At 34.9% G+C, this 56,978-nt stretch overlaps 3 protein-coding genes across 3 annotated transcripts; 1 reads left to right on the plus strand and 2 right to left on the minus strand.

The window, feature by feature from the left end:
• Positions 1 to 7,331: 7,331 nt before the first annotated feature.
• Positions 7,332 to 8,563, plus strand: LOC122037507 (guanosine deaminase-like). Its single transcript, XM_042597014.1, has 4 exons — positions 7,332 to 7,472; positions 7,776 to 7,966; positions 8,032 to 8,136; positions 8,222 to 8,563. The coding sequence occupies exons 1-4, from the start codon at positions 7,442 to 7,444 to the stop codon at positions 8,408 to 8,410; spliced, it is 516 nt and encodes a 171-aa protein (XP_042452948.1). The 5' UTR covers positions 7,332 to 7,441; the 3' UTR covers positions 8,411 to 8,563.
• Positions 8,564 to 9,035: 472 nt separating this feature from the next.
• Positions 9,036 to 10,066, minus strand: LOC122037506 (probable transcription factor At3g04930). The gene has a single exon (XM_042597013.1). It carries the CDS (start codon positions 9,971 to 9,973, stop codon positions 9,047 to 9,049), a length of 927 nt encoding a protein of 308 aa, XP_042452947.1. The 5' UTR covers positions 9,974 to 10,066; the 3' UTR covers positions 9,036 to 9,046.
• Positions 10,067 to 19,816: 9,750 nt separating this feature from the next.
• On the minus strand, positions 19,817 to 53,737 carry LOC122037505 (E3 ubiquitin-protein ligase UPL6). Its single transcript, XM_042597012.1, has 18 exons — positions 53,630 to 53,737; positions 53,212 to 53,516; positions 52,032 to 52,128; positions 51,712 to 51,855; positions 51,526 to 51,612; positions 51,340 to 51,426; positions 51,017 to 51,157; positions 50,764 to 50,889; positions 49,451 to 49,549; positions 31,189 to 31,256; positions 30,870 to 30,936; positions 29,335 to 29,505; positions 29,171 to 29,260; positions 25,946 to 26,026; positions 24,397 to 24,470; positions 20,798 to 20,869; positions 20,630 to 20,722; positions 19,817 to 20,363 (listed from the first exon to the last, which is right to left on the minus strand). The coding sequence occupies exons 1-18, from the start codon at positions 53,714 to 53,716 to the stop codon at positions 20,297 to 20,299; spliced, it is 1,956 nt and encodes a 651-aa protein (XP_042452946.1). The 5' UTR covers positions 53,717 to 53,737; the 3' UTR covers positions 19,817 to 20,296.
• Positions 53,738 to 56,978: the final 3,241 nt, after the last annotated feature.

Genomic DNA, 56,978 nt, shown 5'->3' on the forward strand with positions numbered 1-56,978 from the left:
AAACCAATTCCTCCTCTCGGTCCCTATCGTAGCCTCTTAATTATAGAGTACTATACCCACCTTCTTACCCATCCTATAGGGGGCCGGCCAAGCTAGCTTGGAGACCAAGCTAGGGCCGACCATGTTTTGGTTCATGGGTGAATTCATGTGGCCGGCCCTAGCTTGAACTCAAGCTTAGGTGGTCGGCCCTATTAAAATAAAAAGGAATTTTATTTTTTAAATTTTTCTCATGTGGATAACATGATTTAAAAGAGAGTTTAAAAATTTAAATCTTTCCTTTTATAAGATTCTACAAAAGATTAAGAGAAGAGTTAAATCTCTTTCCTTATTTGTAGATTAAAAGGTTGATTTTAATTTTGGTAAAAACTTTCCTTTTAATCATGTTCATGATTTAAAAGAGAGTTTAAAAATTAAATATCTCTTTTATAAAGCTTCTACAAGGATTAAGAAAAGATTAGATATCTTTCCTTATTTGTAGATTGGAAGAGATTTTAATTTTTAAAGATAACTTTTTTTTTATCCACATGTTTAAAAGAAATTTTTTAATTAATAAAATTTCCTTTTTATTGACCATCATGAAGGGAAAATTATTAGAGAAATTTTTTATAAAATTTCCGGAAACAAATTAGGAAAGTTTTAATTCTTGATTGAATTAAATTTCCCTTGCTTGGTTTAAAGTGGCCGGCCACATTGTTGATGAGAAAAAAATTATTTTTAATTAAATAAATTTTCCTTATCAATGGCAAAAGAATTAAGGAAATTTTTATTTAAATTTCCTTATTTGCTAAGGCCAAGGATTATAAAAGAGATGGTAGAGGTGCCTTCATGGCTAACAACTCTATTATTTTTCTCCCTCTTTTCTTCTTTTGGGTGTGGCCGGCCCTTTCTTTCGTCTCCTCTCCTTTGTGTGGCCGAAACCTACTCATGGTGGAGATAGCTTTGGTGGCCGGATCTAAGAAGGAGAGAAAAGAAGCCTCTTTTCTAGCATCCCTTGGAGCATGGTGGTGGTGGCCGAACCTCTTCATCCTAGGAGAAGTTTTGATGGCCGAAACTTATAAGGAAGAAGAAGGTGCTTGGTGGTTCTCATCTCGGAAGATCGTTGCCCACACAACGTCCGAGGTTAGAAGAGGAATACGGTAGAAGATCAAGAGGTCTTTCTAAAAGGTATAACTAGTAATTTTTCTTTCCGCATCATACTAGTTATTTTTGGAAATAATACCAAATACAAGAGGCATGCGATTCTAGTGTTTCGAATATGTTTTTCGATGTTGTGTTCTTTTGTTTTTTTTTCCTTGTGATTTGATTGTTCTTTTCGGTTAACCTAAAGTTATTTTAGGAAATTAAATATTAGCTTTCCATAAAAGGTTTTGTCTAGTCGGTGGTGGTTGCTCTCATATCCAAGAAGGCCATGTGCCTCGCCACGTCAGTACTGGGAACCAATTATGGAAATTAATATTTAATGGAACTAATAACTTAAGGTGATTTGGGTCGAACGTGTTAAGTTCCACAGGAGACCCAAGTCAAAACCTAAAAGAACGAATAGATTAAGTTTTGGATCAAACGTGTTAAGTTCCGCAGGCGATCCAAAATTTAATTTAAAAGAACACATGGTAGCTAGGAAAAGGTTCAGACCTTTGTACAAAATTTTTTTACAGTGGAACCTCTAGGTTTTTCGAGTAGCAACCAACAACCAGGTCTACCTGCCCCTCGGTCCACCCGACCTACTAGGACTTCCTTGCCTAGTCGGCAACTAGGACTTCCTGCCTGGTGTCTGGTCCTCTTGATCCGAACATAGGAGCCCCCACTTTCTTTGTTCGAGATCAATATTGTACCCACATGGCTCAATCAGACCATACCTCTTGTGCACAGTCGGCGGTTAAACCTTCTGGCAGTCCGAGCTCTGATACTAATTGTAGGATCGAAAAGAATTTAGATATCTCCACAATAGCATGATATTGTCCACTTTGGGCCTAAGCCCTCATGGTTTTGCTCTTGGGCTCTCCCCAAAATGCCTCATACCAATGGAGATATCTTTTCTCTTATAAACCCATGATCTTTCCCATGTGTTTCCAATATGGGACTATGTTTGCAACTTTGCAACCCCAACAAAGACTTCATATTGCCTAGCATCCGATTAACCTTTACCTACCAGGACTTCTTCACTAAGTGTCTAGTTAACTTTTAACCTACTTGGACTTTCTCATTGCCTAACCCCACTAGAACTTTTTTACCATGTGTCTGGTCAACCTTTGACCCAGTTGGATTTTTTCCATTGCCTAGCTCCGCTAAGATTTCCATCACCTAGTTTCTCTAGGACTTTCATCGCCTAGTTTCCAACTATGTTTTCCACCACCTAGAACCGCAAGGACTTCCATTGCCTAGTTTCCAACTAGGTCTTCGACCGCCTAGTTCCGCTAGGACTTTCCATTTGTCTTCCCTTACCTAACCTCACTTAGGACTTTTCATTCAATAACCTCTAGTTAGGACTTTCCCAAAAAAGTATCAAATCCTCCCTTAACCTACTTAGCTTCTCTCTCACATATTGTCAAACATCAAAATTCAAGCTCAGACCAACCCGAGCTTAGTTAACTTGATCAACCTTGATTTCAGAATGATTGTACCAACAAACTCTCCTTTTTTAATGTTTATCAATATGTTAATTTAAGTTAACCCATATTAGCCCAACTTCCTACTTCATCTCATGCCAAAGTATGAATGAGAGTTTCCTAACTTAAACTATACTTTCTCCCCCTTTGACATACATAAAAAATATTCTCCCAAGATTCATTCCTATTAATCTCCAAGCATCCCAATGAAAGTCTCATACCTTTCATTATATCCAATGTTCTTCTTTGAGCATTCAACCAATATCATGACTTTAAAGAGAACCTCCCTCTTAAGTCATGCTCCAACTTCTATCATTGCACCAATAATGATCCGAAGTTCCTAAACCTTTACAAAGTTCTAAAATTTGAAGTCGTGAAGTCAAAAATTTACCCTTGTATCTAAACCTCCTTCTTAACTTCACATTAATTCTCTTTAACTATTCTTTTTCCATTTTATCAAGAAAATTACCCTTAAATATTTATCCAATAACTTAAGAGAGTAAGAGAAGTTAAATAGACTAAATGTGGCTTAATAGGCTGAAATCAAACATTTTAGCCAAAATATGTAAGTACCCCGTGGTAGTTTTGATGTGATCAACCAAGTCAAGCTAGGTCACGTTGTGTTTATTCTTGTGTCTAAGTGTGCAAGAGCTAGGAATACAAGAAGTTGAGTGGAAGACACAACTAGCGAGAAGGATGACATATGAAAAGAGTCAACGGACTCGGTGCATCCAAGGGACGAGGTGCTATGGAAGAGTACACCGGTGGACGAGAAGGACGTCGCAGCTTAGCCAAGGGACAAGAAGTCGGAGAGGAAACCTGCTCAAGGAGAAGGTCGGAGTTGAGTTTGAGTGAACTCAACTCCGATTGTCTGAATCATCACCCACACGGGAGTAGATGAAAAAGGTTAAATCGGAAGTTAACCTTTAACTTCTGAAGACCCGAGGTGCCTCAGTGTGTTTGGAGGCACCTCGACTGTAAATCTGTAGCCTCTGCGCGTTCGGAGTAGAGGATAAGTGTTGGTTGATGGAGACGCCTCAGAAGGAACCAAGGTGCTTCGGGTTGAGTGAATAAGCGTAGAATAGCCATTGCTTGAGTTAAGGATGGCAATCGATTGGGTAATCGATTAGGCTAAAGCCAATCGACCAGGTGGGAGTTATTCCCGCGAGAATAGAGAAGTGTTGAATCAATTGGCTAATCGATTTGGCCCACTTCAATCGATTGGGTAATCAATTAAAGTGGGGGTTTCATGAAGCACAGTATTTTAATATGATGAATCGATTGGAAAATTTTCCAATTGATTGGAAGAAGCTTGCGACAAATAGTGCGCTTCTGAATCGATTAGGTGATCTATTAAGCCACGTGAATCGATTAGGTGATCGATTGGGAGATGTTTACGAGTACATAGCGGATTTCTGAATCGATTGGGTGATCGATTAAGAAGGTTTGTAATCAATTGACTATTCGACTTATAGAAGAAGAAAAAAATGTTGTGAGGTTTAGATGACTAGATTTTCTTGGATCTGACATGATAATCAATTGGAGCTAAGACCAATCGATTGGAAATCCTAGATCGCAGATAAAAGGCGTTTTCACAAGGATTTGAATCACCTCTTCTTCTCCGCCCTTCTTCGCTAGTTCTTGGAGCTTTTGGAAGAGAAATGTTGTTGCACTTTCCCAGCTTCAAGAGGCATCTACAAGCAATAAGAGATCAAACAAGTAAGGTTTTATTTATATTGTGTATTTACTTCTTGCTTTCAATGTATTCTTGTTGTGAGATTGTACGAGGCTTCTTCGCCTCCGGATTCTTTCCGAGAATGAGTAGATTTCATAGTGGATGAGATCATGAGGAGAATGAACCCTTGGATTAGTTACCTCAAGGAGGTGGATACCAAGTAAAATCAAGAGTATTAGCATTGCTTCGAGTTTTTCACTGCAATAATTCAACAAGACGAAGCAATTGGAGCTAATCACCCCTCCCCCTCTAGCTCCCGAAGTGTCCTAACAAGTAACGGTTCACAATTCGGAATCCCTAGTTCATGATTCGGTTCATGGCTCGCTACAATTCAAAATTATTATCATTTTTAAAAAAATTATAAAAGATATAAAAAATACCTTGCACTTATTTAAGTGACCTACATATCTCCTACGATTTTAACCAGTATTTTGAACCTCAAAAGTATCGTCATCAGTACTTCTTTGTATCTCGGGTGTCAAAATTTATTCGGGTTTATTATCGTTAAATTGAATATCATCATCCTCATTTACTCTCCTTCTATGATAATTAGAGAATTTAAGTCGAAAATAATTGAGATTTCGAAATTGAAATATGAGAGTAGAGAAGATAATATGAAAATGATGAAATTGATCAGTTTCTTATTTATAGAATTTGAAGAATAACATACATTAAATCATAGTATAAAAATTGATCAAATAATATGAACAATAAAAAAATAATAATTATTTACTCTCCTATTATTCTTTTTATATATAAAAACTATTGATTAACTACCACTTATGAATATCAATTTATTATAGTTTAATTGGCTAGGATAGATACTCATTCAAGTTGTGACAATACAATTCATTTTAACAATTTTTATTAAAAAAATATCATTTATAAATAAGTAAAACTTGTTGTACCGGCAGAAATGAATCGGCAATTTCACTTAATTGGGTCATTGAACCGTAACCAATCTAGCCAGAGGCCGGGCCGATTACAGTTCAAGCCCTTGGTCGATATACAAAGTTCTATTGTATTTTAAAAATCAATATCATTTTGGTACTATATAAATCTTAAAATTAATATACTGTAGTACTATATTTTAAAAATGTATAAACTGACTTAGGTGTTTGCTTTGTTCATCATTAAACGTACCCCTTTGCTTTAAACTGAGTTAATCCCTTGGTTTTAATCACCATGGGCATGTTTACTTGACAGAAAATTAAGTAGGGACCGTGGATTTTAAAACTGTCTGTACTTTAACGTTTAGGTTTCATTTATCTCAGAATAAAAAAAAACTTATTTAAGTATTTAAAAAAAAAACTTTCCTAAAGTAATAGACTTTTTTTTTAAAGAGTTTTGGGCGCTGCATATCAAATATATTGATCTAGTGGCCATCTAGCTAGGTATGCTACTCAAATCAACCGTCAATAATAGGGATGTAAATGAATCAAGTCGCTCGCGAGTTATTCGAAGTTCGATTCGATAAAAACTTGTTTAATGATGCTCGTTAAGATAAACAAACCAAGCTCAAGCTTCGTAATATTCGACTTGTTAACTCGTGAATACGTTCATTAAGCTCATTAAGCAACTTTTAAATAAAAAAAATAATAGTTTTGATATTGAATTTATAGATTTTACACTCTACTTATAAAAAATATAGACAAATATATTAAATTTATTTATTAAAATAAAATTATAAATTTTAATAATAATATTATAATTTTCCCTAAATATATAATTTAGTTTTTAATGAATATTTAAATTTATAATTTATATTTATTAAACTCGTTTAGGCTCGATAAAAACTCGAATAAGTTCGTGAGTAATGAATATATTCGTTAAATAAAGCTCGAGCTCAGCTCGATTATAAACGAGCCAAGCTCAAATATTCAAGAGTTCGGCTCGGCTCGGTTCGGCTCGATTACACCTTTAGTCAATAACATCATTGAACATAACCTAGAGCCATGCCGATTAAAAAAGTAATTAACTAAGTAGATAATGTCGAGCCGAGTTTGTGATGATTAGGGATGAGCAGTCAATCTGTCAAACCGACCAACCCGCTTATACCGACCCGACCCGCACCGAAAAAAAATAATCCGCCGGATATAGGGTCGGATGTAGGGTCCTAATATTGCATTATCTGATCTAGTAGGACCGGATAGTTTTTTATCCCAATATCCAAACCAACTCGATCTGATCACCCTACTTGTAGCAACTAATATTGATAAGCTGTTACACGTTATAACAACTACTGTCGATAAGCTGCTACACGTTGTAATAGTTATTTCCGATTAGCTGCTATAACGTGTAATGTGTAATGTCTATTATCATTTTAAAAAAAAAATATTTTTTTTGTTATATTTATATTTATATTTTATATTTCATTGGATATAGGGTCGGATATCCAAATAACTGACAACCCGTCGGATATCTGAAACATAAGAACCGCCGGATATAGGACCGGATGTAGGTCCCGATTTTGTATTATCTGATCTAGTAAGGCCGGATAGTTTTTTACTCCAATAACCGAACCAATCCGATCCGTGATCACCCCTAGTGATGATTGATCCAGTCCTAAATTATAAAGATAAATCAGAAATATTCACGATAGACAATCTAAAATTCTAATATCTTTTAGTTACAAATTATATTTGAAAAAAAAAATTCTTACAAAATCATAATTGAGAATCGAATTATGAACATCATATAATTAATCAGAACATCAAACTTAAATAACCAATCCGGATTCATAAAAAATTTCTATCAGTCATCCAAATAAATAAATAACTAAAAGGACCAGACCGATTACAGTTCAAGCCCTTGGTTGATCTACAGCTTAAAATTAATACCACCACGTGGTGTTATATTTTAATAAAATTCTTCAAAACTTTCAAACATCTATCCAATCATGCAGTATTTAAATATATATATTTACCGAAAAAATTATTGAATACAGATCAGCAGTTGTCTGTCCTGTGATTGAGACAGATTAAATGAATATTTTAAAAGATCACCACAGCAATTTAGGGTCATACTTGCGGCCATTTTCAACTCTTACAAGAAAATCAAGCAAACTTCGACGAAGAAGAAAGGCGAATCTCATGAGAGAATGACGACTAAAGAAGGAGAATATGCATCAGGTAGGCAACAACACCACTTTGCTCTAATTTATTTTCTTTTCTATTATTATTTAAATTGTCCTCGTTAGCTGATCTTGAGTTTGATGGTTTACTCCTCTGAACTCCATCTTGAATTTGCTAAATTTGTACAAACAATTTCACTTTGGAACTGCTTTGTAGAAAATTAAACAACATATATCATCTTAGAGCTGTTTTGATTAAGTTTTGAAAAAGTTTGTATCTTTCTAAACTATATTATTCATTTCCTGTGTTTCGATCTTTCTAATGCTTTTATCTACTCGAATGACAAATTGTTTCGAGCAGCTGTTCGAGATGGAGACGATGATTTACTGCTAAAAGCTATCAAAGAGGCGTATGATGGAGTCGAATGTGGCGATGGAGGTCCATTCGGTGCTGTAGTTGCTCTGAACAATGAGATAGTTGTTAGTTGCCACAACATGGTCCGGAAGAACACTGATCCTACTGCTCATGCCGAGATCACTGCAATAAGAGAGGTAAATTATTTATTTTTTTCAAATCACCATACACCATTACAAAATAGAACTCAATCTTGTTGTAGGCATGCAAGAAACTTGGGAGAACAGAGCTCGGCGACTGTGAGATGTATGCGTCCTGTGAGCCGTGTCCGATGTGCTTTGGAGCGATTTACCTTTCCCGAATAAAGGTGCAATCGGATCGTAATTTGGTTCTTTGTTGTTCGGCTCTTGCATCACCAAAATTCATGTTGTATTTCGGCATTTTGTAACCAGAGAGTGGTTTACGGAGCAAAAGCTGAGGCTGCTATAGCTGTTGGGTTCGATGCCTCTGTTGGCGATGCGCTGAGAGGTACCGCATACTATCGTAAGGGTCATCTGGAGGTCATAAGGGCTGGTGGAAATGTGGCCGTCGAAGCTGAGCAGGTATTTGAGAGGACCAAAGGAATGTTTCGGTTGAAGTAACTTTCCCCGGAGACAATAAGATTTCAAACTTATGAATGCCTTTCTTATCGGAAGACTTGATCCCTTTTATTCACTGTCATTCATGAACTTTGTCTGTATGAGAAGGCACTTTGCCACTGGAATTATGGTAACTAGTAACTTCCTCGCCTGCAATTCTTCTCCGTCGCCACCCACCTTGATATGGTTCGCGGTCATCGAATGAGCACAGCTCCTGGCAAAAGCTTCAGCTCAACTTACGAACATTAGAGTCTATGAATGGAATGTCCATGGACTTGTGTTTTTCTCTACAAATTGAGATCATGAATCACTGTATCAATTCCACCCGCTACCTTCCCTACGCAAGCAAACAATCCAGTTCGTCGCACAAAAAAAGGCAAGAATATGGGGACGTCGTTCAGGGACCAATCAAGAGGGAAGAACAAAGCTGAGAATTTTACAGGAAAAAAAAAATGCTAATTTGATAGAAAAAGTTGGTGGTTAGGATGGTAAAAGCAAAAGTTTATTTGTAGATTCCGATGGGTTATACACCTTTACAAGAGATAAATTATCAAAGTTGCAGTCACTGATAAATCTGAAGAAGATTTAGAAGCAAGATGGTTTTTTTCCTCTCTGTTTTTCGATAGAATATCTCTAGTTTTAGCAGCTTCCCTGAGATTTGAGCTCCTCTAGCTTCAATTTGATGTATTCATGAACAAGCTCCAGCCTTTTCAGGTAGACCTCCAACTCGAGAATCTGGTGGTGCTTCCATCTATCACCCGCCGGCGCCGGCACCGGCGCTGCCGCTGCCCTCGAGTTCAGTGGCTTGGGGTTTAATGGAGGGGTGTTGGATATTGTTATGCCGATACCTGTGCTGCAAAGTATCTCGTTGAAGAGCGGCGAGAGACAGCTCCTCAAGGTTTGCTCCACTATGTCAAGATTCGGCATGTTTGGCGGAGCCACCACGGAGGCGGCTTCCGCTTCCACCATCTTCGCCGGCAGCGCCCCCGCCGTCTCCGTTTCCTTTCCCTTCTTGAGGCGGCCTCGAGGCCTCGGATTAAAATCGGGATCCGAGTCCAAAGATCCCTCTTTTAGGGCGTCGCCGTGGTCAAGATCGCCGCTTTGGGCATCGCGGCCGCGCTTGAAGACCGGGTTCCAGATCTTGCGCGCGATCTCGAATGTGGCCTCCTCGTGGGGGCTCCGGAAGGCGAATCGCTTGTCGGCGGCCATCCGCCCGGCCGTGCTGCGGTACTTCTTCTTCAGGCGGCGGAGCTTCTCCACCAGCTGGCTCCGGCTGAAATCGAAGCAGAGTCGGCCGCGGATCTCGTCGTAGAAAGGACCCGTGTCGTGCTGGTAGTCCGCCCGCGCCGTCCCCCGCCGAGACGTGAAGTCCCAGAACCCTTGCAGCACCGCGATCTCGTCGGCGTCCGTCCACAGCTTCTGAAACCCCCGCCGCGTCGTTTCCTCGCCTCCGGCGACGGAAAGAGTCATAAGAGCCTCACAAGAGGTTTCTTCCTTCCTCGGACTGGATCCCTCCGGTATCTCCCCGGCAGCGCGCCCTTGGTCGCCCTCGCCGGAGGAGGCCATGGCTGGTGACCTCGCTCGGTGCGAGTTGCGACTCGGTCCGAGGGACGCGTGGTGATGAGTCGGGATCGAGTTGCGACGCGACTCGACTCGCTCGGGCTCGATTTATTTAGCCAAATCGGTAGCTTAAGTGGAGACGGCTCGGTCTACACGGATATCGTTTAGTCAACGCTGTCCGCTTAGCTCATTAAAGGGCGTAGATTTCACGCCGCGTCAATAGCGTAATCTTGTTCGATTCACTGCCCCCCGAGCGTTGACCGGTTTATGGTAAGTCAATAGCGTAATCTTGAGTGATTCACTGCCCTCGAGCGTTGACCCATTAGTGGTAAATCTATCAAAAACGTGTTGTCCGTGACCTCGGCTGTGAAACTTGATGATGTTTTTTATTATTTATATATCGTGTATTTGAAATGTGTCTTTATAGTTGAACATCGAATGATGAATATTTAGATGATAACTAAATATCTTTTCATTACACTATGATCTTGGAGACGAATAAATGCACACCTATAGCCCCATAGGAGATGGAGAAGAGGGAAGTAATTCTCGATCAAGAAAACTTTAACTAGCCTGAAGATTGGGTTTGCAATTGTTGTTTCTTTACTAACAGTGTGGATGCCAGAGTAGAACAGCACGGTCAGCTAAAGAATATGTAACATTGGGTTTTTTCACAGCTTTCGTTTTGGCATTGGTTTGGTTTCATGGAGGTGTGATTGACAAGGCTTGAGGAAGGCAAGGGCGTGAAAATGAATTGCGTAGTGGACGTTGGCATTGAGGTGGGGGGGAGGAGAGACACTATTTAGATTTTACGACGTTGGAGGGAGGGTAGGTTGTCACCTGCTATCAAACAATGTGATCTCCCTCTAGGCACGAACAAAACTCCTCGATTTTTTTTTACTTTTTTTGGTGCTCCCGAGTGGTAAAAAAAGGTGAAATTGTTCGCCCCCGTTGCTTCCACCGCACCTGACCTCAGGTCATCACGAGGAAGATAAATCACAACAGTCGAACAGGCAAGTGATGGTGGAGTGAGGTGCACAGATTTTTTGACGCTCCCGAGGATAATTGTGTAGCGGTTAAATCTTTCGAACAATTAATCAAGCATTTAAGAGTTGAATTTCAATTGCAAGGAATTTTTCTTTAATAAAATGATAACTCTAAAAATATTGATCAATTGGATGAGTCTTTATGAATAATTTTTAATTTATTTTAATAGTTAGTGAAAAATTTTATAGATTAAATCGATCACTTCCACTCGAGATAATGCTAAATTCTTAGAAGGGAATGGAAAAATTAAACCATAAAATCTCTAATCCTAGAGAAACAAACTATTGTATTTATTAATAACAAAGAACTATTAAACCATGAAAATTAAACAAGACATAACACAATCCAACAACTAAATAATTTTTGAAGTTAACAACTGTTAACTCCAATAATTGGCAAACAATTGGCTACACATCAATTCCAACTATTTTTTTTTATCACAGGTGGATCGGCATATTTATACAACTAAATGTATTCCAAACGGTTTCTTCTGACAGAAAAGTTTGATAGTTTCATCATTATATAAAAATTATGCTATATTAATTAATTGCTTTAAAGTTTTGACCAGTTAGGTTTTGTACGTGGCTTTCTTTTTTTGATATATAGTTGGCATGTATTCAAGTTATGTAGATTAATTTTAGCCATGACCAACTTAATTTCATAAAAGGTTTTCGTCGACTATCAATAAATTTTCACTGACCATCAATGTAAATTGAAAAGTGATCGCTACATACAGTCTATTAGCTAGTATTCTTAGGTCAATCATTCATTAAGTGAAATTCATCTATTAATTCATCGAAATTAGGACTCAATTCTTAGATGTCTAGAAAAGATGTCTTACCATTACATTGTTACCCCTCAGGCTGATTTTGTTATTCCTTGCTAATCCAAAAAGGAGATTTGGTTCAAGCTCATTCATCTAAATTAACCAAGAAGTCAGATAGTCCCCACAGTCAGATACTATACTCTTCTGATAAATATTCTAATAAAATCTAAATGAAAACTATCAAATTTATGCCTCTTACCTTCTCATCAAGTTCATGAACAAACTTCTCTTCAGAGCTCAGGACACTACCAAAAGGAAGAGGAAATTCAATGATCCCCCGCCTACATATGCATTCATGTTTAGAAAGATAACACTAGAAGAAGAGAGCATCATCAAGTGTTTTCCAAAAGGCAATTTGAGGCCTATGAATAAATGATATACTTATTGAAGTTCTTGAAGGCACCAGCTTCACCTGAGTCTTTTTGCCAGTGGCGGAACCACATTAACGGCTACTAGTGCGGTAGCCTGGGTAGCTAATAAAAGTCGTAAAGAAATTTATGAGGGAAGAAAGGAAAAAAAATGTGAGAAAGAGACGGCTAGCCCAGGGCAACGATGTCGGCGTCAGTGACTAGCCTGGGGAAACAACATCAGCATCGACGACTAGTCCAAGGTGACGACGTTGCCGTCGACGCTCGTGGCCCACAACCCAGGTAGATCACCCGGACGAGCTCCGCCATTGTGTGTTGCATGACACCCCGTGCACAACTCTATCCATGACTTTCACAGACATCCATCCAGGCATCAAGATCACTTCAGTCGGATGAGGAAGTCAGGCAACATAACAAATGTCTCCCGCCCTGATAGGATTTTTTTTCAAAAGAAAAATCTTGAGAGGTTATTTGCAATTTCTACAATTGTAGAATGCATTTTGAAAAATACAGAAAAATCTTCACTATAAATGTAGGCATAAACTCTCCTCTCTCACCACACCCTGTTCTTCAGTTTCATTTGAAGAAAATCATCAATTTATGACTATTGACTCCGTTGCTAATCTATCACTAAAAGAATTTAACAACTGATTTGATCTGTCACTCTAATTTTTGCTGCTAAGGGTTTGCGATCAAAATTTTAATTCGATCGCTAATTTAGAGACTCAAATAAGTTCAATCGTTATATTTTAGCAACAGAAACTTTAAATTCTGATAAATTTAGAGATGCGAAATAAAAATAGTCTCGAAATTTAGCTACTAAATTTAAATTAGTCACTAATTCAATGCTAAATTAATATACTAATGTTTCATATTTAATGACCAAATATAAAATCATTTGTTAAATTAGTGATCGAATATAAATTTGATCATTAAATTAGCGATAAAAATTTTAAATCCGTATTTTAGTATAATAACTAAATTTTATTATATAGAAACCACTACAAAATTACAATATCATATCAATCAGAATAATATTAGTAAATCATCTAAATCTACACAATTACAATATCAACACCGATCAATTTAATATTTAGTAAGAATCATCAATTTCAAAATACAAATATTTATCCAAAAGTATTTATAACCAAAACACAACATGTGTAATCTCCAAATAGTAGCTCTAAGATCTTGAGTCTCTTGGGATCAAACAGGACTCAAAAAGTCAAGAAATGCATAAGGATGAGCTAACGAATGAGACATGAAATCTTGCATTGAATGGTCTATTGCCTCCTTGACTCAATGGTCTATTATTGTTGGGATTCGATCTTTTATCGATTGCTCTATTGTCATGGCCCAAGTTCTCAATTCTTATTCTCTGTCCTTAATGCTTTCACTTCAACATATGAAGAATTCAGACAACCCCTAAGCTAGTAGCCAAAACACATAATCAAATGCAACATTTGCTTAAGAGCCAAGGCCGTAGAGGAAGTTATTTTTTGCTTTCACCAAAAACTTCATAATACATATCATTTATAACTTCATGTAATAGAATTTGCGGCTCCACTTCCTCTACAACAGGTTGAGACACTTGTTCAACTCTATAAGTCATATTGTCCTATATAAAAGGAAATATTATTATTATCTAATATACAAATAATAAAGCTAGTTGTGGTTATATGTGAGAGGTAATAAAGTTTAGATACTTATGTTTATGGCTGGTGATCGAGCATTGACAAAAGTATCATTCTTTTGTCGATCTGTACTGCAAAATGACTCCCAGTAATCGATTGGTCGTTGCAAAATATTTTCCTATATAAATAATTTTTTTATAAATTAAAATAAGTTCATTGATAATTATTAAAAGTACTTATATAGATTTATTGTAAACTCATTAACTGTATTGCAAGATCTATGATAGATCATGATCCAATCATGTGCTTTGTGGCTCCTGTTACTTGGCCAGTGACCTCGGTATTTCTATTGTTTTTAACAATGTCTAAATTTTGTTGTTATTTTTGTATGGTCCAAATTTCTTTCGCAAACTCATCTGGTACATGGAACGAATTTGTCTATATATTTCTCCACTTCTATAAAAATTCCTTATATTATTTTTTACAATACAAGTTCCTTGTTACTTTAACTTCAGCCTCATGTTTGACTTCGAAATATTTTTATTTGCAACAATATCAAGAAAATTAGTAAAATAAGATATTATATTCAAATTCTTACTAAAAAATCATCAAAAATAATAGAAATCTTTAATGTCTTAGTCTACGTGCCTCTATATATAATTAAAAGTGTATTGATATTCTTTAAATTTTTGAGTAATATATATGGATATACGAGGACCATCATGAGAAAAACTACATAAAAAAATCTCTAATATTTTAAAATAATAATAATAACAATAATAATAAATCTTTAATATTTTAAATAATTAAGAAAAGGCTAAATATGAATTAGTAATAACATCAATTATTTAACAATATATAATGAACTTACTTATTTATCAACAATAATTTTTAGTATAATCGGGTTATCTTGTACCGGTGTATGATCTGAAATGATTATATTTATAAAATAACATTATAGCATATACAAGTTCCAAATAATAATCTGATCGAACTAGTGAGATTTATATGTTTACTTATGAAATTATTTTTTAATTCAAGAGGTGCACTATAGCAATTGTAAAACCTATAAAAGGAGAGGCATACACTTGCAAGTAAACTTATATCTTTTTTCAAAAGAATAAGAAGTTCTTAACAAGCAAATATTGAGAAAAGCTTATATTTCACTATCAAACAAGCAAATAGAAGCTTGAAGATTTTGAAAAGTAACCTAACTTCAACTGAATTTTTCACTAATGATATACTGGTGTTGTATCAAAATACAACAACATAGTGGTGCTAATTTTTTTAAAATAAGAATTACAAATACAATATTATTATGGTGTTGATTTTTTTTAAAAAAAAATCAGTACCATTGTAATGTTGATAATTGTTAGTTAGAGCCCTAGAGCCAATCATTTGATGATTATATGGACTCATGTATATCATATTCTTGTATATATATATTAAGGCATTTGGTTTTTTGGTTATTATGCTTATTTGTATTAGTGCCAGATAAAATAAGTATAGTAACGTCCTTGAGTAGAAGGTTCTTACCTATATCAATCGATTGGTTGACTCGATAGTGAGATGATATAGGGAACACTACTCTAAATCATTCCTAGTCGAGTATTAACATTCAGGGACAATGTTAATACAATAAGACTAGCATGTAGGTCAGCTCCATGACTTGATCTCACAAGTCATGGATATAAAGATATCAAGCTGACACATGGGTATGCATTAGAGAATGTATACTGAATGACCCGCCATGAGAAAGTATCATGAATCGTTATATGAGTGTCATATACTTTCTCATGTGGCTATTAGTATGACTATTAGTCCTTTGACCTGAAGTCACCATGGATCCCTACATAAGGAGTTATGTACTTTGGTTTCGTCAAACGTCACCCGTAACAGAGTGGACTATAAAGGCGATTACTGGGTATGTAACAAATTATGCAGAGAGATGTGAGTGATGTAGATGGGATCTATCCCTCCCATATGACGGGAGTGACATCAATATTCTTGATAGAGTTAGACCACGAAGTGCATGGCCATGCCCAAATGAGTCAACATTAGATGTTGAGCTCATTTGATCGAGTGAGTCTACTTGGAGTTCAAGATTTAGATTGATTAGAGGATGACACGGTCTATGCCTCACATTGATCAATCTAGATGTCTAGGATAGAAGGACAATGTCACATATTGTGAGGAGTCACAAGGTGATGTTGGATCTCGACATTTCTTGTAACTTGGGTAGTAATGATGTGTTGCTAGATACCGCTCATTACTTATGCTCCTAAATGGGTTTAGGGCATTGCCAACGTTACAAGAACCTATAGGGTCACACACTTAGGATATTTAGATGAAGATTTGGTTCATATGATGAACCAAGAGGATTAGATTCATTTGATGAATCAAATTGGATTAAGAGTAATCCATATTAGGCTAATTGAGTTAGACTCAAGTTGATTCATGTATTTAATGAGTCTAATTTAGATTATGACTCATTAGATCAATTTAATTTAATGAATTAGATTCATTATATTAATTTGGCTTGAATCAAATGGTTAGATTAGATCAACCATGAGAGAGATTGAGTCAAGTTTGACTTGACTAGAGAGGAAGAGGAAGAGTCAAGTTTGACTTGACTCTTTGCCACATCATGAGTGAGGTGGCAAGATGTGGACCAATAGTGTTGTTCCACATCATCTTGTTTTGCCACCTCATGGAGGTTACAAGCCTCCATTGCATTTAATGTGGGTTGGCCACATTAAATGAGTGGAGGTTACTCATTTGCCACATCATTGTGAGGTGGCAAGATGTGGACCAATGGTAATGGTCCACATCTTCATGATGTGCCACATCATAGGAGTTACAAAACACCTCTTAATGGCTTCACATTAATTGTGATTAATGTGGAATGGGAGTTACACTCCATGGAGTGGCCGGCCACACAAAAGTGGTGAATGAAATTTGATTTTCATTCAAGGCATTACTTCTTCTTCTTCCTCAAGAGAGCTCTCTCCCTTTCCTCCTCTTGCCGTGACCACACAAGGTGCTAGCACACCTTTTGTGTGTTTTCTCCACCTACGTGTTCGTGTGGATACTTCTAGAGGAGTATCTATTTTGATACTCTAGAGATCCGGCAATTCCTTGGACGAGCGGGAACGCGAAAGGGCACGCTTCGAAGGTATAACTCTCATCTAGTGTAGATCTAGAGTCTTTGAAACTCGTACTCGTATTTTCGTTCGGTTTTTCCTTGCACGGATCCGTTGGCCTTGGGTGATTCGGGGTTTCCGCGACGCGAAAAGTGATTTTCACGGCCCGAAGAACCCAACAATAATATCAATTAATTTTGTTTAACTAAATTTGGAATTTTAAAATCAAAATTGAACTAAATTATCCCAAATAAGTCCGACTTTGATGCTGGATTTTGAAAATCAACACAATCATGCCAATTTGGGTTGTGTTAATTTGCACGGTCGTGTTGATTTTAAAAATCTTTCACCACATATTGATTTTCAAAAGGGATAGTCTAACCCCTAGTAAAAAGGGATTGTCTAGTCCCTTTGCTAATCCAAACTTTAAACTTTTAATATTAGCAATGAACCAATGGAATTATTTCGTCACTAATTTATATCTCGCAAATGAAACAATAAAAAATTTATTCTATCGTAGTTTAGCTATCAAAAGATTATTTTGTTGCTAATTTAACAAAAAAAATTATTAGGTTGCTAAGTTAGCCACCAAAAATTTATTCATCCACTAATCTAGCTAGGAAAATTTATTCCGTCGTTAGATTAGCGACTGAATTTTTTTCAGTCATTAAATAATGATCGAAATCTTAAAATTTATTTTATCTACACCAAAATTTTATTTGATCACTAATTAGCGACCAATAATTTATTCTATCGCTAATCAGCGACCGAAATTTTATTCCTCAATAGGATCTTGAGTTGTAGTAAGAAGAACGCAGAGCTTTGAGAGACGGAAGATACACGAGAGAAAATGTTGGAGAAGGTAACCAAATTCTTGAATAATGTTGCTGAAATCTCATTTAAATCTTGTTGTGTTTGTCCATCATCTGGAGTTGGAATGAGAAATCAAACCTTTGGCGAATGATCTAGTTAACCTATAAATGAATCTTCATACGGGGGAAGTAAATGGAGATAAGAACTGCATAACTAGACATAAAATTCTTTCTATGTTCTTTTATGCATGCAAAACAAGAGATTGAAGGGAGAAAATGACTTGTTAGGTTCAAAAAGGTGGCTCTTCTCCACCAAAAGGATGGAGGATTGAGAGTTGAAGTACGGTGGATGGAGCTCATTGTGCAAAATGAAGAAGCTTTAAGATGGAATTCAGTTTGGACTTGTGTTTTTTTTAAGTCACGGCTGGGGGAGTAAAAGTTTAGTTAAACGAAGTTAACCAACCGAACTAAGTGAATTTAAAGATTGGTTCAGTTATTTTAGAATTTTATTTAAAAAATTGGTTATTTCAGACAATTCAGTTTCAATTTTAAGACTCTTAATTCGATTTAACTGGATAGTGGTGCTGATTTTCAAAAATCAGCACCACAACTAATTTTCGATGCTTGACTCTCAGAATTAATTTAGTTATTTAATTGAAAACTAAATTAATCAATATTTTTTATTCAATTTCTTCAATTTTTGTTGGAAAGTTTGATTAGTTCAAAAAAAATAGTTTAATCGGTTTGGTAGATTCAATTTTGAACCGATTGTTTAACCTTGGTCAGAATTGAGTCATATTTTTCTTTTTTTTTTCTTTGGATTGCTACAATGGTTTGATAGTTTAAGTATGCTACCCTAATTGAATTGAAACATATATTTGCTACTCTACAAAAAATAATGAATCAGATAGCAACAAACTTGGACGACTGATTCGATCCCACGTAAGTGTTCCATCAATCATCTGAATAAATTAGAAAAATACACATGAAGGCCCATTTTAATTTGATAACCAACATTCTTGGGTCCACTACCTATTAGGGAGAAAATCCTTCATAATACGTCGTAATTGAATTTCAAACTCTAAATGTCTGATTTATCAACCGAAGACCTGACCATGACACACTGCCCCGGAGCTACATTTGCTACTCTAGTTTAAAGCTCTTGCAGCTTCAATATATCTCAGCATTGGTTTTCTCTTAAAGTTCTGGAAGTATTTGAACAGTATTAATGGAGTCTACTATAAAAAAAGAAATTTCGCATTTCGAAAACCAGTTTTTAAGCAATACTTTTGGTGAATTTTAGAGAGAACCTTTGTGGAGTTAATTACTATTATTAAGATTGTTCAGAGTGTACAATTCAAGATAACTCTTGTTACGCATGCGTCTGGAGAAAAGAAATTTAAAACTCTCAACACTGAAGAAAAATGTTCAAAAAAATATAACTCGGAAGCCAAATGATAAGCAAATGGGAAGGATAGAAAAGTTTGCCATATTATTTTTGCAATTTACAGGGTAAAAGACTAGGAAATTAAAATAGATGAGACAAACACTTTGAGTGCTACCAACAAGCACTCGCAGTGGCTAGCAAGGGCTCAAAGCACCGGCGAGAATGCAGATGCCCTCAGAAAAGGCTCGTCGATGTGAAAGAATAATGTAGATCACTTTTATCTGTCACTTTGCCAACTACAGTGATGACTAGTCACTTTGTCCGTGTCTACTACTCGGAGCACTCCGATTACAACAAATATGAGATGCTTTCATATTTATTCTCCTTTCGTAGGCCAAGGAGTTAGGCACTGCTACACTTATAGGATCTCAGAGTAGAACAAATTAATAATAATTATGGTGCAAGGGGCAAAGGAAAAAGGATTGAAGGTTTCATCCTAAGCGTGTGGTGTGCTACTGTCTCCTGTAGACTCTGCTTTTCTTGACCGTCTACGAGTAAATGGTCAAAGTATTCTGTTCGATAACTAACACAGTTTAACTTCCAAAAAATATCAGCTTTTATTAAAATATCTATAAAATTAAAATAGCAGAGTACTTATAATTAAAACCTGTTGAATTATTTCCAACCATCCAATAATTATACACAAACTAGAAAGCCCTATGCTACTAACTTCCAGTATGCAGAAATTTACAAGTAGGATGATAGCATCACCAGTACACAAAAAAAAGAAAGGCGTGTACATTTCAATTAACCTCATTTCTAACATTGGGTGACCAGACATCGATTTCAGTATTTACAGATTTGAATATAATCTTTTTTTTCCAATTTGGAAGCTCCCACCGTCTTCCCAAGTATCTACAAGTACCACTGTCTTTGTTTGTCATAGCCTTTTATGGAGCCGCTGTAACACCCTGTGTTCGCTTTCATGATGGAGCCTAGAATCATTCAATCAGGCTTTCGACAACCCAATCATCAGCAAGCATGCGAAGACAAGATAAGCAGGAATCTGCTCTAGCTGTTTTATGTAAACTACGAGTGTCGATGACCAGGAATCAGCTCAAATCAAAACCAGCATCTGCACTTATTGCATAGACTAATTTGGTTCTCATTTGTTCCGTCCTGCAAAACCACATGTATGAAGCCAATAAGATGTGAGAAAAAAAAAGTTGGTAAAAACAGATGCTAACACAAATTGTAAAAGTAGAGAGGTCATCAGGAGATGCAGACCCTTGCAGCTTTGAACTAAAAACTCGACCAAATATAAATTGCAATGTTTGGAATATTCAAGGCTTTTATAAGAAAAAGGTCAAAGAAAGAACACAAGTTACAAGGTTCACTTAAAGAAATGATCCTAGTATTTCTCAGTAGATATGGAGGTAACATACGTTTGATATGGAGGTAACTTCAGTAAATTCATGCATGTGGCAGAAGTTGGTAGGCGGTCAAGATCTTCTTCAGCAACATCAAAAGGAGCAGCCCTATTTTAAGCAAAACACTAACAAAATGTAAGGAGTCAAACAGCATAAACGGAAAAAAAAATTAGTTGAATAAACCTTTGTATGCAGAACTTTGGTTCAAGATACTTGAAACCAAGAAGTGGCCCTCTGGAACAGCCAGTCACAAACCTAAAAATCATGAAGGGTAGATTAGTTGTTGCACGCACCAATCCTTTGGAGGAAGTCAAATTAAGGATGAATCCAATATCCTACAAGCTTATGACACCATGAAAATATAAAGAACTTTAAGAATAACCTCATCAAATGTTGGCATTGTTAGGAAAAAATTGAACTTGTTGGAGATACCAATTTCTTGTTTGCATAGAGATACAAGTTTGACTTGTTCATTAAGTTCAAATTTTAGTAATATCAGGCTTTTAAAAAAATGTTAGTGTTTGGTCAAGCATCAGACTCCAATTTTGATAGGCTTGGAAGCAAAAGGCAAATGCTTGTCTGAGAAACCCGCGTGCTGGCTAAATATAGAGGTTGGGTAACAACAATGATGGGTTCCCACAAGCCTTAAATAATAAAACATCAGAGATTAGAATTCAGGCAATAAAACGGCAAATAAGGTATCTGAAACATTTAAACTATTTTAACATTCTGACAAATCAATATATAGGTTCATTTGCCACCAGATGAAAGAGTGATCCAAAGATCAAAAGCCATGATCTTTTTAGAAGATGAGACAATAAAGATAGGCATAAGACTCAAGAAAGTAACAACAATAGCCTTTTTAGAAGCATGAGCAACTAAGAAAGATACACTTGACAGAGCAAGGTGATAACTTATCACAACCAAGGGACACAAAATAAACAAAGTTATTGCATCCAAAGACCCATGGTGGAAAAGAATAGTCAGTATCACGTAGAAAGAGAACACTGAATGAGCCCTAGCCATGAAGAGTGGCGAAATACATATGATTCATAAGATAACAAATAGAGAGAATACTTCCCAAAACGAAAGGGGTATATACATGTGCAAGAGTAGAATCCAAGCAGCTTTATTGTAGATTTTTCAGTTCTACCATACTATTTTACTAAGGTGTGTGAGGCATAGACTGATGAAGAATGCCATTGCAAGATAGGAATGACATGAAATCTAAGAGAAGTATTACCAAGCATTTCACTGCTAGAATTCTATAGGGATGTCAAACTAATTTTTGATTTCCTATTAAAATAATACAAAATAAAAAAAATATTTCATTAGAAAACACTCATTCGAGTTATAAAATGTTTGAAATGAAAAGTAGGATTGACATGACTTAGACCCAACACATCTAAATGAACCAAAGCAAAAAAAAAGTTGTAGGGCACCTTTATAGAAACTCCTTGGGAAAAGTGACCTAATATGTTGACAAAGTTAGCAAAAAATTGCACTTAAGAGACTGAAGAATAGAAATACTAAGGACCATTTGCTTCTTGAAGAAAAGGATGAGCAAGATGACAATGCAACTCGAGATGATAGTGTAGCCAAAAGAGTTGATGTTCTAGGGAAACAGGACATAATATGTTTACCAAGTTAGTAAAAATCACACATAAGAGACTGAAGTATAGAAATACTAAAGGCCATTTGCTTCAAGTATTAAAGAGAAGGATGACCAAGATGACTGCAACTCAAGATAAGAGTGTAGCCAAAAGATTTAATGATAGCAAAAGCACATTCAGTCAATAAAGTCTATGAGACTCATTTCCTACATCAGTCACCTTGTCAGAAACAAAACAACAATTCAAAGATTAGTAAATTGACTAATGAACAACTAGCTCAATGGAACCTTAGGAACGTATAAGATAGAAGACAAGAGGAGCAAGGGTGAAAGTAAAACATCTCTAATATCGAGTGAGACCCATTGGCTATTGTAACACTAGAAAGATTTCAGGGGATATAAGATTAAAAAAGGGCTGTGTTATCAGAAATATAAGGCCTGAATTTAGGATCTAAGAAGATGACTAAGGTACATGATAAAAAAGTAGTAGTGGGTGAATGAGGTAACTAACCAAGGTGATGCACTAACAGTCATCTGAAGTAGAAAGAGCAAAGACTGCTCTAGTTGTCTGACTGAGTTGACTGAGGAGAGCATTAGGCTAGGATATATTAGTAGAGTTTGAGGCAAAATGACCAGAGGGGAGGGGGAATCCATGAAGAGAATATAATGTATTACTTGAATTTGTAATATCCTCTCGGGAAACCACCTCATTGTCAACCTTCACGATCACCTGATGATCCTCCGAGAGGTGAATCAATTACCAATGCAGATACATCAATCTACCCCAGGATGGAAGAGGATGAAGCAATAGTTGAAGCACATGACATCCATACACATTAGATAGAGGAAAAATAGAAGATTGGCCACATAGGGTTCAAGATCTCACTATCTACAATTCAAGGTGAGTAGCATGGAGAAATATAATGTAGAATAACTTGTTAATGGTGGTCCTACATCTCCTAGACATCAAAAGAGGTCGAAAGGACACATCTAAAGTTGATTGTGATACTTTGGAAACGACTTAGTAGTCATCTCTGTGTCACCATGGTGTATCTAAAAGAGACTATCAATGACATCATAGGCTTGGGAGATATCACCCATATAAAGTCAAAATATATGTGGGTCTTGTAAGAGGAAAGATAGCAGCAAAAGATGTTCAAAAGACTTGGAAGAATCAATTGCCATAAAAGAGCCAATCGTTAGGCACCTATCCGCTCCCACAATGAACAAGTGAACTCATCGATCTTGAAAACTTAATTAGTAAGATGCTCTAGGTGACCTTGATCCACAAACTATATAGGAACGATGAAGATTTGTCCATTATGATGATCACTGACCTTGAAATAGCGAAAATAGTCCCAACAAAAGGAGAAAGGAAAGCAGATGGAAGAAGCGGCAACCAAAAAGGAAATTAAATCTAGAGAATAAAGGCAACATTGTTCAGTTGTAGCCTTACAAGTTGTGAGAGAGCCTCATCTCTTTTTCAGAACAAGGATAGAAGACCACACAGTGCTGCTACAAATGTTGCAATGCGCAGGAAGAGAATAGCGACTAGGCCTAGGCGATGGGTATGAATTGATGGACCTCTTGCAAGAACAAGTAAAAGAACCCTAAGCAAAGTCATTTCATTCTCGAATCACTCCAGGCTCACTGCTTCATAGGGGCAAGCATCATGCAATTAAGGTGCAATGGAGACGTTCACAAGAAAGACGATGAATCAACACTCCACTTCATATGGATGAGATGAAGATGCTAAAGAGAGGTGTTGCACACCTGACTCATGATATCCAACGAATGAGGCACGTGAAGAGAACACTAGCATTGGTTACGCAGTGAAGTGGAAGATTGGGGACTAAGGCTTTATCTAAATCACGAGGGGCATTTTGACCAATATAGCCTAAGCTCGTACACTAAGCATAAATTTTCTGAAAAAAAATTACCTTCGTATAATAACTCTAGATTCTATAAACATAATTTATTTGTTTAGCAGTACTGGTCTCTATTATTTATCAATCATAAACTGAAAACAATAACATCACATGGGAAATTCTTATTGAATTTTAACTGTCTATCAAGTTACTAAACATTCAATAATGGTTGCAATAAACATTCACCATGTTATATTCTTAAAAAATATATCATTAACAGGTATGTAAAATTGAAAACTGACTTGAGGAATTTTTTCTGGTACTCCAAAGAAAAGCTTTTGAGCACTTCCCAGAACATCACAATGACATCATGATCCTGCCAAGAGAACCAACATCAGTTCTACAAAACTAGAAAAGGTTGCGTGATCAAATCAAAAGCCAAAAAGAGAGGGGGAAAACTCCTCAACAACATCATGATTTCGTCAAACTTTTGCAAGTGTTTGGCTATATACAAATAAGCTAATTCAAATAAATTATTGTGCAGATGTAGAGAATTTAGTCATAGCACTTAAGGTACCGGAAAAAGCAACCATAGGTTCTATGTATTAGCATGGACCAATGGCGTAGCACAAGCCCTCACATAGAGGGAATTCACATGGAAAATTGAAAAAGGAATTTTATTAGTCAAGTGCTTATAAATACATAAGATAACAACACTTTTATAGACTCAACTCTTACCATAAATTTAGAAACAAACTAACACAAATAATTCCTTCCAAAACATAAGATATTATCCAAAACGAGTACAACTAAAATTTAATTATAATTTGAAATCTCAATTAATTTGCATCGTCCTCCCCTACCAAGAAGCATTCATCCTATTGGATAGAGAGATAAGACTTTCCAAATCACCCTTTGTGGCACTAAACATAGTGCAAAGTGGAGGTGCCTTTGTAGAAGATGGGTTGAATGGGCATTACATAGTATGGGAGAGAAAAAGCACATTTCTTCAAGCGCAATGGACATAATGTTAGTCAAGGCTAATGAAGCTGAGTCCAAAACCCAAGCCGCCAACAACAAAGTTGTCCAATCTCTAAGACATCCCCTTCACCTTCTCAGACAAATCCCAATTTGAGAAAGAAAAGGAGTAATGAGTTATAATAGGCTTGCCCAGAACCTTATAGTCAAGTACAGTGCCTCTCTTGTTAGTCATCCTCCAAAGGTCAAGAAGGTTCTAAGTGAGTTCCAAGACATAATTACAAAAAAAATTCCAGAAGACTTGATGAGTATCCACCTATGTGCATAATTCAGCACAGAATATGTTTTGAGGTCTTAATTGAATAATTTTCACTACTATAACATGAACTACTTGGATCATGTTGAATTAAATAGGCAAGTCAAGAAATTCTTAAAGCTTCATTTAGTGACAAATAAAAAGATTATTTGGGAGTGTGCATTATTAGTCGTGTCATCAACAAAATTGTTGTTAAGTTTAGATCTCTCACACCTAAACTTGAAGACATACTCAATTTGATAGCAGAAGCCTGATGGCTCCCTAACATTGACTTGCATAGTGGGTACCATGAAATTGAAATCAATATTAGCAATGAGTGAAACACGATTTTTAAGATGGGATGGATGGATAGATTTACAGCCATTAAAATCCTCCTGAAACATAAGATACCAATTCTAAAATAGAATACTATCAAAATTCAATAACAAATTGAAATTTGAGATCCCAATTAATTTGCATCAATTAGCATTCAACAAAGAAGGCAAGCAAGTATTTCAACAACAAAAAAAATTGAGAATAATTGACATGTAACAAGAAACAAATTGCCCAAAACATACATGATGGTAGCCACCAGCATAATGAGTGTTTGAACGCAGATCATCCACATCCATACTGTCAAGTGACCCTGATATAAGAAGCTGGAAGAAAACACCAGAGTAAATGAAGAGGTGTTGCTTCATAAACAAAACAAAATATACAATAATGTAATGCTGGTAAACACAATTAATTCTTGGTCTATACATATGATTTAATGTGGTTTAGTCGATGCAACAAATCAGTTATGCGTACTCTGACCCACGTATCTCATAAAGAGAATGAAGAAAAATAAAGAGAGGAAATGCATATCTTAAAATTAGTCACTCTGATAAAGCTAGAAGTTTCCTATCACATAGCCAAGAAGAGCTCACGTTAATTGAATTTCTTTGGGAATAAACTTGAGATTTAGAACAATCACCATAAATTGAAAGCAGTCATATGATAGCTAACATTTAAAATCATAATCAGGGAAAATTGAACAATCATTTCAATTAAGATTTATCAATGAGTTGATATAGTTGTTTGAGTCGAATAAGAATGCATCTACCTGTGACTACATCAAACCCATAAAATTGTAACTCAAAATATCCAAATTTCACTTTGCCCTAACATGTCCCTCCTTTTTGCAAAATGACCATAATTTATTATTGTTGGATTATCAGCAGAAGATCCCTTGGAGGATTGATAAGAGATACCTGATTAAGAGAATTGCAAGTTGTTGTTTGTTACCTACTGTAAAAGTTATTTGCCCATAGAGGCAAGGATTCAGACTCTGCAATGGGGCTTCCGCATCGAGCTTGTTATAATATCAGAAATTTATAATTATGATTTCTTAGGATTTTAGCAGTTGCATTGAGGGTTAAATCAATTTTAGTTAGGACTGATTTGATACCATTGGAATTGAAGAAAGTTCAATTCAAATATCATTGGTTGTTTTGGGGTTGTGGTTAAGAGTGTTATATCCATATTAAGTTGCATTAGAATTGGGCTTGGCTAGAATTAGATTGATTGTGTGAGGGTCCATAGCAAAGATTAATTGTTTGGTTAGATTGAGTCTTTGATTGGGTTATTGTTGGAGTTTATTAGTGAACTAAGAGATCAACATTAATTTGGCTCAAGTCGAGTACAATTTGGATTCTAAATAAGTGTTTTACGATGGAATCAATAATGAACTGGTTCAGTGAGAGTTGTGGTTCCCTTGTTGGTAAAAGTTTTAAACTTTTATTTGGAGGAATATTAGAAGTATTTTATTTATTTTCTTTATTCGCCCTAGACATACTATGAAGCATATGAGTTAAGGTGCAAGTCAGGTAATTTGGGATATGTAGGTGAATCAGATTGCTAAAAAAAATGAAACAAGGAGCTGAAGCCTTCAAAAGGTTCTAACTAGCACGATGCATTCTTGACAGCCAAACAACCTCCTTGTTTTATTCCAAGCTACAGAAGAATTTGGCCAGTTGACGTATTGGAAAAGCAAAAAATAAATAAATTATAGCATAAAGCAAGTGCAGAAGCAGAGATCAGAACCATTTATGAGTTTTTGATCAGATTGCATAGACTAGCGAAACACTTAGCATTGCCACATGTTTCTCCAACAATACTTTATATTAACAGAAAGCATTATAAGGATTTTGAAGCTTTATAAAGGTGATTGAGGAAGGTGACTAAAATCTTGCTTATATTCCTATAGGAAGTCAGGAACCTTTGAATTATAGATAACTATTCACCAGATTGAGGGGGAATTTTGGAGGATTGGCAGAAGAACCTTGGAGGATCAACCCAAACCCCTTGATTCAGGGGATTTTAATTTGTTGTTATTTTTAGTTATATGTTACTTACTATAAAATTTGTTACCTGTAATATTCTTCCAATTATGGGATTTCACTTTAGTTTCTAGATTCTTTCTATTTCTTATTTTCCCTATTTTAGGACAATTATTTTTTTTTAATATGATGGAATAAGTCACCAATTATTTTGCTAGATTTTTCCTTGTTTCAATTGTCTAAAGGCTTCTAGATTATTTTTAAAAAATCCATGGCAAATGTCAAGTTCCACTGACCAACTTTATGAGAACTAGATTTTACCTTTTTTGCATAGACTCGTGACCTTGTCTAGAGATTTTGAAGTATGTCAAGGCATTGTACAAAGGTAAACAATAGGGAACAATTTGTTAATATAAGTAAACTTAAGCAAATTAAAGTGGCATATTGATAGTATTAAACTCCAAAGGGAGCATTTTGCAGTTAAAACCAAGAGTATTATGAGAATAATGAGACTCAATGATGTTTTAGAAAGGAATAAACTTCAACGAGAAAAATTGAATTTTCCCAAATAATTAAAATCAATCTGAGAATAGACATCTCTTTTTCAGGGACCCAATTAATAATAAATGATTCATTGCTCGGCTGTAATATTACAGCAAATAGTATTGATTTAACAGGTGTTACTATTGTGTAATGAACATCATTATGGAACTTGTGAACCTATCTACATTCTTAAATACATAGGAAAGAAGAAATATAAATTTGCAAGTATAACTATGAAATTGAATACTCTTTGGTATTAATCTGGATCTGTACTGCCTTTGTGCTACATCGTACTGGCACTAGGTATAGATCAAGTACAATCAAACCAGTCCAACCAAGTTTTAGATATAATTGAGTGAATAAGAATTATATTTGAACCCAAATGAGTTCAAATTAAGGCTCAAGTATTATTTGAGTTGTTTGCGATCACCGAGAGCCAAAATCAAATCCAACTTGCCTCTAGCCCTTGGTAGTTAAACCTGTCTTACTCATCAACCGCCTTGTGAAATCAATTTCACTCAATACAAGTAAAAATTGAAGGCTATTATTATCCGGTAAAAAACATGATTCGTATCAGACAATATAGACTCGGTGACAACATGGTTTCATTTTGGTCAACAAGCAGAATGCGTTTCGTCAATTTTGACGGGTAAGGAATGTGGTTTGAAATCATGCCTTTCTTGCAATGGTAGTGGTGATGAAATCCTAAGTAAAATAAAACCATTTCTGTTCTATAATTAATTGAGCAATTATGATGATGATGTGGCAAAAATGGGTAAACAAATGACAAAATACATAAAAGAGATTAGTGAATTAGCAAAGACTCCGAAAGAAACAAGATGTTGTCTGCATCAACTTTTCAATTCCATACCCTTTCAATGCTATGCCACTGATATAAACAGCATGGTCAATGTGTCAAAAAACTAAAATGCACTTTACCTGAATTTCATGCTCGTTGAACATTTCAATCCATTCTTTCTGGATAAGCTGTTGAAATCCTCGTAAAAAGTGTAAACTTTGAATGCGAATCTGCACGTTTAAAAGGACAAATAGGTATGTAGAAGCCTTAATAACAAAAAAGAAAAAGAAAAAGGAGTGCAAACCTGATAATTCAAGCGATAATTCGCAACAAGATGAATGAAAGAGATCACATTGTCATTCGTAACGCGCATATCTTTTCCACCAGGAATTAGTTCCTCTTCTGTTTGTTCTCCATATTCATTTTTTACAACAACAAAATACAGTTCCAGTTCCGACACATCACCTTTGTAATGCTGCAGTATAGCAAAAATGCCCAAATACAAATGGCACGTCAGGGAAGGAAGATAGGCTACAGTTTGGACAAATAATTTAGGCATGAAATGTTGTTGGACACTTCAATTTAGGAAAAGCATACACTATGCTTTACAAGCTGAGTAAAATCAAGCTGAAAAGGTAAAAACTAGTGTGCAAATAGCACTTACAATTTCTGAAGACAAACTTCACACTGCTAATCTCATTAATACTTCAAGTTCAAGATGTTTAAATATGTTATCAAGTGACTCACAATAATATCAGATTAGGAATAAATCTAAAATTAGAAAGACTGAAGAAAGATTGAAGAAGACCAGATGATGGAATAATATTGAAGTTTACTTTGTCCGCAAACATAGACAGATACTACGCACAGATGATATAACTGTAAATGAATGTAGAGTGAAGAGAACAAAAAGTAAAATAATTGGTGGAACAGAAAAGAAATACATTGTCCTTAGATGTAATCCAAATCAGTCATGCATCAACATTTTCCTTTCCAGATGCTTAACCATACATCAATTTCTCTTTTAAAAAACTTGGAAAAGTTTCAACAGATGCTAGACTGATATAAACGAATTAAGTTCACTTGGCATACAAATACAGAACAAACATGAGATTCAGCAAGCAACCAAATATAAGATAATCACAGCTAACACCAATTTATCAGTAAGCACAAATCGTATTTACTTGTGCAAATAATTTTACCTATTGTTTTCTATGATCTAATTTAGAAGTGATTCTGATGAAAAATGGCATGATTTCAGGATTGAAACCCTTGATTCCAACTTCTACAAATTCATCGTGATACCAACCATATGGCTAAATTCCAATGCTAAACTGAAATGATGGGAACCTAAAATGACGTAATGAGAATGGCTCGTAATTAAACAAGAGTTCAGTGAGATTATTAAGAAATAATAAAAAATGAATTTTCATTTTTATATATATTCCTAATTTTCACGAGTGCCCTGTATTTGCCAATACATTTATTTGGGTTACATTAGAAAGAGAGATTCCACTTGAGAGGATCCCCTAATCCATTTATACCTAAGTCAGAATTTGAAAACACAATTGAAGATACAACAATATTATGGTTCTAAGTGTTAGACAATAGGTACAAGATATTTGACAGTTAATTATATTGTTCAATATCCTTTCTTTCTGCTACCCATTATAGACTCTATAACATAAAAAGGTATTTTGCATCACCAACTAAAAGATTGGGAAGGAATACCAAACCCTAGAAGAGTCATCAAATAAAGTATAGTCCATATTTTATTGAAGTTGTGAGGATTAGAGACAAAATTTAACATTGTAAAAACACCAAGAGTAGGGCTTTCACCTTTAAGAAGAGAAGGTGGCGATACAGCTCTGGATCTAGTGAAGGCAAATCATGCAAAAAGTTGCTCCTAATTGCCAAGAAATGAAACATGATCAATCAAGAAATAAGATAGTCAACCGTGAAATAAAAATATGCACTGAAATCCTTCAAAAAAAGCCATCAATAAACAAGAAACTCATTAATATTTATTTAAATGCTTCAATGTAAAAGAAATCTCCAAGAAGAAAAACACTATTTAACTACTACTTGAGGAAAATATTTTGACTGGTAATTTTGGAGAAAGCTAGTAGAACAAAAGTAGAGGACCAGGAGAACTCACTTCTCTTTCAATTTGCTAAGGAAGAATGTTGCAAATGGTATGTCCACAAGGATACCCTCATACATCGCCTGCAAAAGATGATGTAGGACTTAAATAAAAGAGCCATGTTCCAACTTTTATCAAGTATGATAGAAGAAAATTTAAAAAAAAATGAAATAAATGAACCTAATAAACCATAACATAACAAACTTGTAGTTGACCACAAAGCATGGATTGACTTCTTGAGTCATATCGCCTGGCACAGTTAAGATTAAACATTACGTTGAAGTTGCAAAACACAACACTGAATGACACGAGGAATTTACCTTAAGGTGTTAACTGTGCCATGATGTATTGATCTAGGGATTTCAAACTCTATTACCGCTAATACCATCAATACTGCTAATACTGCCAATCCAGAAGTTAAACATGCCGGAGTCTTTATATACCAATTAGGAGCATAACCAAGTAATAGTTATAACTAGCTTCTAAAATTTCAAGTTGTGCCGATAAAGACATGTAAAACTTTTTGCTCCACCAAACACCCGACATGCGAGATTATCAATACGTCAAGACAGTGAGCGGTCGCAAGTGTGACTTTCTTTATTGGCACACCGTTCATGCTCTCTCTTCCATATCACAGTGCCACCTATGCATCATTAGTCCTCCACGGTGCCACGAGTCATGACCCAAGCTCAATGTTGGCTCCTTTGTGTCGAACTTTTCTCCTCATCAAAGTCAAAACCCTAGCAGCCTAGCTTTTTCCTCCAATGCAAACAAGCTTCCTCCTCAAGGTAAACTCATCTCCTACTCCTTTTCCTCTTCCTCTAACACTGGCATTCTTGCTCCCCCCTTCCTCCTCTAATAATAAAGCCCCCTTCTCCTTCGGCATCAATGTCGGCACCTACTCTTCTCCCTCTCTCTCTTTGACAATGCCACCCATTTCTCGTCCTTTGGCACACCTTCGTCTTCCATACCAGCACTGGCAGCATTGCCTTGATTTGAAAGGGACTGAAACCTACATCAACTTGAGATTTCAATCCAAACAATGCTATTATGTTATAACTATTATGTTGTTATAATTTTTTATTATCTTATATCAGTTTATTAGAGTTATATAATATATTACAGGAATAAGTATAATATATAATTGCAGTTATATTATATAGTATTTATAAACTTATAAATAAATCAATTACAAATTTCAAAAAAAATTATTTTTCAATATATATATATATATATATATATATATATATATATATATATATATATATATATATATATATATATATATATATATATAACTCTGTCAATGACGAATACTCTGTCATGGTCAATCCCAAACCTGAATAAAGGAAGATGGTTGCATTTGATTGTCATGTAGCATTAAAATATAAGCAAATATTATATATGAATTTACCAAACTATTGTGTTAATGCTAAGTTAATTGGGCAGAAAGAATGCATTGCAGGATCCGCTACAACACCTTGGCAAAGATCGCTACATCTTCCAAGAACTTAGGTGTAGTGTGATAAGTGTGAAGTATATAGGGTTTTCATTATATTTTCATGCTACATTCGAGCTACTTTTGCATGAATGATTCGTGATATCTTGATTTTATGCTTCGTTTTCATGTTTTATTACTCCAAGACACTGCTTTCGTGTATTTTGGTAGACAGGAGCGAAGGTTGGAGCGAAACAGAGAGCAACGGTGATCAAGGGTAGAAGCCCTGCTCTGCCACGAGCGACCGTGCCACTCTCCACGGCCCGTGCCAGACTCTGCATCCTTGCGACGATCCGCCCGTGCCTAGCGACATGGGCCGTGCCACATTCGGCTACCTCACCACGGGCGATTGTGCCCAATGGCACGAGTCGTTCCACGTTCGGTCGCCTCGCCATGGGCGCCCGTGCCCAGTGGCACAAGCCATAGCCTACAAGATATGCTCCTCAACACCCGACACGGGCGCTCATGCCCAGCGGCATGGTCTGTGTCAGGCAACCGTCTTCATCGCCTATATAAAGGGACTCGCTCGATTGGACGAGAGGGCTTCGCCCTCCTCTTTAGGAGAGGATTTCCCCCTCTAAGGGAAACCCTAAAGCACTCATTTTTATCACTCCGGTGATCCGTCCACCTTCGACGCAAGGGAACGAAAGACATCGAAAATCTTCTCCTGAGCATTTCTCTATCTCTAATCTCTGTTTTAATATATATGAATGTTTTTATTAGTGTTTTTGATTTGTAATTTCCTTGCAATGGAATAGTTTTCTTGATTCTAGTATGTAGAGAGTAGCCCTTTTTCATATGTGAACATCTTTTCGTTTAATCTATATATTTGCATGTTTCTTGTTTAATGAAATGTGTTTATAGTCGGGATCTACCTTATTAACATGATCTCAATGCCAAAAGCATAAGATTCGTATCCCACGAGGGTTTGGGAATGAACTGAAAGGAGAATCCAACCCTCCGATCCGTAGAAAATCGAGACGCTGAGAGTTGGATACAAAAGTGCAACCCGGTATGACGCGAGGAACCTAGGCTGTCATAGAGCTTAATGGATCAAACCTAATTCGTTGTCACGTAGTAGGAAACGTGGTTAATTAAAGGTCGAGGGATCTTGTGACAAGTCCCCCTAGGTTTCGATCACTAGTTATGATTCTTCCGACAATGATTAGGGTTGATACGCAGTTGTAGAAGCAAAAGTTCACATCGGATGTCATAGGATGGTCTATCTACATAAATACCCATTGAAGATAGGAAACCAAACACAGATTAGGTGTTTACGATCAATTGGGTGAAATCTCTTGATTTCTCTGCTTTCTGATCTAGATCTCTCTGTCTTCCTTCTACGATCTCTCTGCCTTCTGATTTATATCACTCTATCTTCCTTCTGTGATCTCTCTACCTTCTGATCTAGATCACTCACTAATTCCTACTTTAATCACATTGCCTTCTCTCCATGATCATCTCTGTCTTCTCATTGGGATCTTACTGTCTTCTCTCTATGATCTCACTGATTTCTGCTCTAATTTCTCTACCTTCTTGCTGTGATCTTCTCTGCATCTCTCTCTCTCTCTCTCTCTCTCTCTCTCTCTCAACTCTAACTTCCTTCCCTGTCCTAGTGACACACAAATCCTTGATGGTCTAAATAATCTATTTTGCAATTTTGACTAGTACTTGATTCATAATCCTCGTGGGATCAATATCTTTTATTACTTGACATCTCCGTACACGGCCACACATCATAGTGTTAAATATGTAAGAATTCTCACATCCTAAGTTGGATAAGAACAAACATTATAAAAATATTAGTTGTATTAGTTTTGAAACATGGAACGTAGAAATGTTCATTGGCAAAACAATGAAAGTATAATTATAAGAATTAATATTTTGTGTTTACAAGAGACAAAATAGATAGAGGAGAAAGTAAAGATGATAGAGAACTTGGGTTTAAGTTATGGTACACTGGAAAGTGAAACAAGAAATGGGGTAGATATGGTTGCAGGAAGTTCGTCAAATGACTTACAAGTAGCTAGGAAGAGAGCTCAAGATAGTGATAACAAAAGAAACTATTAGGATTTGGGTAGGCCTAGATTAAATAGTATAAAAAAATCCGACAAACGAGATCATTTTAAAAGGAAATATAAATGGGCATGTAGCAGTAAAAAAAAGCAATATGTTAGAGTGTATAGGGGATATGATTTTAGAACAAGAAATGAAGAAGGAAAAGTCATATTGAATTTCATGATAGAATCTATAATAATAGCTAATGTGTTTTACAAGAAGAGAGAAAATCAATTTTCAACTAAGTTCAAAAGTAGAAATAATAAATTGCAAATTGACTTTCTTATTAACAAGTAGAGGAATAAAAAATTATAAAGTTTGTAAGGTCATCTCTAGAGAAAATTTAAGCATTCAATATAGGTTAATAGTATTGGATATGTGCCTCAAGCATAGTACAGTAGAAAGAAAATGTACATGTACATGGGTCATAGGATTAAGTGATGGAATTTAAAAAATGGAAAACAAAGTATCTGAGAGAGTAGGAGCAGAAATATTAGGAGAAATACACAATGACTCGAATACAAGTACGATGTCAAACTTGAAAACAGTGGCCAAGAGCATACTAAGTGAGACAAGCAAGACATTACCAGATAAAGAATCTTAGTAATGGAATGAGACCATACAAGAGAAATTGAAAAATAAAATAAAATGAATAGCCTATAACTTAGTGTAAACTTGTAAACATGAAGAAAGCTAAAAATAACATGTAATACCTAAGGAGGAGGTAGAAAAAGAAATGAGTGAAGCCAAGAATGAAGTTTTCCAACGTTTGTACCAATAGCTTGATACAATAGAAGGTGAAAGGAGCATCTATAGAATAGCTAAAGCGAGAAAGCAGAAAATAAGAGATCTTACCCAAATGAGAAGCACTAATGATGAATTCAATAGTATACTAGTGAAGGATGAGGAAATAAAGAAGCAATGAAGAAATACTTTACTTCTCTAGACACTTTTACGACTCTAATGGAATATGTCCAATTGCTTTGTCATTTTTATTAAAAATGAAAAAATGCATGATTAGTGGAGGGAAGTATTTTAATTCCCTATATAAAAACAAAGGAGACATGCAAAATTATATGAATTGTAAGGGCATTAAGCTAATGAGTCATATCATGAAACTTTTAAAAATAATAGAAAAAAATTAATGAGACCAAGGTGAAAATCAATTTAGATTTATGTCTAAAAGGTTCATGATAGAAGCTATTCGTTTTCCTATACAATTAATTAAATAATATCGAGAAAAGAAGCAAGATTTACACATGTTATTTATTGACCTACAAAAAGCTTATGGCAGAGTCTTGATAAATATTATATGGAGACTTTTATATGTTAACACAAATGATTTTTTTAATTAGTATGGACTTATATTCGAAACTAAATAAGTAGTGAAGTTGTATCACGACACACTATAGTATCAAAATAGTATCATCCTAATTAAAGCTTGAAAGTCTAACATAGATTGAGATTTCTAACCTTAGGATTTTGTGGAATGGGAGGGGATGCTTATCCTTTACTCTCATAGCATTATTCCCTCTACTCTATATTCATGTATCCAAACAAGTTCTAAAGCCGGTAAAACTATACCAATAAGGATTGGGAGCATTGACAGTGATATGATTGCATAGTGGTGGCAACTTTGTAATGGTGAGGAAGGTCAAACATGGATCATGAGGTCAAAGACACGACCAACACTAAAGAGAGGGAAGAGGCCATTTTGATTGTATCATTGACAAGTCATGGAGACAAGTTGACTGACAAAAACATATACTAACAAGCCAATGCCACAAGATGCATAGAAGTCAGGAAATGATTTAGGCACTAATAGACTAATAAGAAACGGGAGACTATTTATTTTAAAAAATTTGAAGTCTTGGGTTGAAATAGCCAATTAATTCTCAAAGTTTTGAAGATACATCTCACATTAAGCCCAATCAAAATGTGTATTGATATTCAAACGTATCAAATAATTGTTCCCTCATATTCTTATTTTCAGAATTTCAACTGAAAGCTATGTTACTTAAACTCAGGTACAAGTATCCAAGATGAACAAGGGTGATTAATAAGAGTAAATGAAGAGTCCAACAATCAAAACCAAAACCAAAAGTGACTCCAACATATTTCTTACATATATACATATACACACGTGAAATCAAACATAAACTAGATAAATTGAGTCATCTAGTCACAAAAGATACTTGTCCACATTAAAACAATAAACTAGTTTGATTTGGTTGGTTAATGAAAAATTAGATCAATATGTACGCAAAAAAATGTGATACGGACAGTCACAAATTTGCATATGCATAGGTATGTGATAGCTCAGGTTGTTTTCTAAGACAATGGGCATAGTGTTTTTCAGACCTAATGTTGTCTTCATCCTATGGCCACAGATGAACATCCATCCCCTTGCAAATGTAGTTGTTAGCACAAAAGCAGCATCACAAACCTTCTTATCTTATATAAGGGAACTAGAGTATTTACCCGAGGTGTTTTTTTATTTTCAATATCATGTTAAATAATTTTATAAGTCATTCAACACTTTATTTTCTTAGGCACTTCCATACCTCTATCGGAATATCATCTTGTCCAACGACTTTTCCATTGTGCATCTCATTTAAAGTTTGTTCTACTTTTAAAGTTTGAATTATAGATAAAAATTTAAATTTTTATACTCATTTGACCTACTTAAATTACCTAAGTTAAATCAGTCACCTAAACATTCATTAAAAAGTTGATGAAAATACATTTTCCACTGTTCTTTTAATTCTCCATCATTTATTAGTACCCTATTGCATTCATCTTTAATACATTTTATTTTGATAAGATCTCTTATCTTCCTTTCTCTGACTTTAGTTATTCTATAAATATCTTTTTCCCCTTTTTTTTACCTAATTTCCGAAATAATTATTCAAAAATTTCATTCTTGGCTTAATTCATTACTTTTTTTATCCTAATACAAATATAGATGGGATATCTCAATTAAATTGGCTCAGTGTCATAAAAATGGTGTAATGATTTGAATTCAGAAGTTAATGGAGGATTAGATCCATGTAATTGACCACAAAAATTGGAACCAGCACGATTTGATAATAAAATAGAAGATAGATGCAAATTCCATAAAGGGAGATTATATAAACTTAAATTAGGTAATGATTTTTTATTTTGATTGGTTGATATTTTCTTTTTAATACAAAGCCACCTATGGTGACAAAACTATGACAAAATGACATTAACAAAATATACAATCATCAACAGACATATACTAACAATGAACCATGTTTGGAAAAATAAGTCTAACGGACAAGTTTAATCAGGATCAACATTGGCCAATCAGATTTTAAGCAAGGCCTTGATGCAGGTCCCTTGCGGCCGGCTAGAGAGGGATGAATAGCCTGCACAATAAATTCAAACAAAACACCTTCCTCAAAACTTATAGCTTGATTAAAATAAACACTTGCATAAACAATTAAAAACTAATTAAAAGGAAGAGGCACATAAAAAGTTACTTGGTTTGCAATCAACAAATTGCTAATCCACGGAAATTAAAGCTCATTAAAAATCTCCTTTGGGCGAACTAGCATCTTACAGCAGTCAAAGCTTACAATTACAAAGCTAAACTCAAATGGAATCATTTTCAAGTGTTGTATTTAGCTTCTTGGATCAACTCCACCCATGATGACCGGTCATGGCCGGTCCCAAGCCCGGATAAAGGAAGAGGGTTGCGTTAGGTTGTCAGCCAGCATCAAACTATGGCAAATATTCAATAAATGAATCCATTAAACTATTGTGCTAATGCTAGGTTGTTCCCTGGAAGGAACGCGTTGCAGGGTCCGACTGTAACGTCTCGGTAAGGACCGCTACATCTCCAGAACTCGGGTGTAGTGATAAATATGCAAGAATTCGCATTACAGGGTCCGATTGTAACGTCTCAGCAATGACCGCTACATCTCCATAAGAACTTGGGTATTGTGTTAAATAGGCAAGAGTTCTCACAGCATAGGTTAAATAAGAACAAATATGATAGGAAAACTAATAATCTAAGATTTGAAACATGGAATATAGGAACTCTCACTGGTAAATCAATGTAGGTAGTAGATATGATGATTAAGAGAAAAATTAGTATTTTATGTGTACAAGAGACAAAATGGACAGGTGAGAAGGCAAAGATGATAGAGAACTCGAGTTTTAAGTTATGGTATACTGGAAAGAGTAAAGCAAGAAATGGAGTGGGTATCATTGTAGATAGTTTGTTAAAGGATGAAGTTGTAGGAGCAGTTAGAAAAGGGGATAGAATTATAGCCCTTAAGATAGCAGTGGCGAAAGAAACTATGAACATAATTAGCGTATATGCACCACAAAGTAGGATTAGATGAAGCTACCAAATCAAGATTTTGGGAGGACTTAGATGAAATATTACAAAATATTCCACCAAATGAAATGATTTTAATAAGAGGTGATCAAAATGAGCATGTCGGAGTGAAAAATGAGTAATATGAGAGAGTACATGGGAGTTATGGGTTTGGAACGAGGAATGAGGAATGGAAAACTATATTAAATTTTGCGATAGCATATGACCTTATATTAGCTAATACGTTTTTTAAGAAAAGAGAAGAACACTTAGTGTAACGAAGTTATAAATTACTACGACTAGTTAAAGAAGGATAGAAAGATTTGTAAAGATTGCAAAGTCATCCCTGGAGAAAGCTTAACTATCCAACATAGGGTAGTAATGTTGGATATACGCCTCAAACAAGTATCAATAGAAAAAAAATATATAAAATTCCAAGAATTAAGTGGTGGAAGTTAAAGGATGGGAAACAAAATATATTTTAGGAGAAGGTAGAAATACAAGCATTAAGTGATATATACGATGACTCTAATATAACATGGGATAAGATGGTATCAAAATTGAAAATAGTAGCTAAGAGTGTACTCGGTGAGTTAAAGGGGCATGCACCACTAAGTAAAGAATCTTGGTGGTGGAATGAGAAAGTACAAGAGAAAGTGAAGGAAAAACGAATAGCTTATAAGGAATTATATATTTGCAAGAACGAGGAAAACTTAAAAAAATATACAATAGCCAAGAAAAAAGCTAAGAAAGTAGTGAGTGAAGCAAAAAATGAAACTTATATCAAAAAATCGATACAAAAGAAAGGAAAAAACATTTATAGAATAGCTAAAATGAGAGAGGAGAAGACGAGATCTTACCCAAATAAAATGTATTAAAGACGAATGTAATGTGGTATTAGTAAATGATGGGAAAATAAAAAAGCGGTGGAAGGAGTATTTTCATTAACTTTTAATGAAGGTTTAGTGACCAACTTAACTTAGGTAATTTAATTAGTTCAGAGGAGTATAGAAATTTAAATTTTTATCGTAGAATTCAAATCTCAAAAGTAAACCAAACTTTAAATGAGATATAAACGGAAAAGTGGTTGGACCGGATGATATTCTGATACAAGTATGAATATGTATAAAGAAGTCGGATATTGAATGACTTACAAAGTTATTCAATTTGATATTGAAAATGGAGAAAATGTATGATCAGTGGAGCACTTTTTCTTTTCATTTCGATATTGCACAATGCATGTTTTATGTTGTTTTGCAGTATGATTGTGGCATTATAGTTTAGCCTTGAATGATGATATAAGGGCTAATAGAAGATATCTATAAACTAGGCTTGGTTAGCTACTATTAACATAGCCTTATGCTTTTTGAGTGAGTGGTTAAGCCTGATAACTTAATATAACTTAGTAAGTCAATTCTCTTATCTAAGCAAATTATAGCACTTGAGATAAGAATGGACCACAATTTAAAGTATTGACCTATTCCAAAGTATTGGTTTGTGACAAAATAGTATGATTTCATTAATATGTTGTGTTGTCACTCGATATGCGTTAGTATACTTTTAAGTATATCAAGATCAATTTGGTTGAGTTTGAATCCTATAATTATCTTTTATTTACCAAATAGAAATGGATATCAAATTAGAGCATTAGTTCTTACAACATTCTTATGGGACAAATCCTATTATCTTTCAAGATTCAAATTAAATAATACATCTATAAATATATATTGGTTAAGAAAGTTGGACCTGTTTTTAGCAACAAGAACGAAATAATCATGCAAGAGGAGACTTAATGAGTCAGGCTCAACTAGAGATTTTAACATTATAGGATCATTTTACAAACGATTGTGGATCGAGAGAGATGTCTATATAGAATACAAGATAGTGAACAGGGGAGCTCATATGTGACCGTAAAGTACCTCTTAAACTTAAAGGTAAGTTCTATAAAACCGCATTTAGACCTTATGTTATTTGAATGATTCAGTGACCAAGATGAGAATTGCAGAGATGAGGATGTTAAGGTGGATGTGTGGACATACGAAGATGGACAAAATAAGAAATGAGAGCATTAAAGAGAAAGTCGGAGTTGCATCTATTGAGGACAAACTCCGAGAGACATGTTTAAGATGGTACGGACATTTACTTAGATGACCAATAAATGCTCCAGTTAGGCGATGTGAAACTATGATAAACACGCATATCAAACGAGGAAGACCAAAAAAGACTTGGTTAGCAACAATAAAACAAGATAAAATTTATTTAAATATAGATGATGATATAATAGGAGATAGAGCTCAATGGTGTAAAAGGATTCATACAGCCGACCCCACCTAGTGGGAAAAGCCTTGGTTGTTGTTGTTGTTGTATTTAGCTTCTTGGATTAGGGCAGTATTTATAATCCTGATCGGGGTACCTGGAAGAACCTGGAGGGGGATAAAATTTTATCTCCGTCGCAACGGATCACGACAGCTGACTTTGTGATAAACTTTCTAGTCCGGGCGCCTGGACCGGCTCCCAGCGCCCGGATCTGCTTGAACTCGATCCGCATTCCAGGACGCCTTCGGGGACGCCCTCAACACTCGAGGTGGTCCAGGCGCCCTGACCAGATTCAGGAGCCCGGAGTCCGAGCACTTGGAATTGCTCTAGGCACCCGGACCACAGTCAACATCCAGTTGACTTTTCGCCCGGATCTTCCGCTCCAGCTCTGCTCATTTGGGTGATTTCGGCCATCCGGAATAAGGCTCACCCAAATTCATTTTCTGGCTTTCTCGAGCAACCTTCTGCTCCGACTTCTCATCCCTTGAAACCACCGCGCACTTCCTTCTCGTCCGTCGACATATTCTTCCGCAGTACCTCGTCCCTCGGACGCACCGAGCCCGTCAACTCTCTCCCGTGTCGTCCTTCTCGTTAGCTGCGTATTTCACTCGACCTCCTGTACTCCTAAGTTCCGGTACACTATACACAAGGACATCAAAATATAACAAGACCAAACTTGACTTGGTTGATCACATCAAAACTACCATGGGGTACTTACACTTGACGCATATCAAGAATTTCTCAAACTTCAAGTAATTAAGTGTAATTCGATGAAATTTTTAATCAAATTCTCTTACAAAATAGAAGAAAAAAAATCGATTGAAAAGAAATTGTTGTGGTTAAATTAAACGGATCGGCACACGAATAAACTTGTTGTCGTGTGACCTTGTGTCACATGTTCGAATCACTGAAATAGCCTCTTGCAATCATCCCTACTTGTAGCCTCCTCCTTTCGCCAAATACCAGCATCACAGCTAGCCATGTGTCCGCCTCCTTATTACTGTCGCCCTTGCTTGCTGCAACAACAACCGGTGTTGCTGCCACCAAGCATCCTCAAGCCAACAAGCTTTGTCGCCAATGCCTTCATTTTCCCAAACCACCATCAGCTCGACTCTCGGAAACAATCTCTTGCAAAGTAAGATAAGACTACATATAATAGACCCTTCCCCGGGACCCCACATTAACATCGGGGCCCGACATTGACATGAGTTTTGTGCACCGCCCTTTTTTTACTATCAGTTCGGCTGCACCAAGTTCTTGAACCACCTCTTGGAAGCAGCACACGACATCTACTGCTCATTGTTGCCTAGTATCAACGCTAACCGGTGCTCCTCCCCCACACCTCATTCACCTTAATCAAATTCAGGATGAGACCACTGAAGACCAATACTGATTTGACATTTTGTAATTATCTAAAAAAATTGGTAATCTAGAATTTTAATCCTCAAAAGATTGTCATTATTGTAGCAAATATGAAAAAAACAAAAAAATAAAGGCCAAAAAGTTTCCTCAAATTGCATCTAGGGATCTGCTTGAAGGGTAATTAAGATTTTAGTCTTTGGATCACACCTTTCGGTGCCCCATTAGCGTGGCTCTTTGGGACAAGGTGAAGATTGTAGGTGCAGCGGAGGCCGGCAAGAGGGGGGTGAATTGTTGAAAACAAAAATAAAATATACCCTCCTCGGATTTCAACTCACTAAATAGCAACTATACAAATAAAACAGGAAATTAAAGTAAAACAGAATTTAACCTGGTTACAACCAAGGAGGTTGTTAATCCAGGGCGATGAAAAGCTCCACTAGATCAAAACTACCACGGGATCTAACAAAGACTTGGCTTCACCTACAGCATGAGAGGAGCACCTCCAAGCGAATGCTAGAGGTCTGTCTCCGGAGATACCGTAGCAATGGCCTCTTGATTAGAGCTAGATACTTGGGCATGTCATGCATAGTATTTTTGTTATGGAAAACGCGTAATCGATGTAAATTTGAGGGAGATGTTCTTGATGTTGAGAGAATATTCCGTAAGATTCAGACGCACGTCTATCGCTTTGCGTGCGTATAATATGTAACTTCTCATTTGATATATAAACTATTTACCTTTCTCAAAAAACAAAAAAAGATTTGACTTGAGCTCAATGTTGTAGAACAGATTCTACTACAAAGAGACTTACATCGACTCAACATCATCATTCTCACATTGAAAATAATTGTTCCAATTTGGTGTTTAGTTAATTTTTGTGCGATACCCATTTTCTTCACATTACATATATTTCTCATCATCTTTATTTGTCTATTTTCCTACCTATTTCTTAATTTATTGTGAACTTAGTTATATTCTCATTAATTGTCGAACCTCCAATTGGTTTTGACAAAAAATCGCTCCGACAAAGAGGTAGATACTAGATGTGAGCATGTGGAAGATGAGCTTCAGATTCACAATCTAGAGTGAAAAACCAAGAGATTACGTTGCTGCTAGTGTAATTAGCTAGTAGAGGATACGAGTTTAAATCCTACAAATTCATACATACATCACAAGTAGTTTCACGATCACCTAAATATCATTCACAGTGGAACCATCATTCTGTTCTCGATGAAAAGAACCACTTTTAGCACCCAACCTAGACCTAAATACCTGCTTAATTAAACTTAAAGTCAATTCCGATGTTAGATTACACCCAAAGGATCACCGAGATGGAAAATTACTTTGACTAGTTTGATATAACTGAGATACACCAGCATAGTTTGCAAAATCAAACTTATTTGGTTCGACAAAGAAATAGTAGCAAAAGTATTCAAGATCAGGATGTGGCAAACAGTGAAGAACAAATAATACACTAGGTATAAATGAAACACATTAAATAAAAAGTGTCCTTGACACACTTCAAAAGCTACTAGTGACATATGTGGATCAATCTATAAAACCTAAACACATGCCCCTAGGGCATAGCACGGTGGGCGCATAGCATCTGTGGCGTAATAATTAGGGGTCAATTCTCAGGAACTAGTGACCTAGAGTTTATCCCACCATGCACCTAACGCCTATGTACCTGCATTTACCTCCCTCCATATCCATGGGGCCAGCACTAAGAGGGATGTTAATGTAGAGGATCTATTATAAAGCCCAAACATTAGCATAATTGAATAATAAGAAAATTTGATACCTTATGCATGTGATGTAACAATATAGAAAAATACTAATTCACTACATTATTAACCTTGAGCTTAAAATTTGCTCCGACCTCAATAGGAAAAAATATATAATAAGGCAAAAGAAATTGATTAATTTGTAGCAATCCTAAATTTTAACCGTTGGACTTCTCAACTCTACCTATGATGAACCAGTCATAGTCGGTCCTAAGACTGGATAAAGGAGGGTTGCGTTAGGTTACCTGCTAGCATTAAAACTATGACAAATATTTAATGAACTGATCCAATAAACTATTGTGTTAATGCTAAGTTGTTCTCCGAAAGGAACGCGTTGCAGGGTCCGACTATAACGTCTCGGCAAGAACCGCTACATCTCCAGAACTAGGGTGTAATGCTAAATATGCAAGAATTCGCATTGCAAGGTCCGACTGTAACGTATCAGCGGCAAGGACCGCTATATCTCAAGGAGAACTTGGGTATAGTGTTAAATAGACAAGAGTTCTCACACCATAAGTTGGATAAGAACAAATATGATAGGAAAACTAATAATCTAAGATTTGAAACATGAAACATAAGAACTCTCACTAGTAAATTAATGGCAGTAGTAGATACGATGATTAGGAGAATAATTAGTATTTTGTGTGTACAAGAGACAAAATGAGTAGACGAGAAGACAAAGATGATAGAGAACTCGGGTTTTAAGTTATAGTTAGAAAAAGTAAAGCAAGAAATGAAGTGAGTATTGTTGTAGATAGTTCGTTAAAGGATGAAGTTGTAGGAGTAGTTAGAAAAGGGAATAGAATTATAGCTCTTAAGATAATAATGGTGAAAGAAACTATGAACATAAATAGTGTATATGCACCGCAAGTAGGATTAAATGAAGCTACCAAATCAAGGTTTTGAGATGACTTAGATGAAATATTATAAAACATTCCGTCAAATGAAATGATTTTAATAGGAGGTGATCAAAATGGGCATGTCAAAGTGAAAAATAAGGAATATGAGATGGTTCATGGGTTATGCGCTTGGAATGAGAAATGAGGAAGGAAAAACTACATTAGATTTTGCAATAGCATATGACCTCAAATTAACTAATATGTTTTTTAAGAAATGAGAATAACACTTAATCACATTCAAAAGTGAGAATAATAAATCGCAAATTGACTTTCTTATAGTTAGGAAGAAGGATAGAAAGATTTGTAAAGATTGTAAGGTCATCCTAGAGAAAGCTTAACTACCCAACATAGGTTAGTAGTAGGAGTGTAAATGAACTAAGCCGCTCGTAAACTATTCGAAGCTCGATTCGATAAAAGCTCGTTTGAGCTCGTTTAATAAGGCTCGTTAAGATAAACAAATCAAGCTCAAGTTTCACCATACTCGGCTTGTTAGCTCGTGAAAATGTTTGTTAGTAAGCTCACGAATCAACTTTTAATTGAAAAATAATAATTTTGATATTGAATTTATAATTTTTACACTCTACTTATGAAAAAATAGACAAAAATATTAAATTTATTTATTATAATAAAATTATAAATTTTAATAAGAATATTATAATTTTCCCTAAATATATAATTTAGTTTTTAATGAATATTTAAATTTATAATTTATAGTTATTAAGCTCGTTTAGGCTCGATAAAAGTTTGAATAAGCTCGCGATCTATAAATATATTCGTTAAATAAAGCTCGAGTTCGACTCGATTATAAACGAGTAAAACTCAAACATTCAAGAGTTCGGCTCTGTTCAGCCCGATTACACCCCTAGTTAGTAGTGTTGGATATACGCCTCAAACATATTGTCGATAGAAAGAAAATATATACGACTCTTAAAATTAAGTAGTGGACATTAAAGGATGGAAAGCAAAATATATTTAATGAAAAGGTATAAGTACAAGTATTAGGTGAAATATACGATGACTCTAATACGACATGGGATAAGATGATATCAAAGTTGAAAATAGTAACTAAGAGTGTACTCGGTGAGTTAAAAGGATATGCACCACTAAGTAAGAAATTTTGATGATGGAATGAGAAAATATATGAGAAAGTGAAGGTAAAACAAATAGCTTATAAGGCATTACATATTTGTAAGAACGAGGAAAACTTAAAAAAATATACAATAACCAAGAAAGAAGCTAAAAGAATAGTGAATAAAGTAAAAAATAAAACTTTTAAGCGATTATATCAAAAATTTGATACAAAAGAAGGAGAAAGAAACATTTATAGAATAGCTAAAGTGAGAGAAAGTAAAGCAAGAGATCTATCAAAATAAAATATATTAAAGATAAATGTAATAAGGTACTAGTAAACGATGGAGAAATAAAAAAGCAGTGGAAGAAGTATTTTCATCAACTTTTTAATGAAGGTTTAGGTGACCAACTTAACTTAGGTAACTTAAGTGAGTTAAACGAGCATAGAAATTTAAATTTTTATCGTAGAATTCAAATTTAAATAGGGTACATAATGGAAAAGTCGTTGGACCAGATGATATTCCGATAGAAGTATGGAAGTGCTTAGGAAAATAAGGTATTAAATGACTTACAAAATTATTTAACATAATATTAAAAACAAAAAAAAATCTAATCAACGTAGGATAAGTACTCTAATTCCCTTATATAAGAACAAGGGAGACGTAAAAAATTGTGCAAACTATAGGGGCATTAAACTAATGAGTCGTACTATGAAACTTTTGGAAAAAGTAATACAAAAAAGATTAAGGAAGGAGACCTCAGTGACCGAAAATCAATTTGAGTTCATACCTATAAGGTTGACAATAGAAACTATACATCTTCTTAGGCAATTAATTAAAAAATATCGGAAGCAAAATCAAGATCTACATATGGTATTCATTGACTTAGAAAAAACTTATGATAAATTCCAAGAGAAATTATATAGAAAATTCTAGAAAAGAAAGGTGCTAGCGTAATATATATTGAACTAATTAAGGATATGTAGAGAATGTAACAACCAGAGTAAAGACTTCAGGCGGAGTAACTGAAGTATTTCTAATAAAGATAGGATTACATCAAGTATCAGTTCTAAGCCCCTATCTTTTTACACTAATTATAGGCAAACTCACTGCACACATTCAAAACATAATATCATGGTACATGTTGTTTGCAAATGATATTGTTTTAGTAAATGAGACACGTGAAAAAGTAAATGCTAAACTAGAATCTTGGCAGGAAACACTTGATGGAAACGATTTTAGGATTAGTAGAATAAAAACAAAATATATAGAATTTAAGTTTAGCAATATTAGATGTAATGCGACAATTGTTAAGAAAGGAGATAACGAGTTGCCAAGAATCGAGAGTTTTAAATATTTAGGATCATTTTTATAAAATGATGGAGGGATTGAGAGAGATGTCTTACATAGAATACAAGCAGGATGGTTGAAATGGAGAAAAGTATCGAATGTTTCATGTGATTGTAAAGCACCCTGAAACTTGAAGGAAAATTCTAGAAAACTAACCTGATATGTTAGGAGCTGAATGTTGGACTATGACTCGAGCACGAGTAGAAGATGAGAGTTGCAGAGATGAGGATGTTAAGATCGATGTGTAGACATACGAGAATTGACAAAATAAGAAATGAGAGCATAGAGAGAAAGTTGAAGTTGCATCTACTGAGGGAAAACTTCAATAGACACGTTTATGATAGTACAGACATGTACTTAGATACCAATAAATGTTCCAGTTCGGCGACGTGAAACTATGACAAACATGCATCTCAAACAAGGAAGAAGACGACCAAAAAAGACTTGGTTTGGAACAATAAAACAAGATAAAATTTATTTAAGTATAGATGATAATATAATAGGAGATGGAACTCAATGGCGTAAAAGGATCCATATAGCTAACCCCACTAGTGGAATAAGACTTGGTTGTTGTTGTTGTGTACTTCTCAACTCATAGCACTTCCACTTACAAGGCACCACAACAATCGAGTAAACCTACTTGTTCGACTCACCATGTATGATCAATTTTGAAAATATCCAACTTTAGTGCTTCTCATAACCCCAGATTCTTTATTATCATTGAATTTATTTAATTTTAATTTATTTAAAGTAAATTTATTAATTTAACTAATTTTATTGAAATTATTTAAATTAAATTATAGATCTTAAATCAATTTAATTTAATTATACTAAATCAAAATAAATTAAATCATAGGCATTAAATTTTTAAAGTAAATTACTTCAAATCAGCTTTTAAATTAACTGATATACCTCTAATATAATTTAACTAAAGTATATTTAGTTAAATTGATTAAATATATTAAATCAGAAATTAAATTAGATTTTTAAATTGATTAAATCTAATAGATTAACTTCATTAAATTAAATTACATTCAAATTTGACTAATCTAACTATAATTAATCAACTAAAGTTATTGAGTAAATCAGAATTCAAATTAAAAAATTTTAATTCTTTCCATATATTTTACACATTACAGTTTTCCAATATAATCATAACCAGATTTTTGGCATCCCAATACTATAATTAGATTAATTTAAACCACATTTTTCATCTATTGTTATCAACCAAAGTTATTGAGTAAATCAGAATTCAAATTAAAAAATTTTAATTCTTTCCATATATTTTACACATTACAGTTTTCCAATATAATCATAACCAGATTTTCGGCATCCCAATACTGAAGTTGATACCAATACTACAAACATGCTAGGAACAACAAAATGATACTTGCTTCCGTGAGGCATCATCTCATCCAATATGACTAAGTGGTTATGCTGAGAAAACGTCGTAAAAAAGAAACTAAAGCTTCTGTATATAATCAAAAATATTGTAACTATACAATTCAATCAAAAATTTTAAAAATTATCCCAAAAATTGAAATTATTCAACACGAGGCAAAAAAAAATGCATAAAAGCACTGCAAGAGTACCTTTCCCAGAAGAGATCCAAGAAAATGAAAAAATTGAAGATGTTGCTCATGAACTAATGCGGATCCAGGATTTGGATACAAAAGGTGGCCAGGTGTTTCCTAAAATAAAGACAAAAATAACACATACTTGGGAATGACATCAAAATGAAATAAACAAAACAAAAATTGTTCACTTGAACAGTTAAGGCATCCGAGGTGATAAAACAATCATGACCACCAAGACAAATTCGATAGGAAATAATTCACTATAGTATTTATAACAATTATTTTATCAACTAATTACTTTGATACTCAAATGGATCTGATTGTATAATAGGGATTCATTTCCAATTTCTTTTAATATTACAATATTAACCACTGTTATGCTAATACCATTGTATAGTCTGTATAATTGAAAACTTATAATAGTGTAGTTAACTCAAATTATTATAGGGAAACCGAGAAAGTTCATTAAGGCATGCCCCTCTGAATCATCAGGGCTGCATCTTTGGTTATAAATCAACCAAGCATCCATTTTTACAACTTTTTGTAAAAGAAAATTTATGTGGTTATACAAAAATTGTGTGGAGAGCTCAACTCAACTAAAAATCAAACAATTTTTTTATGTAAGCTAGTCGGAATTCCAAAAGTATCAACAACAATATTCCATCAGTTGGGCATTGCGAGAGGTGAATAATGATATGTGATTCAATTGGAGCCAATACCTCAAGATTAAGTTTTGATCAGAAGTCAAATTTTAAAAGATAAATATTCCTTACAAAAGTAGTGCATTTGAGGATGATTTAGACTCTCAAAACAATTTGTAAAAAATCATTTTTATATTTTGGATCAAGAATGAAATAAATATCACTTCTGCATCTAAGAAACACTTGTTTGATCTGGGGAAGATCTAGACCAATCTAGACAGTTTTTGCCAAATTGTTCAATTCTACTTGAAAAATTAACTAAAGAGGTGCAAGCCTTGGTGCTCTAGACAAAAGTATTCCCCTATGGCTTTTGCAATATAGGGATATTTTCACGCCCTTCACCTATTCTAATTACTATCATTAAACAAATTCTTCTCATTATTCTTCATATGATTATTTTGCATCTTAAAATTCTTCTTTTCAGCCTAATTATCACATTCTTGCACTTCTATAGGTACAGCATATGAAAGCCATCATGCCACAATTATTGCACAATAATTGTGACTAGTGAGAATATATGTCCAAATAAAAGAATCGTCAATAAGATTGCAAAAATTGATTTGCACAATTTAACATCAAAAGCAACCCAAGATTTTCAAGCAAGTGCTGTAAAATATGGTTACAAACCTTGAACAGTCCATATTGAACATCAAAAGAAGCCTGAATTATGTTCTCCATAAAATCTTTAAAAATCCCACCACCATCAATCCCAGCTTCTTCAACCCCAAATTCATTGACAAATGATATTCGAATCTGCTTGCATGGACAAATTAGCTGAATAAGAATCTCAACAAGAGACATAATACTTGCTCTACCAATGTAAAGTGCCATTATATCTCATCTAGCAAACAGAAAGTATGTAAACAAAATAATAACATACTGGTCCTCGAAGATCATCCTCTGAAATTGTACTTAGCTGATTGAAAGCATCTTCAAGTATTCGATTTCTTCTTATTTTGAACCTCAGTCTAGTTAAAGCAGGATGACCTCCACTTCTTTGTCTAGAAGCCACTAACTCTGACTGAAGCAAAGCAAATCCATTTGAAAAATCAAAATTAATTCATGGCATACTATCAAGTTAATCAGTTTGGTATCTAATTTATTTGAGCAAATTCAGATAAAAAAAAATCATGCAAATCAGTTGGCAACTCTTGAATTTAACTAGTAAAATAATGTTTGAGATTGTGAAGTTCAAAGACATACAGTGAAAATTTTGACTCTGATTGTAAATGGCACCAGAAATGGAGCTTGTTTTAGTATTTCAGATGCTCGAGTATTTTCAAGTAAGGCCTGGTCAATAAAAACTTTATTAGGGAGAAGATTTCTATATGGAAAGAAAACATGGGAATAACAGGGATATGGACAAAAGGAGAAACGGGTTATGTTCACTTGAGAAACAAAGGTTTCACTCCTTGCTTCTTGGAGATGGAAATCATCAGCTGACATGAACTGCCTTCTATTATTCCAGTCCTGCAACTGCATTGAGTTTTTTTCAAAAAAAAATAATTAGAAAAAAAAAAGACAAAGTAACCTATAGAACAGATCTTCTCTAATACCAAGAAAAATGCAAAAAACCTGGCTTAGAAGCTCAGACATTGCAACCCTAGCTTTAACTTTAATGAGTTCCACAGAAAGTATCCTATCATCCAAAAGATTTTTCGGCAACTTCTGAGAGGAGGGTACATGGCCATGTATGGACCACAGGAGCTGCCATAAGGCCTGTTGAAAGAAACCATGAGAACATTATTGACGATGAAGTATCTGGTCTGACAGGGATTAAGAGCTACATTCTAGTAAGCCTAACATAGTTTAGAGACCAAATGATGTGCATCAAGTTTTCAATTAAAAATAGCTTGAAACAAGAATATTCAGTTAGACTAACGCAATAAAAATACCTGCTTCAAAACAATAACCAAGGATGGAATGTCTCTTATTTTAACTGGTTTCTCTTGCTCATAAAATTCTTCAGTATCCACAAACTTTAGCATGTGCCTAAAAGAATGCAGGATATTAGATATTTATCATATCCAAAGATTTACTTCTGATGAATAATTGCATTAATTCTATAACATTGAATAACTTTTACATATACCTATATAATAGAAAGGCTACTTTTAGATCAGATTTTAGTTGAAGCAAAGTTTTACATTGTCGATGATTGAGAGATAATTGTGTTCTCTCACAATCCACAGAAACATCTCTCAACCAATAGTGAGCAGTAGAGAGATATAAGTGAGGCATAAGATCTAGTGAATGATGGCAAGGGTGAACTAATGATCCTCAAGCTCATGATAAATCTTGGGATATGCCAATATTAAGCAATTTATGTGGTGACAAAACTTCACTCCTTCCCATGGAATTACACTAGGATCAGCAAGAGCTGGATCAGTCGTGTGTTCAAAGCCATCCTAATTTGACCAAATACTAACATCATTCTATCCATTTTCAATCTCAATTAAGTCAAATTTCAATTGATTCCATTAATTTTTCTAATGAAGTCTAACTAATTTCTAGTAAATTTATTCACATCTCTAGTTTCTTATGAAGTTCTCAATCTTCGTGAGATGTCAATTCTTGGAAATAATTGGATACGCCTTTGATGATCCAATTTAATTCGGGTAATTTGTATAGGTATTGGTCAATTTTGCCCAGTATGAGCTTGCCAAAGAGACTCAAGGAATCAACTGACCATGCATAACAGAGGAGATGCAACAGAGCAAAAGATAGATCTTGTGCCTCAAGTGGCAACTTCACACACAAGGGAGATGCAAAACAGCAAAAGATAGATCTTGTGCCTCAAGTGGTAATTTCATAGGATTAGGTGCCTCGATCAATATTTCAAAAAAGCAAAGAGAAATTTAAAGGTACAATATTGCACTTTTGTTAAATGGTCAGAAATTTCTTAAGAGGCTTTACAGTAATCTGATCTCATAAAAACCCAAGGCAAAGCAGACTAGACAGGATTAGAGCTTATACACAGCCTTGTAAATTTATTCAGTTATAAGGTCATCATGAGAAAATATTAACATGTGGTAATAAAATCTATTTTACCACCAAAAAAATCAATAGTCTTACTTGTACAAAGGACAGAAAACTGCCAGTGGCAACAGCCAACCTGGATTATCACCAGGTATATTATTTGTGAACTTAGAATACAGTGGCCATCTTTGATTCTCATTGCATCTCTTTATGTAACTCCAAAGTGCAGGAAGAAGATCAGTTCTGTAACCTAGCAGGGTCATGATGAGTTCATGAGATAGCGTACAGAATGTAACATGAAGGAAAGTGCAAACAGCACTTATTGCTTCCACTTCCTCATTAGAAGGCCAAGTCTTATCAGAATATCCAGTTTGCAAAGAATCTTTGAACAAAGCATTGACCTGTTAAACGTGTTGGGTTTCAATTGTAGAAAGAAATAACTTGCCAGCTTCCAATGATAAATGAACCTCAAAGAGGTCCTTTAACTAGAACATAATTGAAGCTAGATCCATACCAAATGCTGAAGAAGACGTGAATCAATTGAACTGGATATCTGTCTTAGTAAATCAGGACTTACAACTTCTTTATGTTCATCATTCATAGTCAATTCCTCATCAAGTGGTCCTGAACATTCATAGCAAAGACATCAATAGCAAGCAAGAGGAAAACAACAGGATCCCACTAAAGCTTTAGCAAAATTACTATCTTTGGAAACATAATTTAAATTTTTAGCAAGCTATATGAATAGATAACATGTAATAAAAAACAAAAAGGTCAAATTCAGTAGCTCTAAAAAATATAAATATTTAGTACCGACACATAAGCTGAAGTAAAATTATGAATAATTCCTTGTAGTATTGCCATTCCTGACTTTCTTTTCTGACCAAAGATTTGATTTATTAGTTTCTACCCAGGATTTAAAATTCATGCCTTGCAGTACGAATTTACCATTTTGTCTGGGAAATGATATTCATGGTTAAACTTCTATCGTGCGTGGGACACAGGTCGATCCCCGGACTAATCCAGCTTGAAATATATCAATTTTCTGCTTTTATGGACGTAGGCATGTTCCTCGTCGAAAATTTATAATATACTTCCTTTGAGATAGAGAAATTCCTTTGACATGATAAGCAGCCTCAATACAATAAAAAAAAAAGGACAGTGCTAAATGGCTAGAATCTAACCCACTAGAATGGACTTTTCCTTAATTTTTTAGGATCATTATTAAGGGTGTCCAAGTAATATCATATTTTATGAGTCAATTATATCCTTTCCCATCTATTTTCATATTTAGTTTTTTTTAAATTATCTCTTTCTATATTAATGATTAATTGCATCTTTAAGATGACATGCATTGATTAAACACTTTAGATTCATTTTCTAGCTTGCTAGATTCTAGCCATTGAGATTTACCCTAAAAAAAAAAAAAATAGAATGCTTTTTGAAGATGTTTAAAAATATAGTGCTATGTCAAATAAAAACTAAATGATCTTCTTTGTTACACTATAAATATTAGTAATTTTAGCAAAAATTTCAAATCACAATAAGGGCTTTGTTGGGGCCAAATATCGCTTTCTTAAGCTTTGAACAATTCAGTTTCCAGAGAAACAAAGAAGTTACTCAATATAATATATAAATCTTAATTTTGTAATTATATTCCTGATTACATAGCTTTTTTTGGGTTTCTAATGCATAATTGCTATTGAACCAAACCAACATATGGATTAACTAAGGTCTAGGTTGTGCTGATTTGAGTTTTATTGTCTACAACTCAACTCAATGAAAAACAAAAAAATAATATTGAGTGAAGATGATCAAATACAAGGGATCCTAAACCCTTTTATAGGCCAACAATAAGACCAACTGTTAATAAAAAATACAACTAGACTATCCCCAGAAGCTACAACAACCTCCATAATAAATCTTTTAAAATTTTAAAAACAGAATGAAAACCCTAGCTATGTCATTCTCCCAAACCAAATCATTATGCGATTTTCTAAACCGAACTGAAGAACCTCATTTCTCTCTTCTCTCAAGCTTTGCCAATGAACCAGGAAAAAAGAATTCCCTCCTGACTGTGGCTGCCACACTCATGTCAAATGATGACCAAGTGGCCACAATTTCATGGCCATTCACTGTTGCAATTCTGTGGCCACAAGCTCACAGGCCAAGCGGCCTTGAATACTCAAGATATGGTTGCAAAATTGCAGCCAGGGTAAGGAGTATTTTTTCTTTCAATGGTTCGTCAATGAAGCCTAAGAGAGGAGAAAAGAGAGATTCTCCGGTTTGGTTTTGGTAAAAACAATTGATTAATGACTTGGTAAGAAGAGGAATTTAGTTATAAATTAAATAGATGGAATTGATGATTTCCTATTCTTCAAAAAAAATTAATGGGGTATTACAAAGAAAATCCCTCAAAAATTATAGTTTTCCTTTTTTCCACTCAATTTCATCAAAGCAAACACAACATTTATATTCATGTTCAGGATCATGCTTGAGATGTAAAGTGAGAGCTTTATGCAACATTTTGATGCCATATGATTCCTCTATAACAATTACAGTACTATACATTTTAGTTGAGGTTTGAATCATGGATTGGTCTTTCTAGCCTTCTCTAGGTTTGAGGTTTGCTCTCTACCCCTTATATAAGAGTCCCAGGACTAGGTTGTATTAGTCAATTTTCTAAATAGGGATAATGCTCTATAGGATGGTGCATTACTAAGGGGTCAGAATTATTTGAAGAGGGAGGACCTTAAAAATTGTTCGACTTTTAAGACCTAGAGGCAAACCTCTTCTATCGAATTAGGAGTAACAACCTAACTTGTCTCTAGATTTTGAACTTAAATCCATTAATAAAATGGATGAGGTTTCTCTAAAGTCTACTTTGTGATTGTAACGCATGTGTAGCACCTCAAACTTATTTTGGTACTAAATTACACAAAGTTTATTATTGTAAACTTATCCACGTGATATTGTTTGCTTTTAAAGTGTTATTTTCTTAGTTTGCATTTCATTTCATTATAATGTTGTGTGTGTTCAGCTCCAACCATGGCATGGTGATTTCAGACACTTTGCCAATAATTTTTTGCAGGAGCTATGAATTTAACCTTTGTGAATCGAGCTAGATCAGTTTGGATCATGTAACACCAATCATAGTCATTCATTTTGGCTACCTAATTAGGAAAATCATTCGTTCAAGGTGGTACCTAACTCTAACCCAAGTGTGGGTCAATTATAGGTTTCAATAAAATGATCATCTTCAAGCATAGATCAGCAATCGCAATGCACGCTCTCCCTGAGTGAACCTTGTGAAATTAAATATATCTACTGGCAAAGTTCCTTATCCATATCCAACTTGTCAAAGAGCTTTATCGGAACAAATATCTTGTCAAACAACTTGGAACTATATTGGGCAAAAATCAAAAGGGCACCCCAAATTAACAGAAACATCAGATGTACGCCCCATTTCTAAAAATGTCAAATGAGCACGCACGTCTTCGCCCCTCTCATGATTTTATCCCGAAAATACCCCATGTTGTTGTAGAAGCTACCGGCTAGCTTCTACAACATGTAGAAGCTAGCAAGTCGGTGTTACACGTTGCAGAAGTTACATGCTAGCTTCTACACGCTCGATCATGATTAGATTTTGTTCATTTGAAATGTAATGAATGTCATGGAGTCTCCATCGTTTGGTTTGCTTGTTAAAATGTTATTTTAATCATATTATCACTCAGAAAAGCAAAATCAAAATAATATAGTCACCGTTGTAAAAGCTAGCAACTAGCTTCCACACGGTCGACTATGATCATATAATATTCATTTGAAATGTAATAAGTATCATCGAGCCTCAATCAGTTATTTTG

The sequence above is a fragment of the Zingiber officinale genome, unplaced genomic scaffold (assembly GCF_018446385.1).
Source record: "Zingiber officinale cultivar Zhangliang unplaced genomic scaffold, Zo_v1.1 ctg58, whole genome shotgun sequence".
In the NCBI taxonomy this organism is placed as follows: Eukaryota; Viridiplantae; Streptophyta; class Magnoliopsida; order Zingiberales; family Zingiberaceae; genus Zingiber; species Zingiber officinale.

Coding starts and splice junctions, on each gene's coding strand:
- LOC122037507 (XM_042597014.1), top strand. CDS start 7,442: ATGACGACTAAAGAAGGAGAATATGCATCAG. Junction 7,967..8,031: donor AGATCACTGCAATAAGAGAG/GTAAATTATTTA, acceptor ATCTTGTTGTAG/GCATGCAAGAAACTTGGGAG. Junction 8,137..8,221: donor TTTACCTTTCCCGAATAAAG/GTGCAATCGGAT, acceptor TTTTGTAACCAG/AGAGTGGTTTACGGAGCAAA.
- LOC122037506 (XM_042597013.1), bottom strand. CDS start 9,973: ATGGCCTCCTCCGGCGAGGGCGACCAAGGGCGCGCTGCCGGGGAGATA.
- LOC122037505 (XM_042597012.1), bottom strand. CDS start 53,716: ATGAATGATGAACATAAAGAAGTTGTAAGTCCTGATTTACTAAGACAG. Junction 49,550..50,763: donor TTCAATATGGACTGTTCAAG/GTTTGTAACCAT, acceptor TCTTTATTTTAG/GAAACACCTGGCCACCTTTT. Junction 24,471..25,945: donor ATGCTGGTGGCTACCATCAT/GTATGTTTTGGG, acceptor TTCTCTTGGCAG/GATCATGATGTCATTGTGAT.